The 62,500-nt window shown below is 39.7% G+C and overlaps 2 protein-coding genes across 3 annotated transcripts; both read right to left on the bottom strand.

Moving 5' to 3' along the window:
* Window positions 1-10,927: 10,927 nt before the first annotated feature.
* On the bottom strand, window positions 10,928-17,983 carry micos10 (mitochondrial contact site and cristae organizing system subunit 10). The gene is made up of 4 exons (XM_061889966.1): window positions 17,828-17,983; window positions 11,698-11,745; window positions 11,332-11,432; window positions 10,928-11,177 (listed from the first exon to the last, which is right to left on the bottom strand). The coding sequence occupies exons 1-4, from the start codon at window positions 17,889-17,891 to the stop codon at window positions 11,169-11,171; spliced, it is 222 nt and encodes a 73-aa protein (XP_061745950.1). The 5' UTR covers window positions 17,892-17,983; the 3' UTR covers window positions 10,928-11,168.
* Window positions 17,984-25,290: 7,307 nt separating this feature from the next.
* Window positions 25,291-50,366, bottom strand: sike1 (suppressor of IKBKE 1). Of its 2 annotated transcripts, XM_061889799.1 has the most exons (7): window positions 50,258-50,366; window positions 50,125-50,161; window positions 49,902-50,060; window positions 46,752-46,857; window positions 46,540-46,682; window positions 33,411-33,524; window positions 25,291-27,076 (listed from the first exon to the last, which is right to left on the bottom strand). In XM_061889799.1, the coding sequence occupies exons 3-7, from the start codon at window positions 50,058-50,060 to the stop codon at window positions 26,969-26,971; spliced, it is 630 nt and encodes a 209-aa protein (XP_061745783.1). In that variant the 5' UTR covers window positions 50,125-50,161; window positions 50,258-50,366; the 3' UTR covers window positions 25,291-26,968. The 2 variants fall into 2 exon arrangements, with proteins under 2 accessions (XP_061745783.1, XP_061745784.1); XM_061889800.1 differs by lacking the exon at window positions 25,291-27,076 and adding an exon at window positions 29,279-29,359 and having other exon boundaries at window positions 50,125-50,357.
* Between the last annotated feature and the right edge of the window lie 12,134 nt (window positions 50,367-62,500).

Genomic DNA, 62,500 nt, shown 5'->3' with positions numbered 1-62,500 from the left:
ATATATACAAACCCCATTTCCATACATATATACATATATATGTATATATATACATACACACACATATATATATATATATATATATATATATATGTATATAGATATTATTTTTTTATGTATATATATATATTTATATATATATATATATATATATATATACAAACCCCATTTCCATATGAGTTGGGAAATTGTGTTAGATGTAAATATAAACGGAATTCGCTAATAATTTTTAACCCATATTCAGTTGAATATGCTACAAAAACAACATATTTAATGTTCAAACTGATAAAAAATCATTAAATTTAGAATTTGATGCCAGCAACACGTGACAAAGAAGTTGGGAAAGGTGGCAATAAATTCTGATAAAGTTGAGGAATTCTCATCAAAAACTTATATGGAACATTCCACAAGTGTGCAGGCTCATTGGGAACAGGTGGGTGCCATGATTGGGTATAAAAGCAGCTTCCATGAAATGCTAAGTAATTCACAAAAAAGGATGGGGTGAGGGTCACCAATTTGTAAGCAAATTGTCGAACAGTTTTAGAACAACATTTCTCAACGAGCTATTGCAAGGAATTTAGGGATTTTACCATTTACGGTCCGTAAAATCATCAAAAAGTTCAGAGAATCTGGAGAAATCACTGCACATAAGCGATGATATTACGGACTTTCGAACCCTCAGGCGGTACTGCATCAAAAACCGACATCAGTGTCTAAAGAATATCACCACATGGGCTCAGGAACACTTCATAAAACCACTGTCAGTAACTACAGTTGGTCGCTACATCTGTAAGTGCAAGTTAAAACTATACTATGCAAAGCCAAACCCATTTATCAACAATATCCTGAAAAGCCGCCGGCTTGGCTGGGCCCGAGCTCACCTAAAATGGACTGATGCAAAGTGGAAAGGTGTTCTGTGCTCTGATGATTTCACATTTCAAATTATATTTAGAAACACAGGACGTGGTGTCCTCCAGAACAAAGAGGAAAATAACCATTCGGATTGTTATAGGCGCAAAGTTCAAAAGTCAGCATCTGTGATGGTATGGGGGTGTATTAGTGCCCAAGGCATGGTTAGCTTACACATCTGTGAAGGCACCAATAATGCTGAAAGGTCCATACAGGTTTTGGAGCAACATATGTTGTCATCCAAGCAACATTATCATGGACGCCCCTGCTTATATCAACAAGACAAGTGTTACAACAGCGTGGCTTCGTACAAAAAGAGTGTGGGTACTTTCGTGGCCCGCCTGCAGTCCAGACCTGTCTCCCATCGAATATGTGTGGCGCATTTTGATGCGTAAAATACGACAGCGGAGACCCCGGACTGTTGAACGACTGAAGCTCTACATAAAACAAGAATGGGAAAGAATTCGACTTTTAAAGCTTAGATAAAAAGTTTCCTCAGTTCCCAAAATTTTATTGAGTGTTGTTAAAACAATAACAGTGCAATACGTTTTTCATAACATGGTCACTACTGCCTACTTTGTCTTGTCATATTCTTATTTTACTGTTATATTTTTATTTCCATTGTTGATTTTTATTTTTTATTCTTATTGTAATATTTCTCTATTTTGTTTCCATTTAAACCCCCATTATTTACTTTTTACTTTTATTTAAATTGATCTCAACTCTGTACACTGCTGCTGGAATTTTAATTTTCCTGAAGGAACTCTCCTGAAGGAATCAATAAAGTACTATCTATCTATATATCTATCTAAAAGAAAATGTGATGTAGCACAGTGGTGAACATGTCCTTTCCCAACTATTTTGGCACGTGTTGCAGCCATTAGATTCAAAGTTAATTATTATTTGCAAAAAAATAAAATAAAGATTATGAGTTTGAACATCAAATATCTTGTCTTTGTAGTGGGTTGAAAAGGTTTTGCAAATCATTGTATTCCGTTTATATTTACATCCAACACAATTTCCCAACTCATATGGAAACGGGGTTTTTATGTACACACACACATACATACATACATACATACATGTATGTATGTATGTATGTTACGGCTATTCTTGTGTTCAAAAAAGTTCAAAAAAATAAAGATAACAGATTATTCCTGAGGAGGAGATCGATCTATGACTCACTAAATTCATTAATAAGCACTAACGGAGATTTTTTTAGATTTCAAATGATCATCTTGGTTGACGTCAATTTAATCAAAACAAGACTTATTTAGCGGTAAATAAACTGTCTCACTCCTCACTCCTTCAACATGATAGACAGACAAAAGGAGTACCCAGCTGTCCTCTCTCCTTAATCATAGGAGAAGGAAGCTCCCACCAGGAGGAGGACAGTGAGCAGTTGAAAACAATCAGAGTCAATCTTAATTCATCTAAAACATTCAATAATTAATCAACATCATCATTGGCAATGGTCATGAGCTTTGGGTTATGACCGAAAGGACAAGATCACGGGTACAAGCGGTCGAAATGAGCTTCCTCCGCCAGGGGGCGGTGTTCTCCCCTAGAGAGAGGGTGAGAAGCTCTGTCATCGGGGAGGAGCTCAAAGTAAAGCTGATGCTCCTCCACATTGAGAGGAGCCAGATGAGGTGGTTCGGGCATTTGGTCAGTATGCCACCCGAACGCTTAACTCGGGAGGTGTATAGGGCGTGTCCAACCGGGGAAGACACAAGACATGTTGGGAAGACTATGTCGACTGGCTGGCCTGGGAACGCCTCGGAATCCCCTGGGAAGAGCTGGACGAAGTGGCTGGGGAGAGGTAAGTCTGGGCTTCCCTGCTTAGGCTGCTGCCCCAGCGACCCGACCTCGGATAAGCGGAGGAAAATGGATGTATGGATCATTGGTATTATTTGATTTACCAATGTCCAAAAAAATAATAAATGCATGATATAGATAGGCCCTGACATCCCAGCCCCTAATTGTGGCCTTCAGCAAAACAATTATAAATGATAAATGGGTTGTACTTGTATAGCGCTTTTCTACCTTCAAGGTACTCAAAGCGCTTTGACACTACTTCCACATTTACCCATTCACACACACATTCACACACTGATGGAGGGAGCTGCCATGCAAGGCGCCAACCAGCACCCATCAGGAGCAAGGGTGAAGTGTCTTGCTCAGGACACAACGGACGTGACGAGGTTGGTACTAGGTGGGATTTGAACCAGTGACCCTCGGGTTGCGCACGGCCACTCTTCCACTGCGCCACGCCGTCCCCATTACATAAATAATAATATTCAAAGGAGCATAACAGAACAATACAATAAAAATGAATGTTGTTCAAAGTTAATTAAGTTACTTGAGTTACTAGTTAACCCTCATCAAAGTCCATAGTCATATCAGACTATCTGAAGCGGTCATCGAGTCATCGAGGCTGGAGAACCGAAGCCCCCCCTCAGTCCATCAAGCTGCTTCCATTAGCAGGCAGAGCTTATCTACTGGTCGTTGAGCCGTGTTGGTCTTGGTTTTAACCAAAACACTTCTCACAAAGCCTTTGGCATCTGGATATGTCTTTACAATAAAGCCCATAGTCCATGAGTTTATTGGTGCTGTGTTATCAACAATGACAACCAGATCTCCTGGACTTGAGTTTCTTCTTATGCTGTTACACTTACTTCTTTCTTGCATGAGTCCATCGGTTCCAGAAGAGATCTGCAAGATATTGAACTTGTCTCCATCGCTTTCTTGAATTATGATACATTTTCTCTAAGACTCCTGGTGACATAACCGGTTTCACTTTCAGCTGAAGCAAGTGGTTTGGGGTTAGTGGTTCTAAATCATTGGGGTCACTTGACACTGTAGTTATCGGTCGGTCATTCAGAATGGCTTCTACCTCACACCGTGCTGTTGATGGAGTTTCGTTGTCCAGTGTTTGTTGTTTTAAAACAGATGTGAGTATCTTTTTGACAAATTTGATCAGTCTCTCCCAAACATCGCCGTGATGGGCTCGAAAAGGAGGGTTAAAGATCCATTTTATTCCCTCTGTTAGAAAGATGTTTGGAATTTTGTGATGATTCAACTTGTTCAAAGGCTCCTGTAGTTCCTTTTGTGCTCCCACAAAGTTAGTCCCCTGGTCAGTTCTGATACTTACAACTGGTCCTCTTCTGCAGATGAATCGGTGTATGAATATTCATGAGTCTGTGGTTAGGATATTTGCCATCTCTAGGTGAACAGCCCGACTGACCAAGCAGGTGAAGATGACCCCCCACCGTTTCACCTGAGCTCTGCCTCTCCTCAATTCAATAGGACCGAAGTAATCGATGCCAACATGACTAAAAGACGGTAGGTCTGGATACAAGAGATCTTCTGGAAGATCCGCCATTTTTTGTTCTCCGGGTCTTGCTTGCATCCGTCTACAAAATACACAGTTTCAAGTGATTTTCCTGGCTAAGGGGTTTGCATAGTGGAACCAAAACTTTTAAATTAGGCTGGAAAGCAAATGGCTTCTTCCTGAGTGCCCGACTTGATGATGGATATGTTGCAGGATGAGGTTACATATGCGGGAACCTTTAGGGAGAATAATTTGTTTTTTCTGGTGCACTTTTGTTTATCCTACCTCCCACTCTCAGGATACCATCATCAAGAATCAGATCCAATTTGTACATGTTGCTTTTCGAGTTGAGGGTTTTGCCATTTTCCAGGCAAGTGATTTCATGTCTGAAGTAACGTCTTTGCTCAAAACAAATGATGATCTTCTCTGCTTCTTGCAGATCCTCTTCTGATAGATTTTGCATCCCTTGCTCATCTTTCAGTGTTTTCTTCATCTTTGAATAGACAAGTTTCTGTTTCTTTCTTAGCTGACTTAGCAGCTGCAGTAGTTTTTTTTACCTTCAATATCCAAGCTACAGACTTCTGAAGTCGGTTCTATGATGAGTGATACTTGATCACTGTGCACATCGGATGTTGCTTTTCAATGCAACTGCACTGTTAACTGTGACCTCTTTATTCACTATCAGAGTCATTTGCTGGTATTTTTTCCTAGACCTTGTATCTTTGGCCATGTCTTTTTCTCTTTTCCCAGGTATTCAGGACCTGTCAGCCATCTTGATCTTAACAAAGATTCAACATGCAACCCAGGGGATGCATCTTTGGATGGACTGTCTTTTGACTTTATACAAACCCTGTTTCCATATGAGCTGGGAAATTGTGTTAGATGTAAATATAAACGGAATACAATGATTTGCAAATCCTTTTCAACCCATATTCCGCTGAATGCACTACAAAGACAAGATATTTGATGATCAAACTCATAAACGTTTTTTTTTTTTTTGCAAATAATAATTAACTTAGAATTTCATGGCTGCAACACGTGCCAAAGTAGTTGGGAAAGGGCATGTTCACCCCTGTGTTACATCACATTTTCTTTTAACAACACTCAATAAATGTTTGGTAACTGAGTAAACTAATTGTTGAAGCTTTGAAAGTGGAATTCTTTCCCATTCTTGTTTTATGTAGAGCTTCTCTTTCAACAGTCCGGGGTCTACGCTGTCGTATTTTACGCTTCATAATGCGCCACACATTTTCAATAGGAGACAGTTCTGGACTGCAGGCGGGCCAGGAAAGTACCCACACTCTTTTTTTACAAAGCCACGCTGTTGTAACACGTGATGAATGTGCCTTGGCATTGTCTTGCTGAAATAAGCAGGGGCGTCCATGAAAAAGACGGTGCTTAGAAGGCAGCATATGTGTATGTACCTTTCAGCATTAATGGTGCCTTCACAGATGTGTAAGTTACCCATGCTTTGGGCACTAATGCACCTCCATACCATCAAACATGCTGGCTTTTGAACTTTGCGTCGATAACAGTCTGCATGGTTCGCTTCCCCTTTGGTCCGGATGACACAATGTCAAATATTTCCAAAAGCAATTTGAAATGTGGACTCATCAGACCACAGAACACTTTTCCACTTTGCATTAGTCCGTTTTAGATGATCTCCGTCCCAGAGAAGCCGGCGGCGTTTCTGGATGTTGTTGATAAATGGCTTTCGCTTTGCATTGTAGAGCTTTAACTTTCACTTACAGATGTAACGACAAACTGTATTTAGTGACAGTGTGTTTTTTTGTTGTTTTGTTTTGTCCTTTCCAGCTTCTCAGGCAAATCATATGGTTGATGTAGATGCCCATATCAGCTGTTCAGGTTTACTTTACAAAAGAGAAGCGTAGGATACTTCTCTTGTTGCCTTATTTGAATTTGACTTTATTAAATGTATTTATACAAAGAGAAAAAAAGGAAGACAGAGGGGGAAATTGTAGGGATAAGAGGGGGATTAGACAGGGGAAGAGTGGATCGTGAGATCGACAGGCGGATCGGTGCGGTGTCTTCAGTAATGCGAACGTTGTATCGATCCGTTGTGGGGAAGAAGAAGCTGAGCCGGAAGGCAAAGCTCTCAATTTACCGATCGATCTACGTTCCCATCCTCACCTATGGTCATGAGCTTTGGGTCATGACCGAAAGGATAAGATCACGGGTACAAGCGGCCAAAATGAGTTTCCTCCGCCGGGTGGCGGGGCTCTCCCTTAGAGATAGGGTGAGAATCTCTGCCATCCGGGAGGAACTCAAAGTAAAGCCGCTGCTCCTTCACATCGAGAGGAGCCAGATGAGGTGGTTCGGGCATCTGGTCAGGATGCCACCCGAACGCCTCCCTAGGGAGGTGTTTAGGGCACGTCCAGCCGGTAGGAGGCCACGGGGAAGACCCAGGACACGTTGGGAAGACTATGTCTCCCGGCTGGCCTGGGAACGCCTCTGGATCCCCCGGGAAGAGCTAGACGAAGTGGCTGGTGAGAGGGAAGTCTGGGCTTCCCTGCTTAGGCTGCTGCCCCCGCGACCCGACCTCGGATAAGCGGAAGATGATGGATGGATGGATGGATGGATAGACAGAGGGACAAAAACAACAACAGCAAACACAACAATAACAACATCTTTCTGATGCCATGGCGTCTCAAGCAAGATGGCCATGATGCATGGTCTGCGCCTGCTCTGGCATTAAAATCGCCAAGGACGATTAAGCACTCATCTTTAGGAAAATCCTTGATCTGTTCATCAAGTTGCTCATAGAATCTATCTTTAATCTCCTCAGTTGAAGAAAGAGTAGGAGCATAGACACTGAGAATGTTCACCGGACCTGTAGCAGTGCTGAGACGGATAGACAGCAATCGCTTAGTACCTCCTGATGGAGGTTCCACCGACGCCAAAAGTGTGTTTCTGACTGCAAAACCAACTCCTTGCTGACGAGGCTCCTCAGATTCTCTACCCTTCCAGAATAATGTATAGTTAGCCTCTCAGAGACCCACTGGAGGCTAGCCTAGTTTTTTGAAGAGCAGCTATGTTGACATCAAGCCTGGCAAGCTCCTTATCTATGAGGGCCGTCTTTCTGGCGTCGTCCACTTCACGAAGGCCATCAAAGATTCCTGTGCACATTGTTCGCACATTCCAGCTTGCTAATCGAAGAGATGAAGTCTTCTTTCTTTTGTTCTTTTGTTTGTCTGGTACATAAAATTATCCGTCTGCTTTTCATGCCTTTGCAGTGCACTGAGCTCCAGGCACCCACTGAAGCAGGCAAACGTTGGCGGGACGACACCTTTTTGACCAGGTAGTCGACCGATGAGACACGATGATTCCTTCCACCATCGAAACTGACCCGTGGTGCCCCTTTCCTACGCCAATTGGATGGGGGCTAATAAACCGTAACTGTCAGAATCCGTTATTTCCACACTTGGTTAAAGTGAAGCTGGAGTGTCCTCTCCTGGGCATTACATATGGAGATCCTGGGTTGCCCAGTCGTCAAGATCCCCCTCTCGGCCTTGCTGATGAAATCCAAAGGAATGCTTAGCATGAGGTTTGGCATCAGCCTGGCAGTAGGTGCTGCCGAAACAGTGTTTGCAAGGCACCAATCCACCTTCGGGGCTCCACTCCTGATTTTGGAAGGTTTACTCCTTTTACACATGGTCGTTGAGTCTATGTATATGTATAGACCTCCTCCGCCCTGGCATTTGTTGGTTTGATCAGCTCATCCGCCCAACGGTGCAGGTAAACACAAAGTCTACGGGTATTACATACCCAGGTTTGTAGTCAGAGTTGTCCTTCTCCTAGGCAGACGTCCGGCCAAGGATGTTGAGTTCTTCTTACCCTGCGAGATGGCCGATGGGCGAGCACCCTTTGGCGTATCTTGTTTTTGCTTCCACCATGGTGTCTAGCAACTAGAAATGCGCAGATAGGCAATTATATAATCCGCAATCGCATCACTAAAGTCGTCATCCACCCGCCATCTACGGGAACCAAAATTTAATCAACACCGCAACCGCCCGCCCGTTGTTATATATCAGGGATCAGCTGCCTTTACCGCTCATATATCTAATTTGACCAGTTTCACAGAGTATAGAAGACATTGGGAGCCGCAAATATTTTCACGACTGTTTGCAAGTGCTTATCCAGATAACGAGATTAAGGGTGTGCTATGCAGCCATTGCCTTTGACACCTTCAACAACATGTACAGACTGTTTGCCAGTCCAGCAACATGTTGTGTGCAGCTTCGAAAAATCACGTACAAGATTGAAAGGCAATACTGGGTGACACAGAGTACACTGATGTTTGTGATATAAATAATTTCAACACGGTTACTAATATGCACCACAATGTGAAGCCACACCAAACAAGAATGACAAACACATTTCGGGAGAACATCCTCACAGCAACACAACAAATACCCAGGATCCTTTGTATCCATGACTTTTCCTGAATATATTTTATACCCCCGCGCCCCCAACCTCGCCCACCTTACCAACCCTCGGGGGGGGGGGTGTATAATATAGTCAGGAAGAGTCATGGATGCAAAGGATGCTGGGTATTTGTTGTGTTGCGTTTATGTTGTGTTACTGTGAGGATGTTCTCCCGCAGTGTGTTTATCATTCTTGTTTGGTGTGGCTTCACAGCGCGGCGCATATTAGTAAGAGTGTTAAAATTGTTTGTATCACAACCATCAGTGTTAAAATTGTTTGTATCACAACCATCAGTGTACTCTGTCACCCAGTATGCCTCTCAGTCGTGTACATGTGTCTGCGGAAGCCACATACATGTTGCTGGCATGGCATGCAGTTTATACATGTGCAAGGCGTCAAAGGCAATGGCTTCATAGCACACCCTAATTCTTGTTAAATGGGTGACCGCCAGCAGATATTCGCGAGAATGTTTACGACTCCTGTTGTCTTCTTTACTTTGTGACACAGGTTAAAATGGCTCTTTGAGTGGTAAAGGTTGCCGATCCCAGAACCATGTAAATCAAATATTTCCGAATGGTTCAACCGCCACCTGCCCGAATCTATTTAAAATCAAATTTTTCGTCATGTCACCCGCCCGACCCGCGGTTTATCCGCGGTTGAGACCGCAAATCGCGCATCTCTACCAGCCATCCATCACATATACATATATATATATGTTTGTATATATACACACATACGTATATATATATATATATATATGTATATATATATGTATGTAATGAATATATATCTGTATGTAGTGTATAGATGTGTGTGTATATATATATATGTATATATACACATTATATATATGTAGTATATATATAAAGTATGTGTGTGTATATATATATATATATATATATGTATATATATATGTATATATATATATATATATATGTATATATATATATTTATATATGTATTTAAGTATATGATAAAATTGTATAAAAATACAAATTTAAATAAACATGTCTGAACATATATACTTAAATATGTATAAAAGACTGCTTTGGGATTTAGACATTTTAAGCGGGGCCCCAACTTTTTTAATGTTATTACTTATGGAGTACAAAAAAGTGTGAGCAACTGATTCGTAGAGGAGACGATGTATGATTAAATAAGCTCCGCTTTTCCTACTCCTTTTCAAACATGTTGAGAAGAAAAAAAATGGAAATGGTGATGTATCATGTAACTGTCTGCATGTTGGAAACAAAGTCAAACTTAATAAAGCTTCATTGTAAAATAATTCAATCCATTTATTTTTGTTAAAAAATATATATATTGTAAAGCAAATACGCCCCCGCGACCCCGAAAGGGAATAAGCGGTAGAAAATGGATGGATGGATGGAAATACATGTATTTTTAGAAGATATATATTTAAACGTTTTAGAATATATATACATTTCAATATATACACATTTATAATCTACAAAAAAGTGTTAAATATGTGTGATTACATGTAAATATTTCCATTTTTAAATATGTATATATATAATTTATCTTAAATAAATAATATGTATGGAAGATATTTGATAAAGCTATCTTGTCAGGACCATCATGGCCATTTTATTACACAAAGTACATACATAAATACCTACGTTCATACATAAATACGTACGTACATTAATACGTATGTACGTATATAAATACATACCTACGTACGAATATAAATACATATGTACATACATAAGTAGAAATGTACGTACAATAGCAGCACAGGCATTTTTAGACATAATGCATGCTAGGTTTTGAAGTTATTTTTATATAACTTGCATATATAGTATGACAGTTATACTGTCATATTGAGTAAAAATCTAACTTGTGTCTTTGCAAACCTTAAAGAATATTTTTTTTATCCAGTAAAACTCACAGAGATACATTTCTCCAGGCATTATTAGCCATTTTGCATGCATGGTTTAGGAGTTATGTTTAAATAACTGCAATATTGCAAACTTTACAAAAACAATGGATTCTAGTAAAACCCACAGAGATTAAAAATTACAGTCATTTTTAGACATATTGCATGTTTTGTTTAGGAGTTATGTTAGAATAAATTTGTTTTCCCGCATTATTTCAGGATTCTAAGAACATCACTGTTATATTGAGTAAAAAACAACTTTTTGTGTTTGCAATCCTTAAAAAAAGCAAATATTTTGAGTAAAACTCACAAAGATGCATTATTTTAGGCCAACTGGGAGAAGCTTTTGATAAAGATTTTATTACACAAAGTGTCCTGATGGCCTACATACATAAATACATATGTACGTACATAAATACAAACGTACGTACATAAATAAATATGTACATATGTACATAAATACATACGTACATACAGTTACAGGTCATACAGAGTCATATTAGGAGAAGGTCCAAGTGCAAATGTTGACTCCCACACAAGCCAAGATGCTCCCAAAATAAAAAGAGGAAGGTCCGTGTCTTGAAGTTATTGTTCCTGTTCAACAAAACACATGTCAACTCAAGTTAGTATGATGCAACACATGCTTTCCAACCACCACCTGGTATCTACTGCGTTGGGATTGACCAGACTCCTTCCGCTCCCTAGTGGTCAAGTCGCTCAACTACATCATGTGGTGTGACATACCCACCTTTCTGTGCAGCAGGTAATGTGATCTGAGCTCCTTCTGACAGTTGGCATACGCCATGCCCACACCCAGTCCTGAGCCCAGCGTGATGGGCCACGTGCGCCCTAAACAACAACAGTTATACATATATCTGCTCTTCTTCTCCTGCTAAAAAATAATCATATTTACACATATATCTTATCTTCTTCTCCTGCTAACAATCATTCATCGATTTTCTACCACTTGACCCTATTTATAAATATATCTTCTCTTCTTCTCCAGCTAACAATCATATTTATACATATATATTCTCTTCTTCTCCTGCTAACAAATAATCATATTTATATATATATATCTGCTCTTCTTCAATCCTTAGTCAATTGTACTCACGTTTAAAGAAGATGACAGAAAACACCATTCCTAGGCTCAGCCCCGTGCCTGAAACACATAAGAACCTTTGTTTGATTTTATTGGACACCAAAATGTTAAATATTAACAGACAAATATTTTGCATTAAAAATCAAGCAATTTACAGATTAAAATGAGCAGAGAGCGATTATATATATATATATATATATATATATATATATATATACACACACACACACACATACATACATATTTATTTTTATGAAGTGTAAATTAAAACAACCTAATAAAAACATGTTCAGTATGAATACAATATATAGGAATATTCACAGAAAATATTATTTTAGCTCACAATATAAAACATGTGAATGCAAGCTCTACAGTCATGTTTGACGAATACTATACTGTCCAAACTATAAATACAATAAAAACATTTTAATTAAATGATTTATACAATTATTTTGAGTTTGAAAAAAAATTCACAAATGTTTAGTAGAAAGTACACATTTATTTTTATGAAATATAAATTAAAACCTAATAAAAATGTTTGAATACAATATATATAGAATATTCAGAGACAAAAAATTATAAAAAAAAAAAAAAGACTTGTCCAGGGTGTACGTCGCCTTGCGCCCGATTGTAGCCTAGATAGGCACCAGCGCCCCCCGCAACCCCAAAGGGAATAAGCGGTAGGAAATGGATGGATATGTACATATATATATATATATATATATATATATATATATACACATTACATATATTTCACACGCTACACTCATGTACTACTATACGGTCTAAAATATTACTACAACAATAAAAACCTTCATATTAAATTACTTATAAGATAAATTTGAGTTTAAAAACAATTAAAAACATTTCATAAAAAGTACATATTCATTTTTATAAAGTATAAATTCAAACCTATTAAAATTGTTCAGTATGAATAAAATATATATAGAATAGTTAGAGAAAAATAGAATATAAATATTTTTTTATTGTAGCTTACAATATAAATAATGTAAGAAGACGTTCACACGTTTGACAAATACTATACTGTCTAAAAGAATACTACAACAAATAATAAACTACATTGAAGATTTATACGACTATTTTGAGTTTTAAAAATTATCAACAAATTTTAATAAGTACATATTTATTTTTATAAAGTGAAAATTAAAACTGAATAAAATCATGTTCAGTATGAATACATTATATTTACAATATTCAAAGAAAAACAGAAGATATATTTTTTTAATTGATTTTAGCTTACAATATAAATGTGGATACACGCGCTACACCCATGTTTGACAAATACTATATTGGCTAATATATTAATACAACAATAAATATATTATAGTAAATGATTCATAAAATGTATTTGAGTTTTAAAATAAAAAAATATTGAAATAAAAGTACATATTTAATTTTATGATTATATTATTAACACCTATTAAAAACGTGCTCAGTATGAATACTATATATACATATATATATATATATGTATATATATATATATATATATATATATATATATATACACTCATATACTGTATATATACACACACATATATATACATTAAATATGTATATATAAATATATATATATATATATATATATATATATATATATATATATACACATACATATATATATGTATATAAATAAATGGGTTGTACTTGTATAGCGCTTTTCTACCTTCAAGGTACTCAAAGCACTTTGACACTACTTCCACATTTACCCATTCACACACACATTCACACACTGATGGAGGGAGCTGCCATGCAAGGCGCCAACCAGCACCCATCAGGAGCAAGGGTGAAGTGTCTTGCTCAGGACACAACGGACATGACGAGGTTGGTACTAGGTGGGATTTGAACCAGGGACCCTCGGGTTGCGCACGGCCACTCTACCACTGCGCCACGCCGTCCCTATATATATATATACATACATTAACACACATGCACACACATGTGTATATATATATATATATATATATATATATATATATATATATATATATATATATATATATATATATATATATATACACACACACATATATATATATATATATATATACAAACCCCGTTTCCATATGAGTTGGGAAATTGTGTTAGATGTAAATATAAACAGAATACAAAGATTTGCAAATCCTTTTCAACACATATTCAGTTGAATATGCTACAAAGACAAGACATTTGATGTTCTAACTCATAAACTTTTTATTTTTACTGCAACTAATAATTAACTTACAATTTCATGGCTGCAACACATGCCAAAGAAGTTGGGAAAGGGCATGTTCACCACTGTGTTACATCACCTTTTCTTTTAACAACACTCAATAAACGTTTGGGAACTGAGGGAACTAATTGTTGAAGCTTTGAAAGTGGAATTATTTCCCATTCTTGTTTTATGTAAAGTTTCAGTTGTTCAACAGTCCGGGGTCTCCGCTGTCGTATTTTACGCTTCATCATGCGCCACACTTTTTCGATGGGAGACAGGTCTGGACTACAGTCGGGTCAGGAATATACCCGCACTATTTTTTTACGAAGCCACGCTGTTGTAACACGTGCTGAATGAGGCTTAGCATTGTCTTGCTGAAATAAGCAGGGGCTTCAGTGAAAAAGACGGCGCTTAGATGGCAGCATATGTTGTTCCAAAATCTATATGTACCTTTCACCCGCATTCCATCACAGATGCTGGCTTATGGACTTTACGTCGATAACAGTCTGGATGGTTCGCTTCCCCTTAGGTCCGGATGAGACGATGTCGATTATTTCCAAAAACAATTTGAAATGTGGACTCGTCAGACCACAGAACACATTTCCACTTTGCATCAGTCCATCTTAGATGATCTTGGGCCCAGAGAAGCCAGCGCCGTTTCTGGATGTTGTTGATAAATGGCTTTCGCTTTGCATTGTAGAGCTTTAACTTGTAACGACGAACTGTATTTAGTGACAGTGGTTTTCTGAAGTGTTCCTGAGCCCATGTGGTGATATCCTTTGGAGATTGATGTCGGTTTTTGATACAGTGCTGTCTTAGAGATCGAAGGTCACGGTCATTCAATGTAGGTTTCTGGCCATCCTGCTTATGTGGAGTGATTTCTCCAGATTCTCTGAACTTTTTGATGATATTATGGACCGTAGATTTTGAAATCCCTAAATTTCTTGCAATTGCACTTTGAGAAATATTGTTGTTAAACTATTTGACTATTTGCTCACGCAGTTGTGGACAAAGGGGTGTACCTCGACCCATCTTTTCTTGTGAAAGACTGAGCCTTTTTTGGGAAGCTGTTTTTATACCCAATCATGGCACCCACCTGTTACCAATTAGCCTGCACACCTGTGGGATGTTCCAAATAAGGGTTTGATGCGCATTCCTCAACTTTATCAGTATTTTTTGCCACTTTTCCCAACTTCATTGTCACGTGTTGCTGGCATCAAATTCTTAAGTGTTTTAGAGTACGTTTTAAGCTAGCGTATGTTTAACCATGCCTGCGCCAAAAAATATGCTGCACCTTATTTATGCGTTAAATACAGAAATAACACCCGTAACTGACACGGCGCATTTTAATACGGTGCGCCCAATGTTTGCGAGAATACGGTATAGTAGCTTCGATAATGGGAACCGGCTCTCAAAAAGGGATTCGAATTCATGGAATTGTTATTTTTTCGGGAGAACCGATTATTTTAATTTTGGCTCACAATAACAATAATATGCGAATGAATTAATATGATATACAATTTAATCGTAAAATAAAGTTGAAAAGGTAAATTACAGAGCACCTAAAGGGACATGGATGCTTTGCGAGATCCCACAATACTTTTTGCTAGATTTCACAATACTTTTTGCGAGATCTTACAAAAGGTTTTTTCCTATGTCAGTGAACCGGAAGTAAAACAGACACAGCGATGGAAGAGCGGGAGCCTACTCATCATACTTGCCAACCCTCCCGGATTTTCCGGGAGACTCACGAAATTCAGCGCCTCTCCCGAAAACCTCCCGGAACAAATTTTCTCCCGAAAATCTCCCGAAATTCAGGCAGAGCTGGAGGCCACGCCCCCTCCAGCTCCATGCGGACCTGAGTGACGTGTCGACAGCCTGTTTTCACATCCACTTTCCCACAATATAAACGGCATGCCTGCCCAATGACGTTGTAACTGTAGAATGATTGAGGGCGAGTTCTTGGTTTCTTATGTGGGTTTATTGTTAGGCAGTTTTATTAACATCCTCCCAGCGCGGTAGCAACACACAAGAGCAGTCACGTTTTCGTCTACCGTAAAGCAGTTTGTCTGCCGTAAACAGCAATGTTGTGACACTCTTAAACAGGCCAATAGTGCCATCTACTGTACATGCATATGTGACAATAACATCTACAGCTTTTAGAGAGTGCAGTGCACGACTGTGCACACAAGGAGACGAAGGAGAAGAACGAGGAAGATAAAGCCATGGCGACGACGAGTAAGATGAAGAAATACGCTTGTAAGTTCCAAGCCGCAGCTGCGATTGGACCTGGATAGCCTCCAGGAAGAAGTAGAGGACTACCAAGTGCTTGGCAGTGAAGATCTTCAAAGATTGACCGGTTTTGGGCCATGCTAGGGAAACATGGAAGATTCCAGACTCTAGTGCATTTGATGAAAGCACTTTTGTGCGTGCCACACAGCAATGCATCATCAGAGAGGGTGTTCAGCATGGTTAGAAAAATAGTGACAGAGAATAGAACAAGATTAGACAACTCAACCCTTACCTCAACAATGACTAGATGAGTGTTATGTCTGTGTATATGTGTAAATAAATGAACACTGAAATTCAAGAATTTGTCTTATTATCTCTTATCTTGTGTTTTTATATATATATATATATATATATATATACATATATATATATATATATATATATATATATATATATATATATATATATATATATATATAAAAAACATAAGATAAGAGATAATAATTATCTCTTATCTTATGTTTTTATATATATATATATATATATATATATATATAAAACATAAGATAAGAGATAATAAGACAATTCACTGAAAGTCAAGTATTTCTTGGTGAATTCTAGCTGTAAATATACTCCTCCCCTCTTAACCCACCCCCACCTGCCGAAACCGGAGGTTTCAAGGTTGGAAAGTATGCTACTCATCATCTGGGCTCTGTCGTGGGACCTTAATACAATTTGATGTCTTAATATGTTAGGCCAATACTAAAATAGAAATTGATTGAAACTTTTATTAGTAGATTGCATAGTACTGTACATATTCCGTACAATTGACCACTAAATGGTAACACCCGAATATGTTTTTCAACTTGTTTAAGTCGGGGTCCACGTTTATCAATTTATGGTAATAAATCCATAAAATCAATAAACTTCTCCCACGGACGATGGGTAGGCTCCTCCATCACTTTGTCTGTTTCACCACCGCTGTGTCTGTTTTACTTCCAGTTCACTGACATAAAAAAAACCTTTGCGAGATCTCACAAAACATTTTTTCCCCTGTATGTCCCTTTAGGGGCTCTGTAGTAAATAGATAAAACAAATTTACAAATTATATTAAAACATAATAAAAGACAACATCAAAAATACATTATAGAACATGTATGAGTTTACTGTAAAGTATAAATTAATAGGTTGATTGGCAACACTAAATTGGCCCTAGTGTGTGAATGTTGTCTGTCTATCTGTGTTGACCCTGCGATGAGGCAGCGACTTGTCCAGGGTGTACTCCGCCTACCGCCCAATTGTAGCTGAGATAGGCGCCAGCGCCCCCCGCGACCCCAAAAGGGAATAAGCGGTAGAAAATGCATGGAAGGAAATAAATTGAATAATGCAAGTGTTTGTGTTGCATTAGTATGAATGTATTTGACTAATATAAAGTTTGGTGTTGACTTGAATGTCGATATTTGCTCCAAACACTGAACGTGAATTATTCACGGAGAAAATAAATATTTTAGCCTTTAAAAGTTATGAATTGTGTTTATCCACATAACAATAAATAACATTATTAGAGGACTTTGCCTTGCCCTTTCTCGCTAGCTCGCTAGCTGCGTGCCTGCCTGGCTAGTCAATGACAGCAGTGTTGTCCGCCATATTCCTTCCATCATATTCCACGTCAATATGAAAATGTAAGACATTTACCGAGCTTAATGACACCATCCGCAAGGCATCGGTCCCACTTTTGTCCCAATTCATTCTCAGACATGCTGAGCCTTTTTAGCTTGACGTACGACAGAAGTGTCTACTATGGGACTCTCGTGCTGCTTTTACTGACGGTGGGAAACAGGAAACATAGGCCGTCGTGACAGTTTGGAGCAAGACTGACAAAAGGATACCGATTACTAGAACAAACAACAAACCAAACAAGAGAAATAAAATATACAATATATATATATATATATTGAATTATCAAAAGCACCGAAGATGTGTTCGGTATCGACAGCGCTTTTTGCCTATGTATGTTGAACGCAGCAGCAGAATACAGTTCTCGCGATATTAACAAATCTCGCGTTCGAAACTACGAAAACCCTCTTCAAACCTTGAAAATATGTTTTATTCACGACATTAATTTGTTTCACGCAAATAACGAGTTAAACAAATCAACATTTGTTTCTTTTTGTTTTTTTAAACGAACGAATATAACCTGTTCAACTAGAAGCTTTGTAGTTTGTATTCGGACAAGCCCTTGCAAAAATGATGGATGGTAGTTCATTTGTGTATTTATTGCGAAATATTTTTTTTACCCTGATTTTACCATCAAACTATGCTGACGATTTTATTGAACAAAAATGCAGTGTTTTAAAATTCAGTGTTTAAAAAACAGCGTATAACAATTCAAGGTAGCCCAGTTAACTGCTTTTTATGTTTCTTTGCGAGACACGTCATACGAAATTAAACGTGACACCTCATTGGCTGGTACCGGGCCGCAGAAGAATTTTTTATTCCCCAACCACCGGGCTGCAGAAGAATTTTTTATTTAAAAAAAAATATATATTTTTATTTTTTTTATTAAATCAACATAAAAAAAACACAATATACACTTACAATTAGTGCACCAACCACAAAAACGTCCCTTTTTCATGACAAAAACGTCCCTTTTTCATGACAAAGAAAAAAAAAAAAAAAGGATTCCCCGTCCACTCCTAGCCCCCCACCCCCACCCCGCCCGGGCCGCGGGAGAAATTATTAAGCATTGACCAGTCCGCGGATACGAAAAGGTTGGGGATCACTGATATAGAGGATCTTTTATGAGTGTTTCTCTGTCTATAGTGCAGAACATCTTTGGCAGCATTTTGGCAGAATGTTCTTCACAACAGCAAGCGGCTCCGGCCCTATAAAAGACAGGGTCCAAACTTTTGACAATCTAAAAAAAAATCAAAACATGTTGATATTTTTCATTTTTAAAATCAATATGTACAAAACCCAAGACCAGTGAAGTCGGCACGTTGTGTAAATGGTAAATTAAAAGAGAATACAATGATTTGCAAATCCTTTTCAACGTTTATTCAATTGAATAGACTGCAAAGACAAGATATTTAATGTTAGAACCGAGAAACTTTTTTTGCAAATAATCATTAACTTTCTGGTATTTTAGGCTTCATATTGCGCCACACATTTTCAATGGGAGACAAGTTTGGACTACAGTCTCGTACCCGCACTCTTTTACCATTACGCCACGCTGTTGTAACACGTAACTTGGCATTGTCTTGCTTAAATAAGCAGGGGTGTCCATGATAATGTTGCATGGATGGCAACATAGGTCGCTTGAAAACCTGTTTGTGCCTTTCAGCATTAATGGTGCCTTCACAGATGTGTAAGTTACCCATGCCTTGGGCACTAATACACCCCCATACCATCACAGATGATGGCTTTTGAACTTTGCCCCTAGTTTCACAATTTCTGTTTAATATTTTCCAAAACAATTTGAAATGTGGACTTGTCAGACCACAGAACAGTTTTACACTTTGCATCAGTCCATCTTAGATGAGCTCGAGCTCAGCGAAGTCGGCGGTGGGTCTGGGTGTTGATAAATGGCTTTCGCTTTGCATAGTAGAGTTAACTTGCACTTACAGATGTAGCAACAAACTGTAGTTACTAACTGTGGTTTTCAAAAGTGTTCCTGAGCCCATGTGGTGATTTCCTTTACACACTGATGTCGCTATTTGATGGAGTACTGCCTGAAAGATCGAAGGTCAAGGGCATCCAATGTTGCGTGCAGTGATTTCTCCAGATTCTCTGAACCTTTTGATGGTATTACAAAACTTATATGATGAAATACCTAAATTCCTTGCAATAGCTTGTTGAGAAATGGTGTTCTTTAACTGTTCGACAATTTGCTCACGCATTTGTCCACAAAGTGGTGACCCTCGACCCATCCTTGTTTGTGAATGATTGAGCAATTCAACGGAAGCTGCTTTTATACCCAATCAGGGCACCCACTTGTTCCCAATTAGCTTGTTCAACTGTGGAATGTTCCAAATAAGTGTTTGGTGAGCATTCTTCAACATTCTCAGACTTGTTTGCCACTTGTGCAAGCTTTTTTGAAACATGTTGCAGGCATCAAATTCCAAATGACCTAATATTTGCAAAAAATAAAGTTTTCCCACTTCGAATGTTAATTATCTTGTCTTTGCTGTCTATTCAATTGAATATAGGTTGAAAAGCATTTGCCAATCATTGTATTCTGTTTTTATTTACCATTTACACAACGTGCCATCTTCACTGGTTTTGGGGTTTGTATATATATTTTTAACCTTCAGAGCTCCCCTCAGATGTGGTCCCAGGGACTCAGAAGGGCCTCACTCATAAAAATTTCAAATTAGATAATATATGATTAATTTATTATTATTCAACAGGTAAATCAACTTCAGGTCTATCCGTCCATATAAAGTAAAAAAAAAACCTTTCGTTTTATGCCTGTTTTGTTCCTGTTTTATTTTTGGAGCAATGACAGTTTAATTAAAACAAATCACACTAAAGGTGGAAGGGACCCAAAAGGGCCCCATTCATAAAAGTGTTCAAAATAGGTCTTTTTTTTATTAGTTTTACTTTCAACAAGCAAATCTCTAGACCGACTTCAGATCTATCCGTCGATTTTTGTTTTGTTATTTTTCTTTGCTTTATGCCTTTTTTCCTAAATAAACTTGATTATGTTCTTGGGGATTCAAAAGGGTTCCACTCATAAAAGTCAGACTTTTTTTTTTTTTAACTTTCAACAACTAAATCTTCAGATTTGTCCGTCGATTATACGGTCTTATTATTTTTTATTTTTTGTAAATAAAGTCAACATTGCAACTTTTTATTCTTACATTTCACCTGTTTGATTCTTTTATTCCACTTTTTATGTTTTTAGTAGTAATTTTTAGAATGTGCCGGAGCCTGTAAAAAAAAAGTGAAAAAGTCCCACAGCAAATATATCCTGTTTTGTAGAGCGTCACGCTGCAGTGAGTGAAGTCCTGTTTTGGAGTTGTCTGCCAAACTTTTATGTTGAAAGTCTAATCATCCCCCTCTCGTTTGAGGCCACTTGCCCTTCCTCCTGTGTCACTGGTCTGATGTCTTTCCTGATTGCCTGATTGTGCCCACCTGTGTTAATGACACAGGTGACACAGGTTGACACTGGCACCCTCCTTCATGTGTATATATAGCCCTCATCTTCCCCTGTCTTGTTGCCAGAGTATATTGTCTCGTCGTGTACCGCCATCTGTCTTCCACAGCCTTGTCTAAGTTGTTAAGTATTGCCTTGCTTTATTCCTTAATTTCTTAGTACCCTCTGAAAAACAGTGATTTGGAGTTGCTAAAGTTTTTTGGGTCAATTTTTTTGAGCTAATTTTATAGTGCTCTGCCTTCTTTTTTTCCCTCATTGGAGTGCTTTAATTTGTAGTTTCCTTAGCCCTTTCGTCTCTTAGTAAGCGATTTTCTTTTGGTGTAGATTGTTTTGTTAATCATTAAATCCGTGTAGATTTTGCTATCACCATTTTTCCCTCTCTCGGGATTTTTCGTTTGTTTTTTTGCCCTGTGCTATGTTTCCTTTTTACTCTAGTGTGTGTAGTATAGAGATCATAGCCATTTGTTTATTCACTCTATCTGAATAGAGTTCTCAAACTGTTGAATAAAAGCCTGCGTCAATCGTTTCCCGTCTGCAACTGAGTCCTCATTTTTGCCAAGACCTAACATAGAGTAACTTTGACTAGTGTATTCAATAACAACACTCCTGTCATATACAGGTTCTTCGACTAGTTATATAGTCCCCAACGTTTTTTGCACGACGGACCGGTTAAAAGTATGCATTATTTGCAGGGACCTGCTTTTCACTTGTGCCAGATAAATACAGCAAGAATAAGTCCATGAAAAACACAACTCACTACAACGCTGAATTAGTGTTTCTTTGCAATGAGATGCAGCTGAAAATCAGCCTTTGGCTACAATCTGTCACTTTTCTGTCTATGTTCATTAATGTGCATTGTATCATGTCACAAATATATAACAAATTACAACTTCCCATGAGTTTTACTGTACAGCTATAAAGAGGCTCATTGGTGTGTCTAGTGCACCGGTGTCAAACTCAAGACCCGCGAACAAGATCTGGCGCTCCATGTCATTTTATATGGCTTGCAAAAGCCTGGAAATGTTTCAATAAAATACAATTTTCTTTCTGTACTTATTTTCCTACTAAAGGTATTGGTTTTTTTTCTACTTTAACAGGTAAAATAGTGTCCAATATTGCAAGACATATATTTAACTTTTGTTGGTCAAAATCCAAATAAATAAAATATCTGCTTAACTTATGATTTGGAAGGAAGTAATTCATCAAATTGTACACTACAAAAATGACCAATAGATTTTACTGTAAAATTCAGGGAGTTTTTAACAGCATATTACTGTAAGTTGGATATAAAATGACCAATGCTTGTTTTTTTACAATAAAATTCTGTCGACTGAGATGTCAGTTTTGTTTTTTACTGTAAAATCCACGATTGATTTTATGGTACCACATTTTATTATGGTAAAAAAATGGCATCTGAGTAGCCAAAATAAAATTAAACAGTTTTGTAAATACAGTACTGTATTTCTATGTACAGTAATATGTTGTAAAATATAATTAAAAAACATTTTACAGTACAATATTTTCCTGGCAACCAGTTTTTTTTTCTGTAAAAAGTGTGGTAAAATCTGCAGATTTTTTTTTTTTACTCTATGTAATTTTTAAAAAAATATTTTAATTCATAGGCAAAGTAATTTATTTACTGTTACAAAAGGCCCTTTAATGGCAGCCATGACTGTGGTGTGGCCCTCAATAAAAACAAGTTTAGAACCCCTGGTCTGGTCGGACAGGCCAAAGTTAAGAAAATGCGGTCCTTTATAAATTATTTAATGTTTCTCTCCGGCCGGGTAGCAAATGCGTCATGGGCCGTTGGTTGGGGACCACTGATATAGAGGATCTTTGACTAGTGTATTTAATAACACTCCTGTTATATAGAGGACCTTTGATTAGTGTATTTTTATTAACACTCCTGTTATATAGAGGATCTTTGACTAGTGTATTTAATAACACTCCTTTTTTTTTTTTTCTTCTTTGTCATGAAAAAGGGATGTTTTTGTCATGAAAAAAGGGATTTTTTTGTGGTTGGTGCACTATTTGTAAGTGTATATTGTGTTTTTATGTTGATTTAATAAAAAAAATAAAAAATAAAAATGAAAAGTGTTTTATTTTTTTTATTTCATAAAAAAATATTCTGCGGCCCGGTGGTTGGGGACCACTGATATAGAGGATCTTTTTGAGCAGTGACAGTTTTAAAGAAAAAAAGAGTCGATATGGCAGCTTTGTAATTGAAGTCAACATTGTAACTTTTTATTCTTACATTTCACCGGTTTGATCTTTTATTCCACTTTTTATGTTTTTAATAGTATTTTTTAGAATGTGCCAGAGCACTTAAAAAAAGAATAGTCCAACATAACATATATCCCATTTTATAGAGGATATTGGACTAGTGCAGGGGTAGGGAACCTATGGCTCTAGAGCCAGATGTGGCTCTTTTGATGACTGCACCTGGCTCTCAGATAAATCTTAGCTGACGTTGCTTAACACGATAAGTAATTAATAATTCCACTGGGAATCACGGTGTTGAAAAAAACATCCATCCATCCATTTTCTACCGCTTATTCCCTTTTGGGGTTGCGGGGGGCGCTGGCGCCTATCTCAGCTACAATCGGGCAGAAGGCGGCGTACACCCTGGACAAGTCGCCACCTCATCGCAGGGCCAACACAGATAGACAGACAACATTCACACTCACATTCACACACTAGGGCCAATTTAGTGTTGCATATCAACCTATCCCCAGGTGCATGTCTTTGGAAGTGGGAGGAAGCCGGAGTACCCGGAGGGAACCCACGCATTCACGGGGAGAACATGCAAACTCCACACAGAAAGATCCCGAGCCTGGATTTGAACCCAGGACTGCAGGAACTTTGTATTGTGAGGCAGACGCACTAACCCCTCTGCCACCGTGAAGCCCTGAAAAAAACATTCGAAATATAAAACATTCTCATGCATTTTAATCCATCCATCCGTTTCTACCGCACCTGTTCAAGAAATTGCATTAATAGTGAAAAGTATTTTTATATATTATTGGTTAGCTTCAGAATAAATAAATGATAAATGGGTTGTACTTGTATAGCGCTTTTCTACCTTCAAGGTACTCAAAGCGCTTTGACACTACTTCCACATTTACCCATTCACACACTGATGGAGGGAGCTGCCATGCAAGGCGCCAACCAGCACCCATCAGGAGCAAGGGTGAAGTGTCTTGCTCAGGACACAACGGACGTGACGAGGTTGGTTCTAGGTGGGATTTGAACCAGTGACCCTCGGGTTGCGCACGGCCACTCTCCCACTGCGCCACGCCGTCCCTAATTATTTAATTACAAAGTTATTAAAAAGAATAAGAGACTTATTATACTGTATAATTTTGGTCTTACTTAAAAATGCATGCATTTAGTTGTTTTAATCAGGGAAAGTCCAAATAAAAGAAGAGGCATAGAAATCGCTTGTCAGAGCGTGGGACGACTGTACAAGGGTACAGGTCCGCGCGTTTCTCTTTATTGAGCTGAATAGAATCCTGTCTCTTTTTAATTCCTTGCTTCTTGTCTGTTTAATAAATGTAATCAGTGTTTGAACCTGACAGTTTTATTCATCCATCCATCCATCCATCCATTTCCTACCGCTTATTCCCTTTTTTTTTCCTGTTTTATTCAGTGTTAAAAATATTATACGGCTCTCACAGAAATACATTTTAAGATATTTGGCTTTCATGGCTCTCTCAGCCAAAAAGGTTCCCGACCCCTGGACTAGTGTATTGAATTACATACCTGTTATATAGAGAATATTTGACTAGTGTATTTAATAACACAACACTCCTGTTATATAGAGGATCTTTGACTAGTGTATTTAATAACAATACTCGTGTTATAAAGAGGATCTTTGACTAGTGTATTTAATAACAACACTCCTGTTATATGGAGGATCTTTTGACTAGTGTATTTGAATGACAACACTCCTGTTATATAGAGGATATTTGACCAATGTATTTAATAACAACACTCATGCTAGATTACAACATATATTCTTTTATTTTGACAAATAAAAATACTAAAAATAGACATTATACATTAGAGGTTCACAACAAATGAAATTCTTCTCAGATTTTTATTTTCACCCTGATTGTAAATCAATTCATAATTTTCAAAAATGGATTAAAAAAACAAAACTTTTTTTTTATAAGAAACAATTTCTAAAACGGCATTTTGAGGCCATCTCAAAGCAACCAGAAGGAGCTTTTCTAACCTGCAACCTGTTTTTAAAATGTTTCATTAGAAATATTATTGCAAATAATTTGTAGCAAGTATCGATTTGAATAGAGAATCATGTTGAATCGATGCTTGTCACCCCAGGAATCGGATCAAATCGAATCGTTAGGTGGCAAAAAATTCACACCCCTATTAGTAAGCGTTTAACGACACAACTTGGCTTTTAGATTTGCGTTATAGACGGCAAAGTCGAAGATGGCAGGTTTTCTCATTCGTCACTGTAAATAATGTACTACAAGTCGCTACTTTTTTCCCAAGCTTTGAACTCTGCAGCTTATAAAACGATGCAGTTAATTTATGGATTTTTCTTCACTGACAGTCATAATGCAAATAATAATGGATGAGTTTGCTCACTACAGGTGCTGCAGTGTCCTTCCATTTGTTGCGTTCCACCGGATGTAGAAGCGCCATTATGTCTTCCAGCCGTCCATAGCGTTTTCACTCATATGGATTCTTCACTCATCGCTCCAAGCAACGTTCATAAGTTTTACAATACAAACTAAAACAATTTTTGCTTATTAACGTGTGATGTCTGTCGGAGTGTTTTCATGCATATCTGTATGTGCTCTGTAATATAATGAAGCAAGCGTCATTAGCATAAGCTAATACGCCAACACATTTACGTGTGTCTGTGTTAGTATTATTAACTAACAATGGCATTCTTTTTGTTTCAGTTGATTGGAGAGTTAGCTTGTGCACCTAGAGGGTCCATGACGATGACTTCTGTTTTGTTTGATCAGCCGTTTCCCTGCCGTGTTACAGACATTGTTTGGAAACAATTAAGGTATGTAAATAAAATATTTCTGAGTAAATTAACTCATTTCACAACGTATATATCTGTGGCTTATAATGCAACGCAGCTAATGTATGGGGAAAATTATTTTTCACAAATTTGGTGGGTGCAGCTTGTATACCGGTGCGCTATAGTCCAGAAAATACGGCACTTCTTTATTTTTTTTCTTGATGAAATGTTGCAGGAAAACAAAATTCGAGCTGCGGGCCGCACTTTGGACACCCCTGCACTAGATGAAGATGTACAGAACTAGGAAACTAGACAACGCAAACATGTTGTGTCTTTTGGGGTGTGCATTAATCCGATTCCTGAGGTGACGATTCGATTCAGACAACTGATTATCGTTTCAACACGATTCTTGCAATGTGTTATTTGGTAATTCTAACAAGCATTTTCAGAATAGGTTAGGGGTTAAAAAAACGTATTGTGGGTTGCATGCAGATGGCCTAAAAAATATATTTTTTAAAGATTTTTATTTTATAAAATGTAAACATTTGTTTTTTTTTTTTCTTATCGATTGTTGAAACTGTGAATGGATTTAGAATGGGATAAAAAATAATTGATGTGAATCCATCTTTTCGTGTCATCCATTCAGACTTTAGAGTACCAAGAGGTGCCCTCCATGTTATTGGTCGCACTGGAGCTGAGCTTGGTTTTGGCTGCTTCCTTCTCTGGCTGCCTCCATGGAGTCCTGGCTGATGGCCAGAAGGTCTCGCAGTTCTCTGTTCTCCATCTGACCCAGAAAAAAGGTACAAGGTTTACTTCCTCATTACAACTTTTGAGCCCACTCCATCTGAGCTCTGTGGCAACCATCAATCCTTCAGTTTTCTAAATCCATGGACAAACATCCATATATGGATGATTAGAGTATGTTGTCATGCAACCTCCGTGTACATACTTAGAACAGGGATGGTAAAGCAAATTTCTCCATAAGAAAAATGTCAATATGACTAAAGTCTATAATTTAGTGAAAGTTAGTACACTGAAGCAACTTCCTGCATAATAAAAATGTCAATATGAATAAAGTCTTTACTTTAGTGAAAGTTAGTACACTGAAGCAACTTCCTCCATCAGAAAAATGTCAATATGAATTAAGTCCATACCTTAGTAAAGGTTAAGACATTAAAGCAAGTTTCTCCATAAAAAAACGTCAATATGAATAAAGTACATTATTTACTGAAGGTTAGTACACTGAAGCAAGTTTCTCAATAAGAAAAAAGTCAATATGAATAAAGTCCATACTTGAATGAAGGTTAGGACACTGAAGCAAGTTTCTCCATAAGAAAAATGTCAATATGAATAAAGTCCATACTTAAGTAAAAGTTAGTTAGTCCTGGGTATGACGTTAAACTACATCCAGGCATGAGATGGGAGGTTGTGTGTGGGGTTAGTGAGTCCCAACTAACATCTATAAAATGCACACAAAGAACCGTTTGTACCTTCTCTTGTGACTGGCGGGCGGTCAGCGCCATAAAGCTGAGCGGGTCCCTGGGTAAATGGGGCGCGGACTACAAACATGACAGACTAGGTTCAACAGCCCAGTAAGGCAATTAGTCTAGGAGAAGGATCTCTGATACAAAATACCCCTTCCAACCCGCACCAAGCCAGCGTGGAAGGTGTAGGCTAATAACCAGCATGAAAAGTACGTCAAATGGCAGAAACATGCTGAGGCTTTCGTCCAGCAGTGGACTGACAACGGCTGATGATGATGAGTAAACTGAAGCAACTTTCTCCATAAGAAAAATGGCTATGAATAATGTCCATACTTTAGGGAAGGTTAGTACACTGAAGCAACTTTCTCCATACGAAAAATGTCAATATGAATTAAGTCCATACTTAAGTGAAGGTTTGTACACTTTGAAAACACTATGAATATCAAACAATAATAACTAGGAGGCGATCAAATAATTGTCAATGAGCTGAACTGTCCTGTATGCGCTGCTCTGCCAACCAGTGACGTGCTGTGAGGGGAGTCAAGTGAGGCACTGCCTCACCTTGCCACTACGGGGGAGAGTAAAAGGCTGAACCATGAGATGTTCAGAAACTAAGTAATAAAATAACATTTGTTTTAATATTTCTCTTTTGGTCTATGCATTCTATGTAATTTTGTTGTTGTATATTTTGTTAATTTTCATGGTCAAAATCGCGGAAATTCCGTGTTTCCTGATCAAAATAACAAGGCAGACACAGGTAGTTCCTCCACAGCTCCACACAAAGTGTATTGAACGTGTGCGTGCGACGGGGCGCGTGCTTGTAGCCACGGGGAAAAGGCAGGCCATGAGGCAGCAAGTACCGCTGCCTCAAAGTAGAGGGTGATATATTGTGAACTTGCACTTCAAATGTTCATGAACTGCCACCCTGGAGAAGTAGAAGAAAAAAACAACAGACAACTGCTAGGCGTCCCACAAACTGTGACGGTTTTTCGCCCTAAAAATGGAGGATTTGATTTCTAAAGTAAGGAATTTTTCAAGATTGTACTTCAATCAAAGCAAGAAGTCATTAATACTGGGCGACCAACGCCAGAGCTGCCAGATTTGGTTCAAATGTGTACGGTCCGAGGACAGAAAATAACAAAATTCCAAAAACGTCTTTATTGCTTTCCCTGCCTTTTATTCTCAACGAGTGACCGTGTTTGGACCCAAATGGGATATAATGAGATGGCGATTTGTCCAGGGTGTAAAGTTAAAAAAGTTAAAGTACCAATGATTGTCACACACACTAGGTTTGGTGAAAGTTGTCCTCTTTGACCCATCCCCTTGTTCACCCCCTGAGAGGGGAGGGAAGAAGTGGGCAGCAGCGGTAACCGCGCCAGGGAATAATTTTTGGTGATTTAACTCCAACCCTTGATGTTGAGTGCCAAGCAGGGAGGTGATGGGTCCCATTTTTATAGTCGTTGGTATAATTCGGCCGGGGTTTGAACTCACAACCTACCGATGTCACGCCGGACACTCTAACCACTGAGTAGGTGCCTTCCGCCTGAATGCAGCTGAGATAGGTTCCAGCACCCCCCGAAAGCCTAAGAGGGACAAGCGGTAAAAAATGGATGGGATGGGATTGATCTGAAAAACCTGTCAAGAAGCCTTGAAAAACATGAAAGCTCATCTGCCCACATTAAAGGTCAGATTTCTTTAAAAACTTTTGGAATATCACGTATTGATCTGGCTCTAAATGAACAACGGAGACTCAATATCAGCATCCACAATGCCAATGTAAAGGAAAATCGTGAGATATTAAAAGACCTGATGAACGCCACTTGCTTTTTGGGGAAACAGGAGCTTGCATTTCATGGAAGAGATGTCAATTGAGAAAGAGAGACTTTTAAAACTCAAAGAAAAAGAGAAAAAGGAGGACTTCTACAACAAAGTAATTGAGATCTTTGTCCAGAAAGAAAGGTAATATATACTGTCTAGTGCAGGGGTCCCCAAACTACGGATGCTACCCGCCAGCGTCCAAAATTCGGCTCGCGGGAAGTCTCAAGTTGAAAAAAAAAAAATTCCTTTCTGATCTATTTCCTACCACTTGTTACTCTCGCTGTCTCCTAGCCGCTGAGGCATATCATATTGTCTAAAAATGCATTTTCCCATTGATAATTAGACATCATTGCGCTTGCGCTGTAGTGTCGGATGAGCATGCACAAGGAATACACACACAGATAGATAGATAGATAGATAGATAGATAGATAAGTACAAACCCCGTTTCCATATGGGTTGGGAAGATGTTAGATGTAAATATAAACGGAATACAATGATTTGCAAATCATTTCCAACCCATATTCAGTTAAATATGCTACAAAGACAACATATTTAATGTTCAACTGATAAACATTTTTTTTTTGCAAATAATCATTAACTTTAGAATTTGATGCCAGCAACACGTGACAAAGAAGTTGGGAAAGGTGGCAATAAATACTGATAAAGTTGAGAAATTCTCATCAAACACTTATTTGGAACATCCCACAGGTGTGCAGGCTAATTGGGAACAGGTGGGTGCCATGATTGGGTATAAAAGCAGCTTTCATGAAATGCTAAGTAATTCACAAACAAGGATGGGGCGAGGGTCACCAATTTGTAAGAAAATTGTCGAACAGTTTTAGAACAACATTTGTCAACGAGCTATTGGAAGGAATTTAGGGATTTTACCATCTACGGTCTGTAAAATTATCAAAAGGTTCAGAAAATCTGGAGAAATCACTGCACTTAAACGAAGATTTTACGGACCGTTGATCCCTCAGGCGGTACTGCATCAAACACCGACATCAGTGTGTAAAGGATATCACCGCATGGGCCCAAGAACACTTCATAAAACCACTGTCAGTAACTGCAGTTGGTAGCTACATCTGTAAGTGCAAGTTAAAACTCTACTATGCAAAGCAAAACCAATTTATCAACAACACCAAAGAACGCCGCCGGCTTCGCTGGGCCTGAGCTCATCTAAGATGGACTGATGCAAAGTGGAAATGTGTTCTGTGGTCTGACGAGTCCACATTTCAAATTATATTTGGAAACTTTGGATGTGGTGTCCTCCGGAACAAAGAGGAAAATAACCATCCGGATTGTTATAGGCGCGAAGTGTAAAACTGTTCTGTGGTCTGACAAGTCCACATTTCAAATTGTTTTGGAAAATATTAAACAGAAATTGTGAAACTAGGGGCAAAGTTCAAAAGCCAGCATCTGTGATGGTATCGGAGTGTATTAGTGCCCAAGGCATGGGTAACTTACACATATGTGAAGGCACCATTAATGCTGAAAGGTCCATACAGGTTTTGGAGCAACATATGTTGTCATCCAAGCAATGTTATCATGAACACTCCTGCTTATTTCAGCAAGACAATGCCAAGCCACGTGTTACAACAGCATGGTTTCGTAGTAAAAGAGTGCGGGTACTTTCCTGGCCCGCCTGCAGTACAGACCTGTCTCCCATCGAAAATGTGTGGCGCATTATGAAGCGTAAAATACGACAGCGGAGACCCCGGACTGTTGAACGACTAAAGCGCAACATAAAACAAGAATGGGAAAGAATTCCACTTTCAAAGCTTCAACAATTAGTTTTCTCAGTTTCCAAACGTTTATTGATGGTGTTAAAAGAAAAGGTGATGAAACACAGTGGTGAACATGTCCTTTTTTTTTTTCCTTTGTCATGAAAAAGGAACGTTTTTGTCATGAAAAAGGGAGGTTTTTGTGGTTGGTGCACTAATTGTAAGTGTATATTGTGTTTTTTATGTTGATTTAATAAAAAAAAAATAAGAATTTTTTTTTTTTTTTGTAAATGAAAATGAATAAAACATTCTTCTGCGGCCCGGTGGTTGGGGACCACTGCTTTAGGTCATAACCCAAAGTTCATGACCATAGGTGAGGAAAGGAACGTAGAGCTTGTACCTGTGATATTGTCCTTTAGGTCACAACCCAAACTTCACAACCATAGGCGAGGATAGGAACGTAGAAATTGTACCCGTGATCTTGTCCTTTAGGTCATAACCCAAAGTTTATGACCATAGGTGAGGATAGGAACACAGATCCACCTGTCGATCTCACCATCCATTCTTCCCTCACTCTTGAACAAGACTCTGAGGTACTTGACCTCCTCTACTTGGGGCAATAACTCCTCCCCAACCCAAAGATGGCACTCCAGCCTTTTATTTACAAGTTAGAATGCAAGTACAACCCATTTATCATTAAAAAAACATAATGATTGTGACAATTCAAAAAATTTGCACTTTCCCTTTAATTTGAACAAGCATATTGCTGCAATAATAAACATTTAGAAAAAGTCAAATCCACTTACACAAGGGCTGCACCATTATGAGAAAAAAAGCTAATTGCGTTTTTTCCCCTCCAAAATTGCGATTTCATTTGCGATTGTTCTATTTCATACGTATAAATGCAAAAATAACGAGTGAAAGAAGTCATGTTAATTTCAATCAACAAGTCTCGAGGTACCACTTTTTAAAAATGTTTTGCTTTATGCAGACTTTTGTCGACATGCTCTTCAACTAAAGAAATGTATTTCATGTTATAATTATCATTACATACAATAATAAACTTGTATTTCTTATTACTGTAGAATTGTTCACCATTTTACCGTAATTGAAAGGTAAATAAATAAACATACTTTTTGTTATTGACTTTCTGTCAGTGTTGATGAGCTCATTTTGCCCATTCGATTTGAAGATGAAACATGACCACAATGCGGCATTTGGCTTTGTGAGCAGTTTCACTAGTGAGTCGCGATTAGAGAGGCGGGCTGTGCTTCCTGTGGGTGTAAAGCTGGCGCCCGAAGATTGTAAATGACTGAGAAGAGGGCTCACTGCGTTCAGTTAATTCTACTGTTCAATAAAGGCGCTTAGGTGCCGAGAGCAATGCTTAGAGGGAGACTTCCTTCTCCTTGTTTGAAGCGAGAGACGCACAAACTCAAGGCTCAACAACCCTGATAGGCCAACATGTCTGTCACTCAAATAGCGGTGACTGCAGAGAAAACACAAAACTCTTGTGGTTATGTAATCGCACTATATACAACATCAAAGTTGATTAATCGTGCAGCCCTAAGTTACAGTAACATCGGCAAAGACAGAGAAAGAGAGGGAGAGGAGAAGAGGCACTGCTGAACGAGACAAGCTCTTCTCTCCGCTGTGAAATAAGTCTACTTTGGCATTTTTTCAGAAAAGTCCGGTTCTATCACAATTCTTCCATTAGGTTGAGCGCCATTAATGTGCTCTTTGCAAACCGGCTTTTGATTTTCCTGTCTTTCCACATTGGTCTGTTGTCTTTAGGGGACTCATATTGGCAAAATGGAAACAAATTTGAGAAAAGACAGAAAAGGCACACTGACTGAAGCACTGACAAGTGACGACAGTGCTAGTGCCGTGGAGGGCTCCCCCTCCTCAACAGTGCTGCGCCCTGCTTTTAGCCTGCAGGCGTGACACAAAATGAATGAACGAGGCATTCGTAGACAGGGACATATTTAAAAGTTGCAAATGGAGGGGTTCCACTGTAGCGCAAAAAACAGCAGGCCAAGAAAAGAAGTCATGCTAACCGTTGAGCGAGCTTGAATGTCTGGCAGTAGAAATTACCTCAAGTTGGGCGAGCTTCTGTCGATTGGAACAAAAGCGCTGATCATCCACCTGCACGGCTCGTCGCATCACCTGGCCCATCTCACATATCCGCTCCATCTGGCTCTGCACTTCCTGCAACAAGAGTCAATTAAGTATGAATTACAGTCGTCCCTCGTTTATCGCCACTAATAAAAGCATAAAAACTCATGATTAGAAACGTGATAACTTTCGTTTTGTCACCTTTGCACTAATTTCACCCAATATACTGTATTTTACAGACTATAAACCACACCCACTACATTTTAAAAGAAAATTAATATTTTCCGTTATTAGTCACACAAGTCTCAAATATATGTGTTGTGAAATGATTTATTTACAGAAAAATATTTTATAAATGTTTATTTACATACTTTGTTTCCAAACGGTGTTTGTCACACGACAGTAAAACGGCTGATCAAACAAAACAGAAATCGTCATGGACCCATTAGCTGCGCAAACTAGCTGTCCTATCAGCTAAACTGACTCAATAGCTCCACGGTGACGTTTTTGTGAAATTACTGAGGAATTTGTGAAAGTGAAACAATACAAAAATAATGTTGACGTTTTTGTGAAATTACTGAGGAATTTATGAAAGTGAAACAATACAAAAATAATGCCATTGTAAGTTAATAATACTAAAACAGACACTCGTAAATGTGTTGGGATTTTAGCTAATGCTAACAAAGTTAGCTTGATTACATTACATTAGCACGTACAACTATACATGAAAACACTTCTATAGACATCTCACATGGGACGCTTTAGTAAGTAAGAATTGTTTTCATTTTATTGTAAAACCTACAAGCGTTGCTTGGAATGATGAATGGAAAATCCATACGAGAAGCACTGCTACAGACGGCTAAAAGATAGCACGATACTTCTACTTCCGGTTCAAAGCTTTAAACAGCAGGTAACACTTGCAGCCATTCACCCGGCTGTACCTGCAGTGAACAAACTCCTCCAAACAATAACACACCATATCAGTATCTTTGCGTGTGGTTCATTAAAACTTTTTGCATCTTGGCCCTCAGCCAAGAAAAATAGGTGCACCATTTTACAGGGCGCAGGGTACAACGTGTAGGAAAAAAGTAGCTTATTTTTGCTAAAGTAGTCTTTACTGTAGATACCAGTACCCACTGCTGGCCTAAAGGATCTTCCTTGCTATGGCAGTCACCCGGCCATTACAAAATGAGCCCTACATGGAAATACTTCATCACCTCCTGGGTAAATCCACCAAGTTACAACTGGGCTTGCATGTGCAAAAAACAATGATAATTTTGACAGCAATGTTTCATTTCCTTTTAGTCATACTCTTTTCACCAAAACTTATTTTAGTCATCTAAACTGATATAGTCATTTTAATCAGCTAGTATGACAATCAATTTAGTCGACTAAAATATAAGGTATAAAAGATAAGTTCTGTTAAAGTTTATTTGCATAATCTTATAGTCAGGAGTGATGTCGTCTGCCATTTTTTGCTCCACAGGAATCAATATCTTTCTTTTAGACCAGGAGTCGGCAACCCGCGGCTCTTTGATCCCTCTAATGTAGCTCAGCTACATAATTTCCGACCCCTACGATTATCCCGAGAGATTTCCAGAGTTTTATGCCTCTCTCAGAAATCAGCCGGGGTAACAATCTCCGGTTTTTAACTTGTTGACAATATAGAGGGCGTGCCCTGATGGCAAAGCTTTTACAGTCCTCTAAAACTTGTCGGCACGCCTGCTTCTACACAATGCTATCTGCGTGCCAGCCGGTCACATGTAGTATGCAGCCTCTGTTGATACACGACAGTGACTGCAAGGCATACTTACTCAACAGCCATACAGGTACACTGAGAGTTGTGATATAAACAACTTTAACACTCTAATATGCGCCACACTGTGAACCCACACCAAACAAGAATGACAAACACATTTCAGGAGAACATCCCCATTGTAACATATCAAACACAACAGAACAAATACCCACAATCCCATGCATCCCTAACAATTCCGGGCTACAGTATACACCCCCGCTAGCACAAAACCCCGCCCCCGCCCACCTCAACCGACGCACGGAGGGGGTGGGGGATTTGGTGCTAGCGGGGGTGTATAATGTAGCCCGGAAGAGTTAGGGAAACATGGGATTCTGGGTATTTGTTCTGTTGTGTTTATGTTGTGTTAAATTGAGGATGTTCTCAAGAAATGTGTTTGTCATTCTGGTTTGGTGTGAGTTCACAGCGTGGCGCATATTAGTAAGAGTGTTAAAGTTGTTTATATCACAACTCTCAGTGTAACCTGTATGGCTGTTGAACAAGTATGCGTTGCAGTCGTCTAAGTGTATCTGTGGAAGCAACATACGATTCGTGGCTGTACTGAGCTAAATATTTGCACATGTTTTTGGGACGGCGTGGCGCAGTGGGAGAGTGCCCGTGCGCAACCCGAGTGTCCCTGGTTCAAATCCCACCTAGTACCAACCTCGTCACGTCCGTTGTGTCCTGAGCAAGACACTTCACCCTTGCTCCTGATGGGTGCTGGTTGGCGCCTTGCATGGCAGCTCCCTCCATCAGTGTGTGAATGTGTGTGTGAATGGGTAAATGTGGAAGTAGTGTCAAAGCGCTTTGAGTACCTTGAAGGTAGAAAAGCGCTATACAAGTACAACCCATTTATCATTTATGTTGTAGAGGGCGGTAAAGGTAACGCCTTCATAGCACGCCCGTATAAATGTTGATGGGCGAAAATCAGCAGACATTTGCGAAAACAGTTGCTCTGAAAATCGGCAGTCCCCCAGAAAGTTTGGGAGGGTTGGCAAGTGTGATGCTGTCATTGCATCAATTTAATATTCGCGGGCCGCACTAACATAAAATTTTCATAATAAGGTGCGGGCCGCGAGTCTGAGACCCCTGGTTAATACATAGCACAAAGCATTAAAAAAAACCCTCTGTATGCAGTGTTATTTCATTTTAAATTTCAAAAGAGTATTGTGGCTCCCATTGTTTTCTTTATTTTGTGAAACGGGTCAAAATAACTCTTTGGGTAGTAAAGGTTGCTGACCCCTGTTTTAGACTTTGACAAACTTTAATGATCCACAAGGGAAATTGTTCCACACAGTTGCTCAGTTACAAAGGCTGGAAAGGATAATGCAGGTATAAAGTAGACTACAAATGTACCATAGTAGCAATATAAAATACAGTGGGGCAAAAAAGTATTTAGTCAGCCACCGATTGTGCAAGTTCTCCCACTTAAAATGATGACAGAGGTCTGTAATTTTCATCATAGGTACACTTCAACTGTGAGAGACAGAATTTGAAAAAAAAATCCAGGAATTCACATTGTAGGAATTTTAAATAATTTATTTGTAAATTATGGTGGAAAATAAGTATTTGGTCAATAACGAAAATTCAACTCAATACTTTGTAATATAACCTTTGTTGACAATAACAGAGGTCAAACGATTATTATAGGTCTTTACCAGGTTTGCACACACAATAGCTGGTATTTCAATCAATGAATCAATGTTTACTTATATAGCCCTAAATCACTAGTGTCTCAAAGGGCTGCACAAACCACTACGACATCCTCGGTAGGCCCACATAAGGGCAAGGAAAACTAACACCCAGTGGGACATCGGTGACAATAATGACCCAGTGGGACGTCGGTGACAATGATGACTATGAGAACATGATACTGTGAAAGATCAATCCATAATGGATCCAACACAGTCGCGAGAGTCCAGTCCAAAGCGGATCCAACACAGCAGCGAGAGTCCCGTTCACAGCGGAGCCAGCAGGAAACCATCCCAAGCGGAGGCTGATCAGCAGCGCAGAGATGTCCCCAGCCGATACACAGGCGAGCAGTACATGGCCACCGGATCGGACCGGACTCCCTCCACAAAGGAGAGTGGGACATAGAAGAAAAAGAAAAGAAACGGCAGATCAACTGGTCTAAAAAGGGAGTCTATTTAAAGGCTAGAGTATACAAATGAGTTTTAAGGTGAGACTTAAATGCTTCTACTGAGGTGGCATCTCGAACTGTTACCGGGAGGGCATTCCAGAGTACTGGAGCCCGAAATGAAAAAGCTCTACAGCCCGCAGACTTTTTTTGGGCTTTGGGGATCACTAATAAGCCGGAGTCCTTTGAACGCAGATTTCTTGCCGGGACATATGGTACAATACAATCGGCAAGATAGGATGGAGCTAGACCGTGTAGTATTTTATACGTAAGTAGTAAAACCTTAAAGTCACATCTTAAGTGCACAGGAAGCCAGTGCAGGTGAGCCAGTACAGGCGTAATGTGATCAAACTTTCTTGTTCTTGTCAAAAGTCTAGCAGCCGCATTTTGTACCAACTGTAATCTTTTAATGCTAGACATGGGGAGACCCGAAAATAATACGTTACAGTAATCGAGGCGAGACGTAACAAACGCATGGATAATGATCTCAGCGTCTTTAGTGGACAGAATGGAGCGAATTTTAGCGATATTGCGGGGATGAAAGAAGGCCGTTTTAGTAACGCTTTTAATGTGTGCCTCAAAGGAGAGAGTTGGGTCGAAGATAATACCCAGATTCTTTACCGTGTCGCCTTGTTTAATTGTTTGGTTGTCAAATGTTAGAGTTGTATTATTAAATAGAGTTCGGTGTCTAGCAGGACCGATAATCAGCATTTCCGTTTTTTTGGCGTTGAGTTGCAAAAAGTTAGCGGACATCCATTGTTTAATTTCATTAAGACACGCCTCCAGCTGACTACAGTCCGGCGTGTTGGTCAGCTTTAGGGGCATGTAGAGTTGGGTGTCATCAGCATAACAGTGAAAGCTAACACCGTATTTGCGTATGATGTCACCTAGCGGCAGCATGTAGATACTGAAGAGTGCAGGGCCAAGGACCGAACCCTGGGGAACTCCACACGTTACCTTAACGTAGTCCGAGGTCACATTGTTATGGGAGACACACTGCATCCTATCAGTAAGATAGGAGTTAAACCAAGACAGGGCTGAGTCTGACATACCAATTCGTGTTTTGATACGTTCTAATAAAATATTATGATCGACAGTATCGAAAGCAGCGCTAAGATCGAGGAGCAGCAACATAGATGACGCATCAGAATCCATCGTTAGCAATAGATCATTAGTCATTTTTGCGAGGGCTGTCTCCGTCGAGTGATTTGCCCTGAAACCGGATTGAAAGGTTTCACATATATTGTTAGATGCTAAGTGTTCATTTAACTGCTCCGCAACAATTTTTTCGAGGATTTTTGAAATAAAGGGAAGGTGAGACACCGGTCGGTAGTTTACCATGAGGTCAGGATTGAGGTTAGGTCTTTTAAGAAGAGGATGAATAACCGCTTTTTTGAATGCTAGGGGAACAGTGCCCGAGGAAAGTGATAAGTTTATAATATTTAGCACTGATGGACCTAATAATACAAAGAGCTCCTTGATCAGTTTCCCAGGAAGAGGGTCAAGTAAACATGTTGTTTGTTTTATTCCATTTACACGTTGTAACAATTCCTCTAATGTTATTTCCTCAAAACGAGAGAAACTATTTTGGAGGGCAGTATCCGCCGTATATACAATCGTGTCAGTGTTAATAGAACTCCGTTGTAGCTGGGACGCATTGTCTTTAATCTCCTTTCTAATGACTTCAATTTTCTTACTAAAGAATTGCATAAAGTCATCAGCTGAGTGGGTGGAGCTTCTGGAAGGAGTCCCTTGTTGGGTTAGCGATGCTACCGTACTAAACAAGAATTTAGGATCGTTTTTATTACGGTGGATGAGATTTGAGTAATAATTAGCTTTAGCTAAGGTAAGCATGCGTTTATAAGTTATTAAACCATCACTCCATGCTTGATGGTGCACCTCAAGTTTAGTCGTGCGCCATTTGCGTTCCAGCTTTCTACATAATAATTTCTGAGCTCTAGTTTCTTCTGTAAACTACGGGGTGTGCTTTTTTGGAGCCTTTTTTAACTTTAGCGGTGCTATGTTATCAATGGTTTCGCGCAGGGCGTCGTTAAAGTTGTTAGTGAGGTTATCAATAGAGCCCACATATTTTGGGAATGGTGCCATTACCGAGGGCAGTAGGTCAGCAAGAGTTGTCGTTGTGGCCGTATTAATGTTGCGGCTGCTATAGCAGTTATTATTATTATTAGTTTGACGAACATGCGTCTGAACCTCGAATTTTATAAGGTAATGATCGGACAATACTTTAGTATACGGGAGTATCGTAACTTTGGAAGCGGTGATACCCCTGACAAGCACTAGGTCTATCGTATTACCGTTGCGATGCGTGGGTTCATTTATTATTTGTGTGAGACCACAGCTATCAATTATAGTCTGGAGCGCTACGCACGGTGGGTCTGATGGGGTATTCATATGGATATTAAAGTCCCCCATTATGATTATATCATCGGCGTGTGTCACTAGATCAGCAACGAACTCTGAGAATTCATTGATAAAGTCCGAATAAGGCCCTGGGGGGCGGTAGATAACAGCCAGGTGTAGAGGCAGCGGTGTGACAGACCTCATAGTAAGCACCTCAAACGATTTATATGTATTATTTATGTTAGGACTAAGGTTAAAGTTTTCGTTGTATATTAGTGCGACCCCCCCACCCCTTTTAAGCGGACGGGCAATATGCGCATGTGTAAAGTTAGGAGGACATGCCTCATTTAGCGCAAAAAAGTCGTTTGGTTTAAGCCAGGTTTCACTGAGACCGATGACGTTAAGATTGTTGTCTCTGATGATATCATTAACTAACAACGTTTTGGGAAACAATGATCTTATGTTTAAAAAACCTATATTATAGGTAGTGGGCTGTTTTAGGGAATTTTTGATCAAATTATCCGTAGTAGCAATATTAATAATGTTGTGTTTATTATGCCCAGTGCATTCAGTATAATTACGACCATATCTAGGAATTGATACGACGGGAATGTTCCGATTGTTTGATTGTTGCTTTGATAAACTGCACGCATCATGGTTAGCCTCCTCAGTAACGGGGATTTTCCGATTGTTTGTTGCTCTGATAAACTGCACGCATCATAGTTAGCCACCTCAGTAAAACACATGTCCAACTCTGAAACACTCAAAGCAGAAAAAACTTGTTCTAATTTAACTGACTCCTTACCCAGACCAGTAGTCTCGCATCTTCCATTTAAATGCGGCTGCAGGATGGAGGGAAGTGGTGTTCTGTGGGGATTAGCCTTCTGCTTTGTTTTAAGCCCCGCTCGGCATCCGCGTTTCCGATCACACCGCTGGCGTCTGCTCCGTAGACGGCCCCCGCTGCTACTAGACTCCGCTGCTTCACAGGCCGCTGGATGTAGCCGCCGACGTATTCCCATGCTAGTTAGCACGTCGAACAAGCCTGCGTCTATCAGTCCAAAACGGCCCGATATGTCCATATCCAGAAGTGTTTGGCGGTCGTACGTGATCACGGAGTGACCACGATGCGAGCCAGCCATGAAGTCTGCAGAACTGTCCGGCATTTCCGCCAAATGTTCCATCTTTAGCAAGAGCACCGCAGTGTCGCAGCCCGTCCGGGCGCCGCCATCTTGCTTTATATCTTGCTATTATATTTAGGCCCATTCCTCTATGCAGATCTTCTCGAGAGCAGTGATGTTTTGGGGCTGTTGCCGAGCAACACGGACTTTCAACTCCCTCCACAGATTTTCTATGGGGTTGAGGTCTGGAAACTGGCTTGGCCACTCCAGGACTTTCAAATGCTTCTTACGGAGCTACTCCTTCGTTGCCCGGGCACTGTGGGATCATTGTCATGCTGGAAGACCCAGCCACGTTTCATCCTCAAAGCTCTCACTGTTGGAAGGAAGTTTTGGCTCAAAATCTCACGATACATGGCCCCATTCATTCTTTCCTTAACACGGATCAGTTGTGCTGTCCCCTTAGCAGAAAAACAGCCCCAAAGGATGAAGTTTCCACCCCCATGCTTCACAGTAAGTATGGTGTTCTTGGGATGCAACTCAGTATTCTTCTTCTTCCAAACACGACGAGTTGAGTTTATACCAAAAAGTTCTATTTGGTTTAATCTGACCACATGACATTCTCCCAATCCTCTGCTGTATCATCCATGTGCTCTCTGGCAAACTTCAGATGGGCCTGAACATGCATTGGCTTAAGCAGGGGGACATGTCTGGCACTGCAGGATTTGATTCCCTGTCGGCGTAGTGTGTTACTGATGGTAACCTTTGTTACTTTGGTCCCAGCTCTCTGCAGGTCATTTACCAGGTCCCCCCGTGTGATTCTAGGATTTTTGCTCACCGTTCTCATGATAATTTTGACCCTACGGGATGAGATCTTGCGTGGAGCCCCAGATCGAGGGAGATTATCAGTGGTCTTGTATGTCTTCCATTTTCTGATAATTGCTCCCACAGTTTATTTTTTCACACCAAACTGCTTGCCTATTTTAGATTCACTTTTCCCAGTCTGGTGCAGGTCTACAATTATTTTCCTGGTGTCCTTCGACAGCTCTTTGGTCTTGGCCATAGTGGAGTTTGGAGTCTGACTGTTTGAGGCTGTGGACAGGTGTCTTTTATACAGATAACGAATTCAAACAGGTTCGAGTGGAGGACAGAAGAGCTTCTTAAAGAAGAAGTTACAGGAGCCAGAGATCTTCCTTGTTTGAAGTGACCAAATACTTATTTTCCACCATAATTTACAAATAAATTATTTAAAATTCCAACAATGTTAATTCCTGGATTTTTTTTCACACTCTGTCTCTCACAGTTAAAGTGTAACTATGTTGAAAATTACAGACCTCTGTCATCATTTTAAGTGGAAGAACTTGCACAATCGGTGGCTGACTAAATACTTTTTTGCCCCACTGTATAACATATATGTCATATTAACATATTATATACACAGTATATATATTACATACTGATATATATTATATTTTATCATTTTCTTGATAAACGTCAAATAAAAATAAATATTCAAATGTTTTAGAAAATACTTCGTATTGCTGTGTGTTGGAGCACCTGAAAAGTTGCCTTTGTTTACCATAAAATAAACCATTAGCTTTAACTTCCACTTGTGTAAATGCATACTTGTCAACCTTGAGACCTCCGAATTCGGGAGATGGGGAAGGAGGGCTAAGAGGTTGGGGTGGGAGAGTTATTGGTATTGGGTGTATTATAGCGTCTCGGAAGAGTTAGTGCTGCAAGAGGTTCTGGGTATTTGTTCTGTTGTGTTTATGTTTTGTTACGGTGTGTATGTTCTCCCGAAATGTGTTTGCCATTCTTGTTTTATGTGGGTTCACAGTGTGGCGCATATATGTAACAATGTTAAATTTGTATAAACGGCCACCCTCAGTGGGGCCTGTATGGATGTTGAACAAGTATGCATTGCATTCACTTGTGTGTGTGATAAGCCATAGATATTATTTGATTGGGCCGGCACGCATAGGCAGTGCCTTTAAGGCACGTCCCCAATATTGTAGTCTGGTTGGAAATCGGGAGAATAGTTGGCTGGGTGGAAATCTGGGAGAATAGTTGCCCCGAGAGATTTTCGCAAGGGGCACTGAAATTCGGGAGTCTTCTGGGAAAATTGGGAATGTTGGCAAGTATGGTAAATGTCACCATGACTTGCCTGCAGATGGCATCATTGACCGCCAAAAATAAAACGTGTCCTCTTTACTTTTTTGCTAGGTGTATACATGTGTGGAACATGTTCGATAATACATTCTGTTTTTATGGCCATGAGAAATGCAACTTATTATCCCACAAAAGAGAAAAACATCTGATTGGCTCTCCTAAGTATCTAAACCCCACCCCTCTTCTCATGTGTATGCTGTTAAAGAGCTGTGATTGGATATCTTCCAAACTTTACCCACCCAACTACAAGACTAAATTAAATATGATTGTATTTCCTTTGTCAGCATCTTTGTCTCATTTTTATTTGTTGACAAAAATGACCATTTGCATTTTGATTTCATTAATTATTGTCTTATTTATAGAAATAGATTGTTGACAATACCTAAGAATAAAAACCATACTGTATTTTCCGGAGTATAAGCCGCTACTTTTTTCCAAAAGCTTTGAACCCTGCGGCTTATAAAAAAATGCGGCGAGTTTATGGATTTTTCTTCACTAAAACCTTCCCAGACCTGCTCAGTGGCCTTGTGGTTAGAGTGTCCGCCTTGAGACTGGAAGGTCGTGAGTTCAAACCCCCCGGCCGAGTCATACCAAAGACTAGAAAAATGGGACCCATTGCCTCCCTGCTTGGCACTCAGCATCAAGGGTTGGAATTGGGGCTTAAATCACCAAAATGATTCCTGAGCGCGGCCACCACGCTGCTCATTGCTCTCCTCACCTCCCAGAGGGTGAACATGGGCATGAGTCAAATGCAAAGGATAATTTCACCACACCCAGTGTGCATGGGTGACTATTGTTGGGACTTTACCATTAACTGTTAAACAATTTTTTTTTTAATAACTCACCGACAGAGACACTGAATAGGTGTGTTATTATTTGTGCTATAGCGCCTACTTTCAGACGAGTTCGCTCACTGCAAGTTCTGCGGGTTTAAAATGTACTTCCTGTTCCATACCTTCAACCGGAAGTATAACTGCTTGAAATTATTCTCCATTCATCACTCCAAGCAACATTTTTAACTTTTCCAATATAACTAAAACAATTCTTACTTACTAGAGCGTCCCATGTGTGATGTCTGTAAGTGTTTTCATGCATATTTGTACGTGCTATCGTCATGTACAGTAACCGAGCGAGTGTCATTAGCATTAGCTAAGTGTCTGTGTTAGTATTATTAACTTACAATTACATTATTTTTGTAGTGTTTCACTTTCACAAATTCTTCAGTAAATTCACCAAAACATTACCATTGAGTTATTGAGTCGGGTTAGCTGATTGGAGAGCTAACTTGCGCAGCGAGTGGGTCTATGATGATGACTTCTGTTTTGTTTGATCAACCCTTTTACCGACATGTTACAGACAGTTTTGAACAATTAAGGAATATAAATAAACATTTACAGAATATTTTGGTGTAAATAAATAATTTCACAATGTATACATCTGCGGCTAATACATGGAAAAATATTTTTTTCTTAAATTTAGTGCGGCATTACCCTTGCGTTTAGACTGAGCTTTGATCCAGAAGTAAAAGTGCTGTCCTGAGTTCTAGCTGTCTATAGCACTTCTAATCGTATGGATTCTTAGTCACTGCAAGCAATGTTTGTAAAGCTCAGTTTTACAATTAATAAAGTGTCCCATATGGGATGTCTGTAGGAGTGTTTTCATGCATATTTGTAAATGCTATTGCAATGTAATCACGCTAGCTTCGCTGGCATTAGCAAATATGCTAACACATTTAAAAGTGTTTGGGCTAGTATTATTAACTAACAATGGCATTTTTTTTCTATTGTTTCAGTTTTTTAAATTCACCAAAACGTCACCGTATTGAGTCTGTTTAGCTGATTGGAGAGCTAGCTTGCGCAGCTGGTGGTTCCATGACGATGACTTCTGTTTTGTTTGATCAGCCATTTTACTGCCGGGTTACAGACACCATTTGGAAACAATTTAGGTATGTACAGTCATGATCAAAAGTTTACATACACTTGTAAAGAACATAATGTCATGGGTGTCGTGAGTTTCCAATCATTTTTACAACTTTTATTGTTTTGTGATAGTGATTGGAGTACATACCTGTTTGTCATTAATCATTCATGAAGTTTGGTTCTTTTCTGAATTTATTATGGGTCTGAAAATGTGCCCAAATCTGCTGGGTCAAAAGTACACACACAGCAATGTTGATATTTGGTTACATGTCCCTTGGCAAGTTTCACTGCAAAAAAACTATTTTGGTAGCCATCCACAAGTTTCTGGTTGACTTTCTGACTACTTGTCATGACAAAATTGGTGCAGTTCAGTTAAATTTGTTGGTTTTCTGACATGGAGTCGTTTCTTCAGCATTGTCTACACATTTAAGTCAGGACTTTGGGAAGCTTAATTCTAGCATGATTTAGCCATTCTTTTACCACTTTTAAAATGTGTTTGGGGTCATTGTCCTGTTGGAACACCCTGAAATAAGGTTTTAAAAGGGCGTTCCCAAAGATCTGACTTAAACGTGTGGACAATGCTGAAGAAACAAGTCCATGTCACAAAACCAACAAATTTAGCTGAACTGCACCAATTTTGTCAAGAGCAGTGGTCAAAAATTAAATCACAAGCGCCTTTTTGCAGTGAAAGTTGCCAAAAGACATGTAACCAAATATTAACATAACTGTATGTATACTTTGGACCCAGCAGATTTGGTCACATTTTCAGTAGACCCATAATAAATTAATTAAAGAACTAAACTTCATGATTTTTTTTTGTGACCAACAAGTATGTGCTCCAATCACCATTTCTATATATCTTACCATGAATTGATTTAAACAAGTTGAAAAACTTATTCGGGTGTTACCATTTAGTGGTCAATAGTACAGAATATGTACTGTACTGTGCAATCTACTAATAAAAGTTTCAATCAATCAATCAATCAATATCACAAAAAAATAAAGAGTAGTAGAAATGATTGGAAAATCAAGACAGCCATGACATTATGTTCTTTACAAGTGTATGTAAACTTTTGATCGCGACTGTAAATAAACATTTACAAAATAGTTCTGTGTAAATAACTCATTTCACAACGTATACATAGGCGGCATGTAGTCTGGTGCGACTAATATATGGAAACATAGTTTTTCCTTCTAAAATTCCAGGGGTCCAGCTTATATGGCGGTGCACTCTATAGTCCTGAAAATACGGTAGTCAACAAAATTAACACTGGCTGAAAAATAACAAATAAATTGTTCTAAAAGAGTGATCAACTTGACAGTCGAAACTATGACCATTAGCCGTGTTGTTAGCATTGAGCAAAGGCTCACCAATGTTGAGATGTGTTATTGACGAGGCGGGAGTTAAGGAAAAAATAAGGTGGTCAACTTGGTTGAGATAGCCGCTGTTTTGTTGTTCTTGTCACCCTTGACCCAGAAACAGAAGTTTTTTATCAATGGCCGCAACATAACAAAAGAAAGTGAAACAAATACTGCACGGTAATACATTTAAGACCTAAAGAGAAAGGGACCACTGTATTCATACAAGGTCTTTTGCTACCCATGCTACCTTGGCGTGGTCCTCGTGGAGGGACAGGACAGGTTTGGTGTCCAGCTCCTTCTTGGCCATCATCAGCTGCAGCATCTGTTTCCGGTAGCGGCCCATGATCAACTCTAACGTGTACTGGTGCTCCTCCAGGGACAGCCACAGCTCTGCGGACATCCACGACGCAATATCAACAAAAAACAAAAACGTTAAAAACTTCCTGTTTATTTCAAAACCTTTGTTTTCCTGCTGGAGTTCCTTTATTTGAGTGTTTTCCTGCGTGAGAAGAACGTGAGGCTTGTACGTCGTCATGTCCTGGAGCTCGGAAGACTCCTCTGCATGCTGAGGACAAACAATCATGGCGGTGTGGGTATCTGAAGACAGCGTTTCCTCGATAGTAGTCCAACACAGGGCTGTCCAAACTTTTGATACATCTTGTACATTAAAGATACATAGATGTATGCTAAATAGGGGTGTAACGGTACGTGTATTTGTATTGAACCGTTTTGGTACGGGGGTTTCGGTTCGGTACGAGGGTGTATCGAACGAGTTTGTAAACTTGAGTCTTAACAAGCTGCTCTGCAGCTGCCTCTGAGCAGTGAGCACCCAGCATTGTCCCGCCCACACAACCATCTGATTGGTTACATATAAAGCCAATCAGCAGTGCGTATTCAGAGCGATGTAACAGCCAATCAGCAGTGCGTATTCAGAGCGCATGTTGTCAGTGCTCCGGCGTCGAGATGAGCAGATATGTGTTTAGCAGTGCTAGGTGAGCAGCTGACATCGTACACTCCCCAAATTATAAAAAACACTTCCCAGTCACAACTATTACAAACATCACTATGAGCCCGTTGACCTTCTGAAACTTAAACTGCAGCTCAGCTCTCTCATAGTTCTGGGTTGAGGTGAACGCTAATTAGCTTTTAGCGTTACGTTAGCTCATTTTGCTGTGTGTGCGCGCTTGTGTGTGTATAATAAAAGTCAACTACAGGCTTCCCAAATGCTGTAATAAATTAAGCATGATGATTTGACTTGAAACTGTTTAATGTTGCACTTTTTATATGTAAAATAAAAGTTTTGTCATTTTATTTAATCAAAGCAACAACTTGAGGCAGTTTAATGTTGATTAACGTAGGTAGAATTATTATAGTGTTCCCAATATTAAAAGGATAAAGACATTGTTTACAAATTTGGTAAATAAATAACCAAAACATTTATATTTTGTTGTTTTCTTACTGTACCGAAAATGAATCGAACCGTGACCTTTAAACCGAGGTACGTACCGAACCGAAATGTTTGTGTACCATTACACCCCTAATGCTAAACTACCTGAACACAACGTCTATATTTCAGCTTTGTGTTATCCGTAACAACGTTGCTGAAAATGTTGCCAAACTAAACATTTTGAAAGCATAAAAATGGCTAAATGAACTGAAAATACCAATATTTACTGTAGTGTTGGCAACTAGATGAGACCACAACAGTCAGCCTGTGCGTGGCAGTATCGTGGCCACTAATTGGCTCAACCTTGTTGTAAGGATTTCAGCAATCTCGCTCACTTTGCAAATTTGGACGCAATCTAACAGCAAAACAGTCTCCCAACACTGCATAAATGGCACCAAGGCCGATTTATCCAAGCGTGAGGTTTGGGAAACGAAGGTGTTTGGCGAGGGAGGTGTGGATTCAGGCCGGTTGGCCTATTTCAAGTTCCAGGTAACCCTACATTATTATATTTTATAAATAGTAAACCAAGTTCTGGTAGTAGTTTAGTCGTGGATGTACACTGTATAGTGATGAATCCAATAAACATTTGATTTGATTTTGATTTGACATTAAATTTGCAAAACCCCGGTGCGCATTTTGCAAATTGCGCCCATTGGTATTGTGCTTACAACAACCTCAAGCAGCAATACCAACATTAGCATGCTAACCTATTTTGCAGCCGAGCCCATCAAATACATATAACTTGGTACTTGACACATGCTAACTGTTAGCATGCTATAACAACAAACTAACATGTTTTGCCAATTTTACAGCCAAACACCTCAGAGCTCAATGACCTGGTACTTGCCATGCTACTTAACATGAATTGATTTACGTGGACCCCGACTTCAACAAGTTGAAAAACTTATTCGGGTGTTACCATTTAGTGGTCAATTGTACGGAATATGTACTGAACTGTGCAATCTACTTACTAATAAAAGTTTCAATCAATCAATGAATGACACATGCTAACTGTTAGCATGATAACGTTGGCATTCTAGCGTGCGAATGTTATCATTCTAACTTTTTAACCAATTTTGCAGCCAAGCCCCTCAAACACATATGACTTGGTGCTAAACTTAGCATACTGACGTCAAGATTCTATCATTAACTGTTTTTAACCACTTTTGCAGCCAAACACCCCAGAGTCATATACCTTTGTATTTGACTTAGAATTTCATCTGTTAGCAACGTTAGCATTAAAGTTCGGCTTGCGCATGTTAGCATTAATGTTGTAAGCATTTCACCAATCTCGCGCACTTTGCAAATTTATAGCAGCAAAACAGTCTCCCAACACTGCGTAGATGGCATCAAGGCCTATCTATCCAAGCGTGAGGGTTGGGAAACTGTTGTAAGCACAATACCAATGGCGCGCAATTTGCAAAATGCGCAACCGCATTTTACAAATTTAATGTCAAATCAAATCAAATGTTTATTGGATTCATCACTATACAGTGTACACCCACGACAGAACTACAGACTAAACTACTACCACGACTTGGTTTACTATTTATAAAATATAATAATGTAGTGTTACCTGGAACTTGAAATAGCCCACCCGGCCTGAATCCACACTTGTTAGTAGTTTAGTCAGTAGTTTAGCCGTGGATGTACACTGTATAGTGATGAATTCAATAAACATTTGATTTGATTTTATTTGACAGTAAATTTGCAAAATACGGTTGCGCATTTTGCAAATTGCGCTCCATTGGTATTGTGCTTACAACATACGAAGGTGTTTGGCTTGGGAAGTGTGGATTCAGGCCGGGTGGCCTATTTCAAGTTCCAGGTAACCCTACATTATTATATTTTATAAATAGTAAACCAAGTTCTGGTAGTAGTTTAGTCAGTAGTTTAGTCGTGGAGGTACACTGTATAGTGATGAATCCAATAAACATTTGATTTTATTTTACATGAAATTTGCAAAATGCGGCTGCGCATTTTGCAAATTGCGCCCATTGGTATTGTGCTTACAACTTTTACACGCAATTTCTCCCAAAACTGCATGTCTTGTTTTTTATGTAATGTTCTCATCTGGGATGTTTTTATTTTGGCGGGACAATAAAAAACAAGCTGTGGGTTGCAATTTGGATAGCAGTGTTGTGTTGAAGAGATGTCCTGACCTGGTCTGGGAGAGCATTTCCCACCTCCTTCAGGCTCTGCACCCTCTGACTGAGGGCCCCCGACTGCTCGATAAGTCCCTCGGCGGCCATGTCGTGCTCCTTTAGCCTCTCCAGCAATGTCCGAGCATCTCCCAACACTTTATCCCAAGTGCAGGTCATCTACTTGGAAGAGATGGTGCGTGTGTGGACGCTAAAGCAAGAAAAACAACAACAACAGCCGTACCGTGTCTTAAGCTAGCACTCCTGCTAGTGATAAAGGTCTTCGTTTGTCAGGGGAATAAAGAAGCTCCAAGTAAATTTCCAGCAATTACAAGTAAGAATATCATTACAACCACAAAAAAGGAGAGAAAACTTACAAAATACTACAAAAAGCACAACATTGTCGTTTTGTTGACAAGATTGTGATCAGCGCTACGATTACGTCATTTCCGTGTTCTGCCTTTTTTTTTCTTCTTCTTCTTTATTTTTTATGGCGGTTGGCAAGCAACCTTCTCGTGTGCATTACCGCCACCTACTGTAATGGAGTGTGGACCGAGGTGGATCCCTACTCTATATTATTTTACTTAACCCAGTGTTTTTTAAATATGTGTATATTGCTTTATACCCTATGTTTTCTGAATGCAATCCTAATATACCTCCCACTTCTAACCTAATATTTTCTTTTGCTAACTTATTTTCCAGTATTTCTCTTTCTCTATTATATTTCCTACATTGTATTTAGACATGTCAACATTTTCTATCTGGTGGCAAAAATCACACAGCCCTGTAGTATGTTCGCCTATCAATTTTAGTGAACTATTTAGATATGTATGGCCTAATCTCATTCTAGTAATAATGTCTTCTTCTTTCCTATTTCTACCCCCTCCTCTCATTACACCTACTTTCTTCTGAACTTTGTAAAACTCTCTACCTTTTGTTTCCTTATTCCAATTATCCTGCCACTTTTTATTGTGTTCAATCTTAATTATGCTCTTCACTTCTTCTTTACTGTGCCTAATCTCCATGTTTACTTCTGTTTTAGTGGTTGCTTGTTTTGCGGACCTATCAGCTAACTCATTTCCCTCAACTCCTACATGAGCAGGAACCCAGAGAAATTTTACCACACCTCCCGCTTTATTTATCCTGTAGATTGCCTGAACTATTTCATAAAGTATATCTAGTCTTGTTTCTGATGTTATGTTTTTTATGCTCGTCAATGCACTGCTGGAGTCCGAGCACACGACTACTTTCCTTGCTTTGTTTTCCTCCATCCAGTTAACTGCCATATAAATTGCTACCAATTCCCCCGTAAAAACAGATAGTTTATCACTAATTCTTTTATTTAACACTATATTTATCTGTGGGATAACTGCAGCAGCTCCTACTTTACTATGTATGGTTTTTGATGCATCTGTGTATATCATAATATTATCAAAAAACATTTCCTCAATCCATTGTTCTATTTGGTAACTATTTAAATGTCTATTCTTCAGTAATTGCATGTTTACCTTTGGGTTGTCATACATCCACGGTGGTATTGCAGGAATTGGTACTGTAGGGCTCACTTTAATATTGTCAATTTGTGTTTTTTTACATATATCTCCTATTATCCACCCAAAACTATGCATTTTTTTCTTCCCTTTTTCTTGGCAATTTAGTAGCACTTGACGGGTTGGATGTCCTTGCTTGGATACTTTTAAGTTTACCCAATAAACTGCTGAGAGTTGATCTCTCCTCATGTCCAAAGGTTTTTCATTCATTTCTACTTGTAATGCTGCCACTGGAGTAGATTTAGTAGCTCCACAACATAATCTTAAAGCCTGCGACTGGGTCCGGTCTATTTTCTCAAGTAGAGTTTTTGAAGCAGATTGATAAATGATGCATCCGTAGTCAATAACAGATCGAATTAAAGTGATATATATTGTTTTCAATGTCAACCTATCAGCCCCCCAATCTTTACCCCTCAAAGCCCTCATTATATTTAACACCTTTTTACTTTTCTCCACTATCTTGCTGATGTGGGTTGACCAGTTAATATTTTTATCAAACCATATTCCTAAATATTTAAATACTTGTACCTCTTCTATGTTTTCTCCATAGAGTTTTATTTGGAGCTTGTTTTGTACTTTCCTCTTTGTAAAATTTATGACTTTTGTCTTTCCAACAGAGAATCTTAAACCCCAAGCCGTCCCCCAGTCTTGAACATTATTTACCGCTTTTTGAATCTTCTTTTCTATATGATTTGTATTTCTACCTCTCTTCCACATCACTCCATCATCAGCAAACAATGCCACCTCCACTAACCCTTCCACTTCACTAAAAACTTCATTTATCATGATGGAAAATAGTACTGGACTTATTATACTCCCTTGTGGGGTCCCATTTTCCACTTCGTATTCTCTGCTATATTCATTCTCTATTTTTACTAATAATGTTCTACATGTTAAAAAGTCTTTTATCCATCTGTACATTCTTCCTCTAATCCCAATCTTATTTAGTTTCATCAGCAACCCCTGTTTCCACAACATATCATACGCTTTCTCTATGTCAAAAAATACCGCAATTATACTTTCTTTATTTATTTGTCCCTTTCTAATTTCCTCTTCCAGCTGCACTGCTGGGTCATTTGTGCTTCTTGCTTTGCGAAAACCACTTTGGTAGTTTTTTATAATTTCTTTTGACTCCAAATAATATATTAATCTTTCATTAATCATTTTTTCCATTACTTTGCCCAAATTTGAGGTCAATGCTATCGGCCTATAATTTCCTGCCTCTTCAGGATCTTTCCCTGGCTTGCATATTGGAATTATTACAGCTGTTTTCCACTCATCTGGTAATTTTCCTTCTTCATATATCCTATTGTATAATTTCAAGACCACTTCTTTGCCGATGCTACCTAAATTTTTGATCATTTGATAACTCACTAGGTCTTTCCCTGGCGTCGTATTTTTAACTTTTTTTAAAATTCGAACCATTTCATCCAAAGAAAATGTCATATCCATAGTGTTGGTAAAACTATTATTGTTGTCTTCCTTCATTTCCTTAATATTTAAACTAATTGTTTCTTCTCTCTTTTGTTTTTCTACATTTCTCAAATTATCATTACTGTGCACTTTAACAAAGGTTTTTGCTAAAAGTTCAGCTTTTTCTTTATTTCCTACCACACTCCGCGTTCCATCTTTCATCACATGATTTTTATGTTCTTTTCTGACCCCTGACATTCTCTTGATCATTCCCCACACTTGGCTTAAAGGAGTAGTTCTATTTAGTGTTTCACAAAAAGTTCTCCAATGGTGTTTTCTTGTTTTTTTGATAACATACCTTACTCTAGCTTGATGTCTTTTATATTGGATCATGTCTTGGAAATTATGTGTTCTTCTCAGTATTCTAAATGCTCTATTCCGTTCTTGTATTGCATCTGTGCACTCTTGTGTCCAACACGGCACTATCTTCCTTCTTCTCCCTATACTATTCCTGTTCGGCTGCTTCTATTATGCACTTTGTAATATCTGTATTTAATTGTTCATTATCTTGATTTATATCTACTTCCTTTAAAGTTATGTCGGTAATTTCCCTAAATTTCCCCCAGTCACCATGATTATACTTCCATCTTCCTTCTATCCTAGAGCTTTCTGTCCTATGAATGTGAATGAAGATTGGATAGTGATCACTTCCCATAGTGCTGTATTTATTTACTTCCCACTCCACCTTTCCTGCTAACCCTTGTGACACTAGTGTTAAATCTATTGCTGTTTCTTTACCCGTGACGACATCTAACCTTGTTCCTGACCCATCATTCACACACACCAGTTCTTTTTCCTCCAAAAGTGCTTCCAATGTGTCCCCATTCCAGTCATCCCTTTCACCCCACATTGTGCTATGTGCATTAAAGTCACCACACCAAATAATATTGCCACTCCAGTGCTCGATTATTGTTTCTAGTTGGTGAATTTCTAATTTCTTGCATGGATTATAGAAGTTTAGTACTTTGTATCTTTCTTTATTATTCCATACTTCTACTCCTACTATCTCTAGTTCTTGTTTTACTTTTAATATTGAATAATGCATATCTTCCTTAATAAATATGGCACATCCTCCTCCTTGCCCATCATTCCTATCTTTACGTATCGTTATATATCCTTTTATTATAAAGTTTAATTTTGGCTTCAGCCATGTTTCTTGATTACATATTATATGTGGTTTATTTTTCATATTATTAATATATCCCTTTAATTCCTGTCCATTTGCTATCAAACTTCTGGCATTCCACTGAACAATTAACATGGCGTTGGATTGTGGTAACATGACTCGGTCTCGTCTACTCTCTGTAGTTCACCGTGCACCTGTTCCCAGGATAGTTCTTTTAAATTTAAAAACTCTGCTGCTGCTTTGACAATTATTTTGATTTTCTCAGTCTTGTTTCTAGCCTGTTCTGTCAGTTTATTACGTAAGCCAGGAATACAACTAGTTTGTCCATGGAAATTCCTGTATTTGCTGCCTCTTGTTTTTTATTTCTTGAACTATTTTCACTTCTGTCCTGTTCTGCACTTTCTTGATTTCTTATTTTAACTGCCTCTGCGTATGTAATATTTCTTTCAACTCTGATTTGCTGCACTTCTGTTGCCTGTTTTCTTATGATGCAGCCCCCATACGCTGCTGTGTGATTCCCGCCACAATTACAACACTTGACCTGTTCATTTTCTCCACATTGTCCATATTCATGCTCTCCTCCACACCGTCCACATCTCATCTTTGCATGACAAACACTAGCTATGTGCCCATAGCGTTGGCACTTGAAACAATGTACTGGGGGTGGCACGTAAGCTCTAACATAGAAGCTTAAATACCCAATCATGATTCTCTCTGGTAGGACCTCCTCTGCAAATTGCACTAGCACGGATTCACTCTCAGTCTTTTCACCGTTCCTAAATGCCATCATTCTTTTCATCATAGTGACAATTCCTCCTTTTATTTCTCTTTTCAGATCATCTAAATTTTCTCCTCTTGGGATTCCTGTCACGACTCCTCTTGCCCCCTTTTGTTCTCCCACTTCGATTTTTTCCTTTATTATTTTGTTGCACAGTTTTTGCAATCGCATTGCTTTGTTCTTTTGCTCTCCATTTTTGCATTTAATCAACAGCTGTCCGTCCCTGAGCACCTTCGCTATCTCCACCTCTCCAACGTCCTTCTTTAATCCCTTAACCAGTGTCATCAAACTAATGTCATTCATATCTTGGTTTGATTTAAATTCATAAATTATCTTATATTCATCCACCATAACCCTTTTCCTCTTATCAACCTCTTCATAGTGTTCATGCACTCTTTTAGCACTCGACTTTCCTTCACTCACTCCTCTCCCCTTCTTTCCTCTCTCCCCTCTAGTCCTATCCATTTCCATACTATCCTCATACATCCCGTCACTATCCCCTTCCATCTTGATCCAGTCACAAAACAGCTTATGCTCAACCGGCAAAACAGATTTAGACACTCTCGCCGCCGCCAAATTCACTCCAAATGTTTGGTAGTTCCGCGTCTCTCCTTCCGGAAGCTTCCACCCTCCGTGTTCTGCCTCATCTTCTTCTTCGTTTTCAAGCCACTTGTTTGCGCACTTCCGCCACCTTCAGGAACGGCGCGTGGGTCAGGATTTTAGAACATAAAAGCCAATTCCACTATGTCTAAGTTTTACCAACATGTCCAGGGTGTACACCGCCTTCCGCCCGAATGCAGCTGAAAATTAAAGAAATACGATTTAAAATTATTAATAGAATATATTGGACTCCGCCAAGGCTGCCTTTTGTCACCGATTCTGTTCTTAACTTTTATGGACAGAATTTCTAGGCGCAGTCAAGGCGTTGAGGGGATCCGGTTTGGTGGCTGCAGGATTAGGTCTCTGCTTTTTGCAGATGATGTGGTCCTGATGGCTTCATCTGGCCAGGATCTTCAGATCTCTCTGGATTGGTTCGTATAGCCGAGTGGGAAGCGACTGTGATGAAAATCAGCACCTCCAAGTCCGAGTCCATGGTTCTCGCCCGGAAAAGGGTGGAGTGCCATCTCCAGGTTGGGGAGGAGACCCTGCCTCAAGTGGAGGAGTTCAAGTACCTCGGACTCTTGTTCACGAGTGAGGGAAGAGTGGATCGTGAGGTCGACAGGCGGATCGGTGGGGGCGTCCTCAGTAATTCGTGTAATATTCATAGCCAATGAAGACCCTATGTTGGATGAGTGGCATTTTAATCAGGCATGACCTGTTGGAAAAAAAACACAACTCAAAGCCTGAAAAAATAGTCCTGCAGTTTATTCAATACATGGGAATATTACATGGTGTCAGAATAGCATACTTGACAACACTCCCGGATTTTCCAGGAGACTCCCGAAATTCAGCGCCTCTCCTGAAAACCTCCCGGAAGAAATTTTCTCCTGAAAATCTCCCAAAATTCAGCCCGAGCTGGAAGCCATGCCCCCTCCAGCTCAAACATGCACAGTTCAAAGCTTGAGAAGGAGGATTGCAGGCGGATCTGACGGCATTTAAAGTCATTTTTAAAAACGACTGCTAATCCTCCTCCTTTTCGACCGGACGACCACGGAGAATTAAATTAGGAACACTCCGGAGGCAGAAGTTCATTAAGAGGGGGGGACTCAACAGCTTTCAGCCATGTTTCCATTACACAGAGGAAGTCTGCGGGAGGTAAATAAATCCTTCAGGATAAACGTTTTGTTTGTCAAAGATCTTGCGTTCACAAGACCGAACCTGGCGGGGGTCAGCACGTCCAAGGGCGCAGCTAATCCAGGTGGGGCCCGACACACAGCCCACAGGTGGCGGGGGAGAGGACGACGGAGACGAAAATAGATGCAAACAACACAAAAACGAACAGAGCTGACAGTGAGAGACGCCAGGCCAAAGCACATACTGGCGCCATCTTCTGGGAACTCGGAAGTGACGTTACTCAAATAGTGAAAGGTAAATGTTTTTTTTTTTTTAGTAACCATCAAACACAGTACAGTTAGTAGAAAAACTGTGTTTTTATTACTGTGTATTTGATAGGTGCTGTCTGAAATTCAACTATATATTTTATTTATATATATAATAAAATAAATATATATAGCTAGAATTCAATGAAAGTCAAGTATTTCATACATATATATATATATATATATATATATATATATGCATGAAATACTTGACTTTCATTGAATTCTAGCTATATATATATATATATATATATATATATATATATATATATATATATATATATATATATATATATATATATATGACATACTCGAGTTGGTGGATTGGCTGTAAATATAGTCCTCCCCTCTTAACCACGCCTCCTCCCAAACCACGCCCCCAAACAACACCTACGCCCTACCACCCCCACCTCCCGAAATCGAAGGTCTCAAGGTTGGCAAGTATGCAGAATAGAGGAGCAGAACCGACACTAACATGAAACCGACAGGAGTGCCGTCGCCCTGCATGGATTGGGACTCTCTCGATTTACCGGGAGAATGGAAAAAGTTCAAGCAGCATGTCGGACTGATGTTTTCCGGCCTGCTACAAAGCAAAGGTGAAGCGGAAAGATGCAGCTTTTTACTCCTGTGGGTAGGAGAGAAAGGGCGAGACATTTTTAATACGTGGGTCCTGACTGCGGAGGAACTAAATGTACTGACAGGGTACTACGACCGTTTTGAAGCATATGTAACACCCAAAAAGTACACAATATTTGCTAGGTATAGGTTCCAGGAAAGAGTGCAGGGACCTAGTGAATCATTTGAGCAATTCGTGACCGGATTGAATCTGCTAGCAAAGGATTGTGATTATGCGAACAGGGATGAGATGGTCAGAGACCGCGTTGTGTTTGGGATACATTCAGCTAAAGTGAGAGAAAAGCTCTTAAACGTTGGATCTGATTTAACGCTAGACAAAGCCATGGATATAGCTAGATCACACGAGCTAACCCAGACACAGACTAAGGCTCTCAGCGGAGTCACCAGTAGCCCGCGTGAACGGCAGCTAGTACATGCAGTACACTGGCACGCATCAAACGGTGCAGCAGAGAAAACGGAAAACATGCGAGTGAGTGATAGAGGCGCAAAACGGACAATGAACTGTGGCTACTGTGGTAATAAATGGCATAGGAACTTAGACGTCTGCCCAGCTAAAGGAAGACAGTGTGCTAAATGCTCAAAACTAAATCATTTAAGTGCCGTTTGTAAATCTAGCCAGTACACCAGGAAGACAGTGCATGAAGTAAGCCAAAGCCCTGAGTCAGATACAGACGAATTCTTTGTAGATGCAGTGCAGAGAGAGTGTGTTACAGAAGTAGAGCAGGCTTTTGCATGTATTAAAATGGGCAAGCAGGGAACAGAGCTGAGGTTTAAGCTAGATACTGGGGCCCAGGTGAACATAATTCCTCTGAGAGAGTACCACAGCCTGAAACAGGAGTCTAAGCTTCAACCCACCACACGCAGACTGACAGGCTACGGGGGAGAACAGCTAAAAGTAAAAGGCACATGCACAATAAATTGCAAATATAAAGCATGCTGCATCATGTTGGACTTTTACATCGTAGAAACGCCAGCGCCCCCTGTGCTAGGTCTACAAGCATGCCTGGAGATGGATCTCATCAAGTTAGTGCTGTCAGTCACTGTGCCGCCGCCGCTTGAGAATAAGACAGTGATGGAGGACTTTAGTGACGTGTTCTAAGGGATCGGATTATTTTCCGGTGAATGCAAAATCCACCTGAACCCGAACGCAATACCCGTGGCGGCTCCTCCAAGAAAGCTTCCACACAAGCTACGCTATCAACTGAAGGTAGAGCTACGAGAGATGGGGAATACACACATCATCACCAAGATAACTGAACAAACAGAGTGGGTAAATCGGCTAGTGGTCGTCAAAAAACCACGAACAGGCAAGCTCAGAGTATGCCTGGACCCTAGAGACTTGAACAAGGCCATTATGCGCCCGCACTACCTACTACCAACACTGGAGGACATCACTTCTGAGCTAGCCAGAGCGCGCTACTTCAGCGTAATGGACGCCCACTCAGGATATTGGGCCATCAAACTGTCAGAAGAATCGTCCAAACTCACAACGTTCTGCACGCCGTTCTGGCGTTACCGGTTCCTGCGGTTACCATTTGTACTCATCTCAGCACAGGACGAATTTCAGCGGAAAATAGACGAAACCTATGAGGGCCTTGACGGCGTACTCGCAATCGTTGACGATATCCTCAATTATGGAGCGACCAGGGAGGAGCATGACAGAAGGCTCCGTACTATGCTGCAGAGGTCAACCCAGAAAAAAGCACCGTCGGAGCCACTGAAGTAAGTTACTTCGGGCATCGGCTCTCAGCAGACGGTCTCAAGCCAGATCCAGAGAAAGTGTCCGCCATCAAGAACATGGAGCCGCCAAAGAACCGGGCAGAGCTAGAGACTGTGCTAGGCATGGCCAACTACCTGGCCAAGTTTGCCCACTGCCTCTCCGAGGTGAACGCGCCCATGCGACAGCTGCTGAAGCAATCCAGCGAATTCCTGTGGGACAAACAACAGGACGCAGCGTTTCAGAAGATGAAAGACGTGCTCACCATAGAACCGGGCCCAGTGTAGGCCTATTTCGATCCAGAGAAACCTCTCAGTCTACAGATGGATGCTTCGAAGTACGGGCTCAGAGCCGTGCTGCTTCAAGAGGGCAGACCCATCAGCTATGCGTCCAAATCCCTTACGGACAGTGAGATCAACTATGCGCAAATAGAGAAAGAAATGTTTGCAATACTCTTCAGCTTCAAACGTTTCCACCAATACGCCTACGGACGCCACGTCCTGGTGGAATCAGACCACAGACCACTTGAATCGGTTCTGAAAAAGCCCCATGCTGCAGCCCCTCTGAGGCTACAACGTCTGATACTCCAGCTCCAAAAGTATAGCTTCACAATCGAACACCGTCCTGGGAAGGACATCCCGGTCGCCGACACGCTCTCCCTAATCTCCCACGGCAACGATAACCTTAGTGAAGTCAAAAATCCATACTGGACATATGGGAATGGAAAAATGCAAATATGGAGCCAGGGAGATCATGTTCTGGCCAGGGATGAGCAAAGACATAGAGGGCATTGTGGAGCAAAGGTCTGTCTGCCAAGAATGACGCCCAGCAAATGCCAAGGAACCCATGATACCACACCGGATCCCGGACCGGCCCTGGCAAGTAGTTGGAACGGATCTCTTCATGTGGAACAACCAGGACTACCTAGTAACTGTCGACTATTACAGTTGTTTATTTGAACTAGACAAACTCACCAGCACCACGTCAACCTCAGTCAATAACAAGCTCAAGGCAAGTTTCGCCAGACACGGCATCCCAGAGACCGTGGTCTCAGATAACGGCCCCCAGTATACGTCCAAGGAGTTTGAGTCCTTCACAAAGTCATGGGAGTTCAGGCACATCACATCGAGCCCATTTTCCCACAGAGTAATGGCCTCTCAGAGAAATCAGTACGGACCGCCAAAGCTCTCATGGACAAGGCCAAAACTGATGGATGAGACCCATACATCAGTCTTTTAGAATATCGAAACACACCAGTCGACAATTTCAAATCACCAGCACAGTGCTGATTAGCCGCAGGCTACGCTCCGTCCTGCCAATAACCGACCAGCAGTTGCAACCAGAGATTGTCAGTCACAAAGAGGCACATGCAACGCGAGTACAGAGACAACAACACCAAAAGACATACTTCGACAGGTCAAGCAGGCCACTACCCCACAACACAGTGGAGAGCCCATCAGACTCCAGGAACAGGGGCACTGGAAGCCAGCAGTGGTCATGCAGCCTGCTAACACCGAACGAGCATACATCATCCGCACTCCGGAGGGACAGGTGTATCGCCGTAACCAGAGACACCTCCGAACCACCAAGGTATACCAATCTCACCCACCTGAACCGACCTCATACTCACCTGACAACAACACACCGGAAGAAAACCACGCACCTTTCACACACACAAGCGAAGAAATGGACTTGCCTGCTTTGCATGCACCAGAACTGTCATCTGATTCAGAAGCAGAGGCTTCATACCGCACCAGGTCAGGCAGAGAGGTAAAGCCTCGAGCCATTTTGGACCTGTGAATTATAAAGGGTGTACGCCGAACGCTGCCCTGAAAAAAAAGAAAAAAAAAAGAAAAAACAAATGTAACCTCATGTGTGTAAGCTGAAACCGTCATATTTATCAGTGATTCTGATTATTTGTTGTGAATTTACAGTCAAGACTTTTCACAAATGTGCTTGATATGTTCATACAATATCTTCTGTTACAGTGCAATGCATACTGCATATGGGTTCACTACCGCGCTAAAATGTTGAATGATGCATTCTGGTATTGAGACACATTAGGCCAATGCCTGTGTAAGTTCTACACTACGTTCCAGTCCTTTTATAGTACCGTTTTGCACTAACCAGGTACCTCACACAGAATCTGTCTATTGTGCCATGTTTATTCATTTAATATTTGTTCCCAGTTTGCTTACCTGATATGATGCTATTTTATGCATACTTGGTACAGGCAGCACTTTACTATTTTGTTTTGTTGGTTTCCATAAAAAGGGGGATATAATATTCATAGGCAATGAAGACACTATGATGGATGAGTGGCATTTTAACCAGGCATCTGTTTAGGCAACTACATGCTCAAGGTGGCCCGACAGGGGTCCTGGCTTGGATTCAGGAAGTCAGTATGGGACACGGCAACGGTAGAGAAGATGGATGTAGATGACCTGTTGGAATAAAAACACAACTCAAAGCCTGAAGAAATCGTCCTGCAGTTTATTCAATACATGGGAATATTACAATGCGGACGCTGTATCGATCCGTTGTGGTAAAGAAGGAGCTGAGCCGGCAGGCAAAGCTCTCAATTTACCGGTCGATCTACGTTCCCATCCTCACCTATGGTCATGAGCTTGGGGTTATGACTGAAAGGACAAGATCACGGGTACAAGCGGCCGAAATATTTTGTAACTGGTTTAATGGGTTACAATTATCAATCAAAATTTTGGAGAATGATTAAGATTTAAAAAGTCCTTAAATTTATATATTGTTAAAACATTTAAAGTGATTTAGGTGGCCCTTTTTTCATATTTTTTAGTATTATTAAAGTTAAAGTACCAATGAGTGTCACACACACATTAGGTGCAGAGGAATTATACTCTGCATTTGACAGTTGAGCAGTGAGCAGCAGCGTTATCACCCCCAATTCCAATTCCAACCCTAAATGCTGAGTGCCAAGCATAACTCACAACTTACCAATCTTAGGGCGGACACTGTGTTAGTATTTGCTTTTGTTTTCTTTCCTTGATGTTGAAATGCCTTGACTTTTGTGTGAATTATAAATGTATGTTTGTTGTTCAATAAAAAATGAAAATGAAATAAAACTGTCTCAGCTCAAAATGGTCAGTGTTTGTTTTCGGGGTCCGTGTACTTTCCGTTCATTCTATTTCGAATTCTTAAATGCAAATCAGAAACCACATTTCAGGTCATTTTTTCCATTTTTATTTCTGAAACAAAAGTTGGACAACTATTTAATGACACTTTTTTAAAACAACAATAGGACTCCTGCTGAACAAAAATTTTACCG

This window comes from Nerophis ophidion, linkage group LG27 (genome assembly GCF_033978795.1).
Source record: "Nerophis ophidion isolate RoL-2023_Sa linkage group LG27, RoL_Noph_v1.0, whole genome shotgun sequence".
Lineage (NCBI taxonomy): Eukaryota > Metazoa > Chordata > Actinopteri > Syngnathiformes > Syngnathidae > Nerophis > Nerophis ophidion.
Note: the sequence above shows the minus strand (reverse complement) of the source record. Positions and strands in the feature narration are given on the sequence as shown.

Excerpts from the sequence above, each read along its gene's own strand:
- sike1 (XM_061889799.1), bottom strand. The coding sequence starts at position 50,060 with ATGACCTGCACTTGGGATAAAGTGTTGGGAGATGCTCGGACATTGCTG. Across the intron at positions 33,525-46,539 it reads TCCACGAGGACCACGCCAAG|GAAGTGCAGAGCCAGATGGA; the intron begins GTAGCATGGGTA and ends CTCTTGTTGCAG. Across the intron at positions 27,077-33,410 it reads AGAAGCTCGCCCAACTTGAG|ATGGAGAACAGAGAACTGCG; the intron begins GTAATTTCTACT and ends TTTCTGGGTCAG.
- micos10 (XM_061889966.1), bottom strand. The coding sequence starts at position 17,891 with ATGTCTGAGAATGAATTGGGACAAAAGTGGGACCGATGCCTTGCGGAT. Across the intron at positions 11,746-17,827 it reads GGATGGTGTCATTAAGCTCG|GCACGGGGCTGAGCCTAGGA; the intron begins GTAAATGTCTTA and ends TATGTGTTTCAG. Across the intron at positions 11,433-11,697 it reads TTCTGTCATCTTCTTTAAAC|GGCGCACGTGGCCCATCACG; the intron begins GTGAGTACAATT and ends GTTGTTGTTTAG.